This window comes from Vidua chalybeata, chromosome 2 (genome assembly GCF_026979565.1).
Source record: "Vidua chalybeata isolate OUT-0048 chromosome 2, bVidCha1 merged haplotype, whole genome shotgun sequence".
In the NCBI taxonomy this organism is placed as follows: Eukaryota; Metazoa; Chordata; class Aves; order Passeriformes; family Viduidae; genus Vidua; species Vidua chalybeata.
The window spans coordinates 48550592-48622680 of record NC_071531.1 but is presented as its reverse complement, the minus strand read 5'-3'; the positions used below and the strand labels follow the sequence as shown (position 1 = coordinate 48622680).

Below are 72089 nucleotides of genomic sequence, written 5' to 3'. Positions count from 1 at the left end.
GGTCAGAGACTTCTTGCTGCTGAAAAGAAGAGAGCTGAGGAAGAAGCTCAGGCACTATACCCAACATGGTCTACATTGTTTAATTCCTAATTCATTCCCCATCTTTCTTTTGGATTGTTTCAACCAGCCATGTCCAAGACACTCTTCTAGGAGGTTAGTCTTAAGCCAGTTTGAGGTAAGCGTGCTGGTGCCAGCCAAAGTGGTGTGCTTTGTTGAGCAGTTTGTGGTCAACAGGCAAACCAGGTAACCTCAGGGTTTGTGGTAATGAAGAGAGATACCTTTTGATCAGTGACACACTCTCCAAGATGAACTCCTTAAAGGTAAGATTTCAAACACCACAGTTTATTTTCCAAGCTAAAACAACAACAGTAGTCTTTTTTTCAGGTCTTATTGGCAGCAAAAAAGGCTGCTAGAAGTTTCTTTACTAAAAGAGATTTGAATATTCACCTAGAAACCCAGGAAGATAAACATTTTGTCTGGAAAAATAGTTCTCCAGATATTTGGGATGAACCAAACAAATTAATAGATTAAACAGTGCTAAACAGTACGGAAAGGAGGGAAGGAGGAAGAGGAGGAGGGGAAGCAGAGAAGCAGAAACAATGTATGTCTTCTTCCCTGAAGTACACAGCTTCTAGTTTGAGTCCAAGAACTTCAGAGCTCCGGTTACTTGATACTTACTTTTGGTTGTATCTCAGTCACTGTAGAACCATCCAGGTGTCAAGGGCAAGGAAGGCTCTTTAAATATCTCCCAGTTTAGGATGAAGGATTAGGAGGCCTTTTACTGGAGTTGCAGTTACATTATATGTTGGGGAAGATGAAACAGGAAAGCCTTATAAATATGATTCCCTGGCAAAAGATTTTCAAAATATAGAAACTATAAGCAAGATTGAAATGAAAGCAAGCTTTGAGATACCAAGCCTTAGTTACTGAACAACTGGAAAACAATGGCTTGGCTGGCTGAAGGTAATCCCCTTTTGATGAAACAATACCCTCTGCTTGCAGACAGGTCCAAGGGTCAAAGCAGACCCTACTAGCTTGGCAGAAGGGGTCCAAAGAGTAGTTTTTAGGGCTTAAAATGTAACACAGTATGGTAATGTCATGATTCTTATAGGCTGTATGTAAATGCTATTGGATTTGTATCTTGTGCTAGATTGGTTAGTGAAAATTAGAATATTCAGCACAGAAGAAGATTTACGGTATTGTAACGGGAACTTCGCTCCCTTACTCTTACTCTTGCCCTCTCTTTCTCTTGCCTCTATCTCTCTCTTGCTCTTTTGGGCCTGCTCCAAGCTGCAGCTAGCAGCTCTAAGCAGGGCCCCTGCACCCATGCCCCTTGTAATAAACAGCATGTTCCAAGACCTAACTTCAGAGAGCTCTCATCTCCATCTGTCCCGACCGTCCTACCAACCAATGCTCCCACAGAATATTTTTGTGGTTAGTATGAATTTTTTAGATAGATATACAACAAGAAATGAACATAAAACACACCTAAGTATGTCCCTTTGTTCATTCCTCCAGCTTCCCTACTTTCCCCTCTGTGCCAGCAACGAGGCACAACCAAAGAGATCTTCCATGCATGCAGAGCATGATCTTCTTTGCTCAACATCCTGACCAAAACACTTAATATATTAACCCTTAAGCTACATGTATGGGGCTTGCTTCCAAATATTTGCAATGAATCTACTACATAAACTGGTTATCATGTCCTGAAGTATTTTTGACTAGTCTCTGAGATGACAAGTCTCTCCGGAAATATCATAACTGTCGCTAATGGGAAATTGTAAGTTGTTTATTTAGATAGTATTAAGAACCTGGTGTTTAGATGTCTTATCTGCTGAAACTTCTACCTAAGCATGACTAGAAAAGAAAAAAAAAAGCACTGGATGATTCTTACATCCTCTCCTGAAACTGGAGGCAGCGTCTACTGATGTAATTCTCATAAGCATGTGGAACAGCAGTATCGTAGTCCATCTCTGTCTAGCCACAGTGTAAGTGGGAAAAAGTGGGAAATTGGGGAAATTTGGTCAATCATCATATGAATAGAGTGCATATGAATAGAGCATGGCATGAGGCACTTTTCTTGGACTTTGTGCTCCTCCATCTCCTCAGTGTTCTGATCATTAATTTCTACCATGTGCATATAGAGTGCTTTGAGACAGGTGATTGATCATATTGCATATAGCTGTATTTATACTTCTACAAAACTCTGACATCTACTTCTCTCATCAGTAAAAGTGTTAGAATTGTCCCTGTCTACTAAAACAAATACCTACAAGCAACAACCTGTATTTAGTTGTTATATCCTGTAATTTATTTGTTGTAAATTTTTCAAAAGTCACTTGGATTATGACCAAGGGCATACTAGCAGTAACTTGTCTATACCCAAACTTACAAAATACAGCTTCTTAGTAAACTTAGTCCAGAAAAAAAAAAAAAAGTGCATTTATCTTCTTGGCCAATCTAAACAAATCTAAGCCTATGCTGCTCCAAGGGAACAATTTTTCCTGTACCACCAATAGGGGCTCTTTTGCTTGACTTGGCTTATTCTTCTGGCATATACAACACATCTTGAAAGTTTGCTCAATATCTCTGTTCAGCTGAGCCAATATAAAGCATTTCTGGTTTTCTTTGTTTTTTCAGTCCTTAAATGACCTGTATGGTCTTTTATAAAACAGGTGTGCAAAAATGTTCCTTTTTCTGTCCAAAATTCCATCTGAGTCTGAAATTGCCTCTTAGAGTATTGGTGAGACCACCCTCTGCTAATTGCATTTGTTATTTTTTAAAAGCCTCATCCTCAGCTAGTACTCAGCCTTGCTGTATACTCTGCATAGGCAAGTGATGCTTAAAGATCTCTGTAAAGCTGTATAACTTTCCAAACTGAGAAGTATGGACTAGAAATCACTAAGGCTATGTCTAGATGATCAGGCTTAGAAGTGCATTTATGACCGGGGTGATGGAGAGGCACAGCTTTCCTGGCTTACAATGAAAGCTAGGAATGAAAATTGGCAGAAGTTACTCTGCTTAAACAGACCGTCATGTGGACATCTGGGACTACATCACTGATGGTAAATTGGACAGAGCTTAAGTGTTTCCTTTCTTCACCATACAGGTTTTAAAATCTATAAAAGAAGCATCAGACCTGAGCCAGCCAAACAGTAAAGCTGACAGAATCAATGTAGAAACTGTGGAAGCTGAAAGCTGTAATGACTTTAAAAGCTTATTTCTGTTGTCTTAATTCCACATAGCCTGTTGTCTATACAGATCTGCTATTTGCTCTCACAGATTTACTCCTATCTTTTTTTTCCCACCTAATTCCTCTCAGAACTCCATTGAAGAGATTTAAGAACAAATAAAGCAAATAATAGCAATGCTAACAGAGATAATATTTGCTACTACCACATTGTTTGCTGTGCTCATATGTTCATCCTTTCCTCTGCCCTTTGTCTGTCTTGTGTATGCTGTTTCTGAGTTCTGTGGTCCTGATATTTTCTCTGATTGATATTTATACAAGTGTGGTAAATTACATGTGTCTTAGTGGTTCTTAATAGAAGCACAGTATGAGCTTCTATTAGGTCTGCACAGTATATGCATACCAAATTTCAAAATCAATGCATTTCAAAAATCAGACTTTGAGGGAGAAAAAATTATTTAAAGGGACTTGGAGAATACAGAAGAAAAGTTACCTGATTTCAAGAGGTTAACTTCAACATTTAATGAACATTAGTACAGGAAACCTTACAAGAGGTTTCCTTTACAAGAGCCATTAGTAGAGTGAATTTCTGTCAAAATCCAGCATCTAACAACAAAAAGTGTTAACTTATCTGCTTTAACTAACAAATAAATCAACCTACAAAAACATTTTCCAGCTACTGTTTTTGGAATGACTCCCAAATATATCAATGGCATGAGTTCTTTCAACTTGAGTCTTTTGGAAGGGCTCCCAATAAAGTTAATGACACAAAGTTCTTTCAACTAGTGTCTTTTGGAATGTGTCCCCATAATATTATTGTAATTCCCTCAACTCATTCATCTTTGTAACATCATAGTAATTACACATTCATTTTCCTATATATTGAACTAACTACCTTTCTTTGTAATAAAGTAAAATTTTAGGTAATCAAACAGCATTTTGATTTAAACTATATTCAATACTAATATATGCAGTGTTTACAGCCAAACAGAGAACTGAATTAGTAAAACAAAAATTTCATTAAACTGAAAAAAAAATTCAGACACAGTATATGCTTTAATGAGCAACTCTGTTATAGGAATTCAGGTATGCAAAATGTGATGCAAAGGCTTCTTTCATAATTTACCCAGTTAAGTTGTCAAGCTAATTCACATAATAAAAGTCTGGCTTTTTTTTGTGGCTACATGGAAAAAAGTCATAAAAGACAATATATCTTTTAAACCATTTTAAAGTGCCTATCTCTGAAATGCCTAAGTTGTTATGAGGTGAACTTATTCTTTGATGTTGATGAAGCTGAATCTTTTAGACTCATCCAGACTGAGTAAGTGATTTACTGTGGACAATTGTAACTTGCCTCTATACTCCCTGCCTAAATTACACCTACTGAGAGCAGACTGCTTGTCTATCTGGATCAGACTTGGGACTTCAATGAAACACCGCCAACTGACCCAGGCCAGGTTTTTCCTAAACATTTAATTGCTCTAATTGCTCTGCCCTGGTGTAGGGTTCTCCACAGGTCACTGTCATTTGATGGGCATGTCCACCCTGGCACAGGCTTATCCATGGGCTCCAGTCCTCTGGCAAGTAGTGCCTCCTTCAAGTGCATCTCCCCCTATGACCTTCAAAATGTCCCCTTCTCTGTCCCTCTTCCTGTATCTTCATATGTCCTCTCCTGTGTCTCCTCTTGGGTCTCCTCACATGCACTTTGGGTATCTGGCAGCTCCTATCCTTTCCTGAATATGTCAGAGCAGAGGCACTGTGTGTTCCTCTGACCAGCTGAGGTTTTGGCACATCTTGGATTGATTGTTGAGCTGGCTGGAACTGGCTGTGATGATACAGCATAGTTCATGGCCTTCTCCCATTCAAGTCACTCCATAGCCTTCTGCTACCCAGACCTTGCCAGTTATGCCCGCTACACCTCCCCAGAATGGAATTTGGCTTAGTTCTGTTCACACATGCTCGTACATACATAAATATGCACCCACATGTTCTTGGCAAAGCAATTCCTGCTCACGCAAATCTCTGACATATGTAGGCACTGAGGTCACCGAAAATGCATTGCCTTGGTCCTGCTGGCCACTCTGTTTCTGAGACAGGCCAGGATGACATGGACACCATGGGTCTTCTTGGCCTCCTGGGCAAACTGCCAGCTGATGATCAGCTACTGTCAACTGGCATTCCAAGTCCTTTTCTGCCAGACACCTTTCCAGCCACTCTGCCCTGGGCCTGTAGCTCTGCAAGGGATTGCTGTGACCCAAGTGTAAGTCCTGGTACTTGGCCTTTTTGAACCCCATACAACTGGCCTTGGCCCCTCAACCCAGCCTGTTCAGATTCCTCTGCAGAACCTTCCTACTTTCCAGCAGATGAACATTCCCACCCAGCTTGGTGTCATTTGTGAACCTACTGAAAGTGCACTCAATCCCCTCATTCAGATCACCGATAAACATATTAAACAGGCCCCAGAACTGAACCCTGGAGAACACCATTTGTGACTGACTACCAGGTGGATTTAACATCATTCACCACAACCATCTGAGCTCATCCAGCAAGCCAGAATATCCATCCAATAAAGGATGAAGATTCTCCTTTTTTTTTTTTTTTTTGCTTACCTATTTATGGAAACCTTTTTGTCTTTTATGGTAGCAACCATTTTAACTTCTAGTTAGCATAAAAAAAATTTTTTTTTTTTGCCTGCATAACCTCACAGCATCCTTGTCTAGACTTAGTTGTTTTTATAAGCTGTATGTAGTTCAGCTGTATGGACTTCCAAATTAGGTATTTTACGAGTAGGAAGGGTTAGTTTGTTTAGAAACATGGAAAATACATGTAGGGCTTTTAACCTTGAGGTCATTGGTTTGAGCTTGGTCCAGCGTGATAAGAAACCAAAAACATTAATTCTGTATGTTCTCATGCAACTCTTCCAAACAAGTATTTCCTAAAGTATAAAAGGGCAGTCATTGCTGTTGTTTTTCCTTCTTTTTCATGCTTTCCTTTCTGAGTTCAAACTTCAAGACTGCCTGGTAAGATGATCTGCTTTGGCTTTTTGAAGAAATGCAGCAGTGAATATTCTGTAGAAAGCATTTCTCATTCTCACATACATATTGCACATGAATAGTACTTTATGATTACCCAGTTGACTTCACTGGATAAGAGAGATACTTAAGTGGGCTTTCTGCTAGATATTGTTCACTGTGAACACCCTTTTGTCCAGGCCGTATGTTCTGGGTTTATTTCACATAAATTCAGGTATCTAGTCAAATCACATAATTTAAGGGAGGGTTTCTCTAAGCCCTAGCATGTAGAAGAGAGAAAAACACCATTCTGAAGTTTTATATGTACTGCCTTATCTGCAATAGCAACACACTTGTGCAATTTTGTTTAATACATTTTGAGAACTGGTATAGTTTGGGATTATGCTTAGGTGCAGAAAGGCACCACTCAGCATTGGATTAGACTGCACTGAGATTTGAGATGTATTCACCGGGATTCAGGTTGAGTTTTAATGCCAAGATTCAAAAGAAAAATTAAGGATGCAACAGATAGCTGATGGCCCTCGCAAATCTCTAATTCTATTAGACTTGCAGCGCAGGGCTCCCTAAGAACTGAAAACTCAGGATCCCACATAACCTCAAAAGTTTCCCAATCTAGACCTGTGGGAACCTGAACTCCTGGAGGCTGATTTACCATGATCAGTCTGGTTGACACACCTGGGGAGCACTAATTTCACTTGAATACATTCAAAGAAGACAGTGGCACTGAATAAAGACTATTTGAGGCTGAAGATATCTTTGGGATTTGGGTCCTCTGTTACTGGCACTACTTCCAGCTTCTTATGCTTTTGGTAGCTTCCTCTCCCTTCACTGTGCAATCCTGGGTTAAACACCAGTATAGGGATGAACTGCAGCTTTCTTATTAGCTACATGCATACTGTTCAGGCTGTGAGATTTTCCAAGATGACTGTATAGTGAATGGCATCACAGGGCTAACTGTCCGTATCTTTTCTACTATTATTCTGGATCCTTAATTTTTGACACCTACTGCACTATGGATGTTGCTTTTCATTTACAGTGGGCCATATTTTTAAATAGATACTTAAGGGTGTATTTCATGGTTACTGCCACAGTGATTGTTGTATATTATCCTTGCTTCTGAAATAAATACTGTACAGAAGTCCCATTTCAGAAAAACTGTTCTCCCTGCTCCCACCAGTTAGACCAGCTAGGCCTTCTTCCACCAGAACTCACCACTGCTTTGATCAAGGTCTTGCTTAATTTTGAACCCATTTTTCCCAGCTGATACCTGAAATACCAGTACTAGGGGTGACCAGCCACTCAAACTGCTTGTGAGCCCTAATCCAAATAAAATTTGAGGAAGAGGTTGTCAGCAATGTCTAGGTTTTCAGCTCCATTTTTTTCATGGTCAGCAAGCAGCCTAGACACAGTGCTGATATGAGTTGATGTTGATCTCTTCTTAGTCCAACTTGTATCTCCACATTGCTCAGTATCTCTGAAGCAGCTGAGTGTGTCTGCACTACTGTTTTCCTAAGACCGTGTGAAGGCATTAGCTTTATACTCCATAAAAATGCCCACAGTGTTCAGCTGGCCTCCTTTTGTCATTTTAGCAGCTGAGTGGAGGGGAAGCAGAATGATGAAGAGAATACCCCCCTTAGTGTCCGAGCAGTCAAGTGAATGGGGTGTGTGTTACTTGTGACTGCCACCAACAATAGGGTACTGTTGGTGTTACCAGAGTCTGTGATATTTTCAGAGATCTGAAAAAGACATTTTATTTTGGCATAGCAGCAGAAATTTATTCTTTGAATTGCTTGTACTTTCCCACATGACAAATATTGCTGATACAAAGAGGGAATAATCAGCTTCTTTTGAGATATGCAATCATTAATAGAGAATTCACATAAATTTGTTTGTGAGATTTCCAGCATTGGTGGTGCCCTGTATGCAGCTCTGGGAAAGATGGGATGGGCTTCAACTGGACACAGGAGAATGGCATCAAAAGCCCTGTCTGTGCAGCAGCCTTTGGTTATTTTATAACCCAGTTAAAGTATTGCTTTAGATGATTGTAATACGTGTCTGTAGCTGTCATGGCTTGATTACAGACAGTGAAAATTTTGAGCTGTATTTTCACCCTGATCACAGTACTGAGCAGTTTCTGCATTCTATAGCATTACTTCTATTTGCATAAGCATTCGACTTTACATCTGTATAGGTGTACAGGTATAGCAAGTTGTTTACCCCAATTGCTGATTATACTTGAGATGATTTTGCATGTTTAGTGCTTCAAATGCCTTTTCGTAAGTGAGCCTTCTTCCCCTCCATCCCCACATGGAAGTATGATGTTGAGTATACAACAGGTAAACCATTGCCAAATTGCATTTTTCAGCTGGAACTGGCTGCCAACACTCATTTTCAGAACTGTAAGCTGTACCTCTCAGTCACAAAATAATCTTCACATAAGGGCATAGGAATGGTTCAGATAAAGAGTCTGTCTACCCTGCCCTGTCTACCCCTGTCTGGACATGAAAGGATGGAAAACTTGGGCAAAATTTTTCAGTTCCTAATATCCCTTCTACGATGAAGGCATCAAAGCTGTGCACAATATTTATTTAAAGTGTGAATGAATGATGGATTTCAATAAAGACATAAATTTTTTCCTGTTATTTTTGGTTATCCTTTCCTAATGTTTTCTAATATTCTACTTGGTTTTTGAACCCTGAGTTGCTGCTTTCACAGTGCTATCTAGCCTAAGCTCTTCTTTTCTGCAGAATCTTTCTGCAGAATACATCAGCTCATGTGATACATCTTTTTACATGTGATACCAGATATTTTTTTACAAATGGTTTTCCTCATGACTTCACATTTATCTGCATAGAATTCCTACTGCCATTTTTACTGCTCAGTCACTCAGGATGCTTCTCTTTGCTTACACTACCTTGAATGACTCAACATCATCCACAGGCTCCACCAGGGCTCTGTTGGTCTCTTTGCCAGGCTGTTTACAAAATATCTTGCATTGCACACACATGTACCCAAATCTGTGCTGGCTCCTTGAATTGAGGAGATTGCTCAAACCTACCCAAATAGCTGGAAGAACTTTACTTGTAAGGAAAGAGTGTCCTCTAATTACTTGTTCCCTGTGAACTAAACCAGTAGACCTGCACTGCACTGTTCATGATGTAGAAGATTTAGAGGCTCTAAGAAAAAGATAGGTTAGATACTTATTCCTGGATAAACTGCACATAAGCAGCTTGTCTTTAAGCTTCTGCATTCAGATACTCTTAAAATATCTTAGGCTGAGACTTCTCAATTGTCAAGAAGTTTTTTAGTAGAATTTTTAGTATATCAGCATGGTATATGTAGCTTGACAGTTATTGTGAGCTCCCTTTCCATATTTGTGTGTCTTTAGTTTTCATCATCCCTTTATGAAATTCTGAACCAACAGAAATTTTCACAGAAACCTAAATGACTCATTGGGCCACAATGGAAAAATCTACAACTTCCTGCCCTGACCAGCAGTGCTGGAGAGTTGTGTGTGATTCATACTGGACATGGTCCCAAATTCATCAAAAATATTGCTAGAATTCTAAAGTTACAAGTCATTATGGGGGCCTGGACCCTGCCAAAGGCTGAACTTAGGAAGCTGTGGCTCAGCTAGTGTTGAGTCAGCCTGACTTTGCTGTCATCAGTAGAGCATTCCCATTTTACACCATCTGACAGCCCTATCACAGCAATCACCCAAATGTGATGGGATTGGAAGCAATCACCGTAAATTACTGCTTTGTGCAGAACAATCAGGAGGATCAGCAATGGATGTGCATAGGTAGCATGAAAAGAATTAGGCAGCAGGGGAAAAAAAATAAAAACAATGGCAAAATGATGATCATATCAAATTATCAAGATAATATATCTTACTGGAGTTTACTTTCCTTTGTTGAACAGCAGTTTGTTGTACAAAAATGTTGTCTGGCATGCAGGAATATTCACCATCTCGTTAGATGATTTCATTCTTTGCAGGGAGAGATTATTCTGTCTGCCTTGTTTCAATTTATTTACTATTCAGTATGGAAACAGTCTCCCTGGATCTGGGTTAATCCATCTTCTGGTGGACATCATGAAATCTGAATGAACCCAAAAAAGAACAAATTGCAGCGGGCATGTAACAAGCCCCTCTTCTTTCTGTTAAACCTCTGCTAATAATGTGTGAAGGAGTGACAACAAAGAGCTTCTGTCCTCTCTATAAAAGACCCTTAAGGGCAGAGGCAGGCTGTAAGAAACTATTCTTTTGCTAATGATAGCTGAATTACTGAGAATGCTCAGTGTTAAAAACCCACGAAAAGGATCTTGTACATGGAAAGGAAGTATTTCCTTGGATGACTTTCTAATGACTGTCAAACATTTGCAGCCATCACACAAAAGAAAGCATTGTGAAGACAAGGCACAAGCAACCTACTGCTACTGCTGAGGTTACATCTGCCAGTAGCTGTGAGCTGTAAGCTCTCAAGTAGTCCCACAAATTAAAAATTTACTCCTGAATCTCAATTTTCTTTATTTACTTCACTCTTCCTACTTGTTTCTTTCCTTTTTTTTTTTTTTTCCCTCAAGGGTAGCTTGGTTGATAATTATTTATTAGAAAAATCTTAGAGATTTTCAACCACATACTAGTCTTTCTGAGATTTTAAAAATACTTTTTCATATTTGAAATGATCAGGGCTAATGCCTTTATTAATGTTCAGCTCTTTATTAAAAATATCAGCTGGGCAGGGGGCTTGACATGGAGCTCGCACCCACGCCTGTAGCTTTCCCAAGTGGCTGAAAGGATGGAGGTGTGCAGAGTCTGTCACTGAAGTCCAGAGCAGCAGCTGTCCCCTCTTCTTTCCTTGTGGCATACAGGTGGCCAGAGGGTTAGGAGACGTGCAGAGTCTGTTGCTGAAGTCCAGGACAACAGCTGTCCCTGCTTCTTCCCTGGTGGCAGCACCAGGGCTCTTTCTCTGTTTCCCTGATTCTCACAGCCTAACCTAGTCTATTCTTTTTTAGGTGATGGTGATGGGTAAAAGTCAATCAGGGAATGTGTTTCCCTCTTCCTCAGCTAGAGCATTTGTCTAGACCCCTCTACTGTGTTTAGTTTTTGATTTTGGGTGTCTTTATCTTCTAAAAATACTCCCATGATCCTAAGGGTTTTTTTATTTGCATGTTAGTCCCAGAATGGCAGCATGGGGGGGGTGGGAGGCCAGTTATCTCCCGGTAGTTTAGAGAAAACAAACAGAGCAATCAGCTAATTAACATTTCACTATCGGTACTTAGCTAGAGTTAGTAGCTTTTTTGGTGTTGCCATGGGAACTAAGAAGGCCCTGCCTGAATCTCTGGGGAACACCTGGGAACTGTTCATTACAATATTCAGATGTTCACTTGTTCAAGATCCTTACATTTCTGTGTCACCATAACTCTCTCCTCAGCTGAAAACATACCCATATATGTGCTACATATAAAAATTACATGTGACTTGAAAATTACATTCTTGCTCATAGTTATACATCTTTTATATGATTCAAAGGATAACAACTTTTCCTGTGTTTTAACACATATTCCAGTGTCTAGTTTAGTCCTAACCACATATTTTTTTATACTTCCAGAAAATTCAGCAAAAAAAATGACCTCCCTCTATTCAATTTTAACTAGTATTTTGTGGTTTGGTTTTTTCTCTCAAGTATAAGGCAGGAAAAGAACAAAAGAATTCATGGTTTGATAATTTCATTGTGTATAACAAAGGAACCTCATCACAATGTCCACAACTGAACTCTCATGATAGTAAGTTTTTATAGCAGTTATATATTGTCAATAACACAGAGAATTAACAGCTAAAATGTGAGGAGGAAAGATCGTTCCTGCAGCTCATATTGCATGCTAGACTCAAACAGGTGCCACACACTTTTTTGAGCACTGTGATAGCATCAAGGGACAGATTTTGGGGTGGAACTTCTAACTAAACACTTAGAAATGAGGCAATATTTTTATACTGGTGCAAATACTGAAAGCTATGTGTGCATTAAGTTTTCTTTTTGTTTGGTTGCTTTTTTCCCCTTAGTATAATTTCATTAGGAAAGCTCTGTGGGCAAAATTTTAGGTATGGATATGGTCTATGGTGGAAAGTTTTTCTGTCAGTATGATGTCTCAACTGAGCTAGGGGAAAAAAATGCACACCCTAAACTCATTTATCTGTCCACACAATATGCAGCTCGAATCTTGGCTTAGTGAGGATCATTAAAGAAGGTGTGGTAGACACACGGGTGTTGAAATAGCTCTGCTAGCAGAGCAAATTCACAGAGTCTCTTCAGTGGAGAGAAACAAATTTATAGTACAGCTAATTATGAAGCATTCACTGCAGGAAAAGTGAATATAGATCATATTACTATTCAAGGATACAAGTCTTAAAAAGCAACATGCCCAAAAGCACTAAAGAGTTTCAGTGAACAAATTGTCTATGTGCTCCTCACATACTCCTGTGATTAAAAGGGTAAATGCAAGCCTTGCATGTGTGGACACCAAATTATTAGAGAGGATTTGCATCAAATACTAAAGAAACCATGAAGTTCCACCAGAACTAGAATAATATGTTTTGTAGTAACCTAACAAGACATGTGATTATATCTCTGTAGTTCAAAATATGTGTATAAAGCCAGTTGCTTTTCCCTAAAATATGTGTGTTTAAAGAAAAAAATAGTTTTCAAAACCAGAATGTTATGCTCTTGCATCTAGCCTTAGAAATGCAACTGAACATCATCACAGTAGAAGTGGATTACCTAGTTTCCAGGCTCTTACAGTTTTAAACCATCCCCTGTAAGGGGTGAGAGATATCTGCCTTAATTATAGACACCTAAACATGAGATAGTTGAGTTATCCATTTAACCAGTATGATCAATGCCAAGAGCATTCTTCTGATGCCAAGCATCAGAAAAAAGCTGTTCATCTCACCTGAAAACATACATGTAAGACAGATCAGATGAATGGCCCTCTGGAGGTGACTTTTGCGCTGTAAAGGGAACTTGAAGGAGTAGATTCCAATATTTACGCAAGTTCATTAATGCAGATTTATTAATCTCTTCAGAGATGTAGATTTAGTAGAATGAAGGGCTCCAAGATTTTACAACTTAAATATTTTCTTTAACTTTTCTTAAAGTATACAAGATACTCTGCTCTCAACAGGAAAGAAACACAAAGGTATATTTTTCACAGTAAGTTGCACTGACTGCTATCATTCACCTCCCATTGATTGTGGCAATATCTACTCAGGAACACACATTCATAATTTTCTGTCTGTGAATGGCACAAAGGACAGAGACACTGAGGATTAAAGGCTTGATTTAAGTCCCATTAAAATGGGAGAGACTTGCCTTGACTTTAATGAGATTTAGATTGAGTGCAGAGGAGGCTGAATGCTGAACTGCTGTCAGGTTTGACGTACAGGGGGTATTAAAGGGCAAACTAATAATGCTTCTGTTAAATGTTAAGTACCTGTTCTTCAGAAAGACTTGCCAAACTAGTAATTCAGTCTCTTTCAGGATGACTCAAGTGACTCAGTAAGCAATAAACAAAATTATTAATGTAATTGCTACTTGTCTCCATGTCTTCCAATCTTTGTTACATTCCAATAAAGTAAGAGTGTATGTAAGACATGATGTGTTTGCTAGATACTACTTACAATTTATTTTATATGATAGTTTTTGCCATCTGATACATCAAGGAATTGCTGTCTTCTATTGATGCATTACTTGGCCCATTTATAGGCCAATGAGAACATACAGGGCTACATTAAGGCTACCAATTGAGGTACCTGTGATTCCTGTGGACTGTAAGTGCTTCTATATCTGGAAAGTCCTTAGCTACCTGCACAAAATGAAAATAAAGCCCTCTGCAGTTGATAGGTGCCTGTGCTCCACTGCGCACATGGAAATCACTTGCTTGACTGCTGTGTGAACAGAGACAGGCCATGGAACTCATGAAATAGGATATGGGAGCTTTGTTTTCTGAGTCCTTCTTTTTACAAAGAGCTTTGAATCCTTAGTTGCTGTTTTATATAATCACTGCCAAAGTAAAAATGCAGGGATGGTCCTCATTTGCTGTTAAAGCTGAATCTCTGTGCAGGGATGAGGCAATGGGCATAAACTCAAACATCAGGAAACATTACTCTTATTGTGAGGAAGACTGAGCACTGGAGCAGGCTTCCCACAGTGGTTATAGAGTCTCCCTCACTGGAAAAGCTGTTTGGACATGGTCCTGGGCAACCAGCTGTAGGTGGTTCTGCTTGAGCAGGGGTGGTGGAGCAGATGACCTCCAGGGTCCCTTCCAAGCTTAACCGTTCTGTGATTCTGTGATGAATGGCAGTGTCTGTGAGGTAATGGAGGTGTCAACCAGGTCGCTGCTTCTGAATCCTTGGGAGAAGAGAAATTTGGGGAAGAAGGGCATCCTGACTTCAGCTCAGTTCTGCTGGGACTGCTTAACCACTTTTTCTTAATAAAGGGATTACAGCAGAGCTTGATGCATGCACCATAACACAAACTCCTCTGGGGAGCATTTGTATCCCTGATCTAGGGAATGTCCTAGGAATGTGAGTGTTCCTTGTGTGCCCCGAATGGAGAAGGGGTGGAGGGGTGCATCCACAACTTCAAGCAAAATTTTCCAGTGCCTCACCATGCTCAGAGTAAACCCAATATCTAATTTAAATCTACCCTCTTTCAGTTTGAAATGTGAAACTAAACATGAAACATGCTGCAAATGAGTCATGTTCTCAGTGAACCTCCTGTGCAGCTAATCTCTAGTCATGCTGCAAACAAATCCAGTTTATGTAGACAGGAGATCAGGATATTATTCAGGATTTCCACACTGAATCTTAGATGGATATTAAAAATTCTCTTAAATCTACCTAATAGATAGATTTTAATCTTTCTAAATTAACTTTCCAGGCAGAAAATGAAGCTGTGTGAAGCAACATGGCCATTGATAACTATGTGTGTTTTCAGGAGTTCTGAGGAACAGTAAAGATCCTGCACACTTCTCTTGGCTGTCTGGACCAGGCAAAAGCTGTGTGCAATGGATAGCCTGGGAAGTAATGGTCCTCTGTCCTGGAGTAGGAATGTTGCCTGCTTGCCTGTGGTCTGCTCTCTGTGACCTTAGTGAAAGACCAGATGCCAACACAGACAGAGCATTGCTGGGTTTAGAGGTGATAAGAGTGTAGTTTCCCTTGGTTGCTGAGGGTGGATTTTCCCAGATATTTTGTGTGATGTTCTGCAGAAATGTGCACACATATGGATTGACTACATTTAGAATTTGGGACTGAAAACACCCATTATATCATACTCTAAAATTAAGTTAATTAATCTATTTAAAAGAACCCTAACAACCTGTATACCAAGAAGTCATAATGTTTTCCACTGATCTTGTTAAAATTTAAAACGTTAAATAAATTTATTAAAGGAAAAAGAACCCACATATGCAGTTCTTGGTTTGAAATTTTAGACATGTTTTATTGTTTGTTTTGCTTGAGAGATAATATATGGTACTGGAAATGAAACTGAATTAAATTTTTTTACATGCCCCAAATATTACACACACACTCTTCCTCTCAACACATTTTAGAAAATGTTCTAAATGGAGAAGAAAAAAAACCACAAAAATACATTGACAGAAATGCCAGATTTGCAAAGCAATCTTGCATGACATTTAGGTAGATTCTAAATAAGGCTCTGTCTTATTTACAGTTTGTTTTAAGAAAAGTATAAGACTTTTTCCATCAGCAATTTTAGGTTTGTGTGTATCTGTGTCAATGTTAACACTGATGTATTTTTGCTATCTATGCTACCTTAAAAAATCTGAATTTAGAACTAATACCTAGCCTGTCTCATAAGCTGCAGCTTAATGGGTTTCTTCTCTTTTCACATATCACGAGAAATACAAAGAGCAATCCATAATAATTTGATTTCTGAATTAAATACTTCTGGTGACTGACTTGACATGACCTTACTATCCTTGTTCTAAATAGAGACTTGAATAGATCCTATTTAGTCTCAGACAGCAAATCCAGCTTTTTTGTGATGACTTTTGAAATGCATTGATGAGGTACTCTTTCTAGTGAAGAAAGATTTCATTGGGTCTTTTTCTTTCTTCATTCAGAGCTTTGCAAAATTTAGCAAGAAAAGAAAATCATGAATGCACTCAGTGCTCATGCTAGCTCGTAACTGTTTGGTGTCAAATGCAGACATTGGAGTAGGAATGAGAAGCCCATATTTGTGAGTGAGTGTCCTAATTGCTGGAGAAGAGTAATCAGCTTTCTGCTGTTTTCCAGACTAATCAATCTTGGCTGCACTTTTGATTTATGTATAGTAGCACACATGAACATCAGGGACGGATAAGCTTTGCTTTTTGACATAACAGCCTGCAGCCTGATGTTTAGTACATGTTTTGGAGGTGACGAAAGGAAAACTGAGATTTGAGAACACTGTTGTCATCCCCTGCTCTTTAGAAGGTACTTCTAAAGGTCTCTTGAGTTGCTCTATAAAGGGTTGAGAAGAAATAAGACAGTGAATAACTTTTTTTTTTTTGAATAATAAATACAAATTTTTTTGCATAGCAAATACCATAGTTTTGAATTTTAGAAGGAAGGTGGTCATGACTGGTGTATTCTTCATGGAGTTTATTCCTTAGAAGTGTGTTATGTGTGCATAGAGTATACCTGCCAGACTGGGTTTCTTGGAAAACAAGCATAATTTAAAATCCCAATTATGTAAAAACATGAGATATATGCTGAGCTGCTCAGCTGTGCCAAAATAGGAGCAATCTTGTGCTTGCTTAGATGCTGTCACAGGACGTTCACTGGTGTGGATGTGGGACCGTATCCAAAATGTCACTGCCCATGTAGAGTTGTTTTTTGGGTCAATAACTGAGGGGTGGGGGTAGGGTGACTGGGGAGGGGATCTGTGGGAGATGACCCAGAGACCTCAGAGAGGTGTCTCACCATGCATTACACCGAGCACATCAACTATGCCACACAAGAGGACAGTGGAAAGAGAAGGCAGGACATTTCCAGTTAGTCACTAGTGTTTAGGAAACTGAAAACCTCTGCTTGGGCCTTAGCATGGCTGATACCATTCATCTGCTCTTTGGTCCCTGGTTCCTAGCATACCTCAATGTACCAAGTTACGCTATGGTTACAAAACCATGGATCTAACTTTGGCCCTTAGACCTTGGGCTTGCAACATATTTCCACAGCTTCTTAGATCAAATGGGTTAAATCCCTCTGATTTTAATCCAATTATTCCTGTGTCTAAAATGATTTCTGTTTTGAAGGCTTCCTGCAACAATACATAGGCCTAGTCTGACTCGTTCTTCCTCTTTCAATTTTTCTTTTAAGTATCCTAAATGATGGTTGTCCCTAGAACCAGAAATCCAGACACACTGACATCAAAAGCAATTGTAATATGTATGTGGCAACAAGGGTGGGGGGAAGAGTGGAAGGAAGAGGAGCACTTTGAAGATGTCATGATAACTCAGGCATGTTTAGATTCAGTAAGTAGGTGTGCCTTTTTCTGTATCCTGCTCATCTGCAGGGTAGGATGTTTGAAGAGAGGGAAAAATGAAATGTTATTTCCAGTAAAGGGGAGGAGATTTAACAATGGCAAAATCATTATGAAAAAAACAAGTAGTGGAGGGAGCATTAGAATTTTTACCCAGGAAATAACTAGGAAAAAAGGTGTATGTATTTGAAAGAAAGAGGAAAATTGCTGCCTTTTTTGTTTTCCAAAGCACTGACATTTATAATTTATTTGTGACTGATTTTTTATAAAAGCGTTGCAATAAATATAAGGCTGGACCTGAATAATATTTTCTCCTATTAGTTTGGTTATTTGCCAGCAACAGGGCAGTGGCACATTAAAGGCCAGGAGCTGTGATTTTGCACGATGACAATGCCCATGTGTAACTGTAGAGAGTTTCTTCCAGCTCGACTATTCTTCAACCTTTCCAAGCCTGCTGGCAAGCTGACAGCCAGAAATCATCACAATCACTGCTGGAGTGCTTGTGCACTTGGCTCCAGGAGTACAGACAGCTAGTGGGACTGCAAGGAGGGGATACAATTAGTTCAAGAGCAGTTAGTAGCTACAAGAGCAGTTTTTATTTTTCAGATGTTCTCAGGGCTTTATCCATTAAAAAAAAAATTAAAAGTGCTTCTACTTTCCCCCCCCTCACCTTGAAAATTAAGAATTTCTCCCATAATCCACATAACCAAGCTGCAACTTCAACATATTACCGTTTTCTGAGATTATCTTGACTCTTGCTACTCATCTGGCTGAAGCCCCATGTTTGGAAAATTATAAGAAACTTTCATTCTCACATGTGAATAATTGAAGTATTTAAGACAAAATGAAACTGTGTTAGTAAAAGACAAGGAAAGAAAGTATCAAAATATCTCAGGTATCTAGAGGTACATAAGGCATTTAAAATAGCAAAATGAATTTAAAATTATTTGTCCAAAAATTACATATATATATATATATATATATATATATATATGAATATAAAGTTGTGTGCTGGGGGTGGTAGTTCTGCCACCTAACTTGAAAAATATGCACTTTGATTGGTGCCAAATTGATCTTTCCTAATTTTGCTCCAAGTATTACGCATTTGACTGTGCTCTAAGTATTTCCTGGGCTGAAGACATAGATTCACCAAGTTCCAATGGTCTGTTTCCCTCCAGCTGTTTGTTACCACCTCTGTGCTATTTACTGCCCTATATCCAGACCTAAAGCAATTTGTGAATACTTGACTCATTTCAGGAAAAATTGATTGGGTTCATTTCTTTAGTTCAAGCAGTTTACCTGGTTTGCTTTGTCTGAAGTGGATTAGGAAACCCTAACATAAACTGTTCTTCTAGCAGAATTGTAGAAATGCTGAACTCTTTGGCAGCAACTTCCGTAGCAAGACCTCTCTCAAAGGAGCAGAGCAGGGCAGTGATCTCCAGGGACAACTCCTCAAAGCACAGGAGAACCATCCGGAGGTGCAGGAAACAGCAGGTGTGGCAGGCGGCCAACTCGGCTGAACAGGGAACTTGAGCTCCTGGCTGAGCTCAAACACAAAATGGAAATACACAGAAAATAGAAGTGGGGATCAGCAAAGGAGTATGGAAATTAGCATGAGCTTGAAGGGGTGAGGTCATGAAAACCCAGGTTGGACTGGAGTTTAAACTGGTGAGTGATAGGAAAGGCAAAGAGAAGGACTTCTATAAGTACATTGGGAGCAAAAGGAAAACCAACAAAATTACAAATCTGCCACTAAATAGGATGGATGACTTAATGATGAAGGATAAAGACAGATTGACAGAGTGACTTGGTTCTTACTGGCAAGGTCTGTTTTGCAGCTTCCCAAATCTCTGTGGCAGAGTCTGGGGGGAGAGAACTGTTACCTGTAGCAGGGTGGGTAGAAATTAGAGACTGCTTAAGCAAATTGGACATGTGCATTCTGTACATGAGGCTGGACAGAATGACTTGAAGATTGCTGAGGGAGCTGGTTTATGGCATTGGAATACTCTTCAGCATGGTTTTGAAAAGCAGTAGAGAGTGCAGGAGGCTCTTGAAGATGTGAGAAAGACAAATGTCATGTACACCTTCAGAAAGTGCAAGGGAAAGGATCTGGGAGATGACAGGCCAGTCAGTTTCAGTTCAGTCTGTGGAAGTTATAGAGCAAATCCTCCTGGACACCATTTCCAGGCACATGGAAAAAAAGAATGTCATTTACATTTAAATGATTTAGGTAAATCATGCCTAACCGGATCTGATTGCCTTCTATAATAGAATGGTTGGATGTGTCATCAAAGGGAAAGCAGTGGGTGTCCATGAATGCTGAAAAAAGTGGAAGGGATCTCTGAAGGTATTGGCATGTAGACAGCAGACTTATAAAAAGGCAAAAGACAATGTATGACATAACTTTTCTGAAACATTGCTTTTTATTTTTTAAATACATGAAATAATTTAATTGACAGATTTAATCTATGAGAAAGCATGAAGGGTTTTAGTTTGCTAAATTTATTATTTTGTGATGAGTAAATGCTTATATTTCAGTTTTTAAATTTTCTTACCAGCTGATTGCCAAAGCATCACAGTAGACAGTAGCAGTTTTCACTGGAGGTATTCTGTTCTAAGGATCTCAGAGTTTCTATATAGGCACATCGTTTTTTTCCACAATAAAACATTTCAGGTTTAACAAAAGCTGTGGTTTTACATTACAGGAGATTTTTTTCCACTTGGCCTCTGTCACCATGCTGCTCTGCCATTAAGCTGGTGCAGAGAAAGCAAGTTGGCATGGAAGGCTAATGCGAAGAACAGCAGAGCCACACATCAAAAGAACAGCTGGGATTTGTAACTGTTGGATTCATTTTTGCAGAGGTGCTACAGGAAGTGTTCGTGCTGGCAGCCTAGATGTGTGGAGCCAAGAAAAAGAATAGAATGATACTCTGCCCTTTCCTGGGATCAGACAACAGGGTAAGTTGTAGCCTTCGTATTTGTGTTCAAACATGCACACTAAAGCTTCTACTAACCGCAACCAGAAAAAAAAGAAACCCAAATACTGTATGAGGGATTTTTCTTTTTATTTTGTTTTGTCCTCTCATTGCCTCAAAGTAGGAAATAAATATTAAAAAAATAACATATATTTTAAGCATGCACAAATAGCACATATTATTTAAAAGACTACCAAGGACTGCAACTAACTTTTAATATATATATATATATATATATATATATATATATTTTAATATCTGACACTGGTCTTGTGTATGCTGTTACAAAGATGTAGCTGTTGAATGCTACATTAATTCTTCAGTGTCAGCAAAGCTTTCCTATATGTCTTTTTCTGCTGAAATGAGGATGGTACTGCTGTCTGGTGATGGGGAGACTCTTACTGCTTTCTGTACAAAGCAATGGTAACTAGATCCTTTTGAGGCTGTTTTCTCTTTTAAATCTGTGGTGGTCCATTGCCAGATAGCTGAAGTGGCAGGATGCGTGATTTGTCTGGGAGTGGCAGCCTTTGCAATTCAGTCTGCATCTCTTAGTTGTATGCACAGTACTAATCCTTATCACTCAATATGATATACATATCCACTTGGAAGAAAAAATATGAAAAGAAATATGAATAACTAGAACTTGCTTTGAAATATGTTACAAGAGGTTGAAAAAGCTACAGCATCCCAAAGAAAACAGTGCTGTATCTAAGAAAAGGAGCATTTTCAATGGATGAGAAATCAGAGCAGAACAAATAATAAGAAAGAAGACATATTTATGAGTGATGTCAGAGATATATTTATGAGTGGTGTCAGCGAACAGCATAGAAGCCAGCAAATAAAGAAAATTAATGAAAAATATTATGGAATGGAAGAGTAACCATCTGGGTTAAAGAGAAAATATTTTCTGAGTAGATCCAAACAAAACCAATACTAACAATAATAAAGGCAGGATGACCCTAATAGAATTGCAATGACTGACACAGAGAAAGCAGAAGCATTCCATAAGTGCTTCAGTTCTTTATTATGGACTGGGAGAATTTATAAGTTATTAATTTCTCTGGGAGAAAAATTAATTATGTCTTCCTGTTGGATGATGCTGATATTCTCCAGTGGTACTAAGCATAACTAGCAGGTGCAAGACATCACATGATTTTAAGTTAGCATTTCCAATAATCTTGCAACCAAACCCTTGTCAAGATTAATGTTGAGATTAGTGTAAAGAACCTCTGGTTGCTTTTCAAGAAGTCTTGGAATTTCCAGAGGACTGCAGAGAAGATAACACTGTGCCATTATTTTAAAACAGAAAATGGATAAAAGCCCAGACCTGAATAATGCAGGTCTGGCAGTCAGAGCACAGTGTTAGGACAAATAATGGAGCACTATACATACATAGATTAAAACATAAAGATATATTAATATAATTAATTTTAGTCAATAAAATTGAGAGAAATATATCTTGGCAAAGTTACTGAATATTTTGAATGAAGATCCAAATTTGGTTGGAGAACTGAGAAACTTCTGGTAGAGGTTTGATTTGGTACTGTGTGAGATTTTCACTAATACACCACAGAAAAACAGGTCAATGCAGCAGACATTATACTGATGCAAAACTGTTTATCTCCAAACATAATCGTAAATATGAGTGCATTTGTGTCTTGTTTGATTAACTGTGTATTCCAAGAGGTCCCAGGGGGACAATTTTTGCTCTATGTAATTGAGCACTTTTACCAATAACTGGGCAAAAGGACATCACATTTTGTCTGGAAAAATTTGGTGATGACACAGGATAACAGGAGTGAAAAATGAAGAAGACATGGATCAGGAACAAAGAGTATCCAGGGACAACATGTAAGCAAGAATAGGAAAAAAAAGAGACATTTCTGTACAGCCAAATAGAGAGTTTATCATATAGGAATAGAAAAGTAATCCATAAAAACAAGAGAGAGGATTTTCTTGTGAAGTAGAGATTCTGAAGAATACATGTTATTTAGAGTACATGGAAAAATTTAGCTAATACTATCCTTAGGTATATCCACCAGACAGAAGTGGAAGGTTACAGGATTGCCATACTTGGCAGAGAAGCAATTGCTACTGGAATAGAGTGTCCAGTTCTAGTGCTCAGAATTCATGATGGATGTGAATAATTTGGAGAAGGGTCAACAAAAAGCCATGGGAATATTAAGGATCTGGAAAGTCTCCAGCAGTGCAATCTACTCAGCTTATCAAAGTGATGACTTAAGGATAACTGGTCATGGTACACAAAACAGGGCAAATAGCAAAGAGCTGTTCAGTCCAGCAGTCAGAGGTCTGACAAGCTCCTCTGTCAAAAAGGTGAAGTTAAAACTCAAACACAAAATAAGGCACTTTTTTCCTTAGCAATCCATTAAATTAATGGCTATATTCACTCACTGAAGAAGTGTGGTACCACTGGCAGTTTTTAAATCTAGATTGGGTGTGTTTCAAAAGGCAAGTTTACTTATGCTGAAGCAGAAATAACCCTGTGAGACTCTGTGGACTCTGTCATTGATGGGATCAGACTGCCTATTTGAGCCCTGCTGCTCTTTATCTATGGCTGTATGGATATGTGCTCTGAGAGAGCTGGTTATCTGTATGTAATGACATGGGGACGATGCTACCTTAGATCTGATAAGCAGTACAGCAGTGTTATTCCGGTGATGAGCTCTGGCTAATTAGCCGTGTCATGCACAAGGGCCAGTCAATCATCTGTGACAATGTGACTCTGCTGCTTCCCTTTCTGGAGCAGGCTCTACACAGTCCAGGGTTGTGCAGTTGTTTGATGTATGTATAGTTCAATATAGACCCTAAGCAAGTTTGTTTTCTTGTACTAAAGAAAATGGTCACGATAAAGTGCTTCTCTCTTTAATGAAGGTAGAGTCATTACTGTAACTTGTATTGTGGTATTTTAAACTCTTTTATGTATCCAGATATAGCTGAGACATGACAGGGTGTCTAGTTCTCTCTGCATATTAGCCACATTATGACACATTATTCCTGGTTTTCTTTGCTGTTTTTTGACTCTCATGTTCCTACTTGTATCATTTAATGAGAACATTGAACAGAGGATTTATTGTGACATTATTCTTCCTTCAGAAGAGGAAATAGATGATGACGAAATGAATAACTCTTCTATGAAAAAAATGTGAAATGACAAAAATCTAATGGAGACATTTTCACAGTTGTTTGTAACTGTTTATCATATCAGTCAGTAGGTGAGTCATTGCACCAGAACCTATCTTACTCTTTATTTGCTCCAGATAAATATTTGCAACATGTAAGTAATTATTTGTATTACTGGGTCTCATCCCTGGAATTTCCCAGAGATGTTCTCTGATTCCATGATACCTGTGTGGGTTAGGGGTGTACATTATATACTCTGCTTTAACAAGTGTTTCCTACATGTTATAGTCACTTGGAACTTTACAACATCTTTTCTAAAGGGGTTTTCTAGGCAATGTCAATACACAAATATATGATGAAAATTCAAAATTAAAATTATAGCCTTCTCACTAAATGCAAGCACAGAAAAACTTTAATAATTTGAAAAAGAAATAGCAATTACACAAAGAAATAGGTGAGAAGGCTGAGAATGGGTATAAAAGTAGTAAAAACATATGTAGATAAAGTCATGTTAGACTAAGGGAGAAAGCTGTACTTAAATTTTAGATGCCTCCTGAATTTTTCTTCCTAAAGTGAGTGGTTCTGTGCCCTGTCTACAGAAGTTTGTAAATAAGCCCCTAAATGTTCTTCACTTGCTGGGATTTGGTTTGAACCTTAGGGCAATTTCAGTGGTTTCAAAGTAGATTCGTTTTTCAAGAAACAAAATTTATCTCCATTTGAAGTGTCCTCCAGTGTCTGATGGGGATGTTCTTGTGTGAACCTATGGAGACCATGTCATGCTCAATGCATATCTGACAGACAAGTGACAATACAAGGCTGATGGGAAATCCTGTGCCATCCCAGGGTGGGTTTTGTGCTATATTAAGGGTCATGTGCCGTGACTGTGCTTTTAAAAACCTGACCATGAGGTACAGAATATAATCTACAGAACAACAGGCTGCACCAGAAAGTGTTCCCTCTGCCTCTGTCTTTTTTTTTTTTTTTTTGTTCAGGAAGGTATTTCTGTTATAGTTTCACTAACTAAATGAGCTGCCTATGTGGCAGACTTGAATATAGATTTTTAAGTTCCCTTCCCTTCCCTTCCCTTCCCTTCCCTTCCCTTCCCTTCCCTTCCCTTCCCTTCCCTTCCCTTCCCTTCCCTTCCCTTCCCTTCCCTTCCCTTCCCTTCCCTTCCCTTCCCTTCCCTTCCCTTCCCTTCCCTTCCCTTCCCTTCCCTTCCCTTCCCTTCCCTTCCCTTCCCTTCCCTTCCCTTCCCTTCCCTTCCCTTCCCTTCCCTTCCCTTCCCTTCCCTTCCCTTCCCTTCCCTTCCCTTCCCTTCCCACAGCTTCTTTGAACACTGTTCAGTTCAGCACTGAGAATCCTGTCCCCCTGCACACAAACAAGAAGCCATTTCTTCAGGCCCAGAACCTCTGACTGTACTCAAAGCAGTAGCCATGACAGGGACATCAATTCTGCTTGTCTTCTGCTTCAGAAAAATGGATATCTCAGAAAATCGCTCTTTAAAAGAGGTGTCTTGCTGAGATAGTCACGGTGGCCATAGGATTGTTTCCAGTCCTTCCTTATTCTGTCTCACAATCCGTGTTGTCCAAACTCAGAGTGGGAAGGTAGTTTCAGCAGAAGGCACCACAGAATCACTTGGACACAGCATGAACAGGAGCAGAATGAAGGGTCTGCTCAAGAGATCTGTATATTCAATGGTGGTTCAAGCAATGATGTGTTTGATTTACGTGAGACAGAAATAAGGACTAGCTTAGAGGCTGGACTTCAACTTTTCCTTGATCTTGTCTCACGTAATGTCCTCGTGAACACCCCGAACAAGATTTACCTATAAAGTAATCACTCTAAGGTTATTCTGAACTCATAATGTTCTAAAAACATCCTCAAGCAGGTGCTATCTCTGTCAAGCAAGTGGATAATTTCAAGCAAGACTTTGCAAGAATCATTTGTGTGTGTGATTCTGTTCAGCACTTTTGCAGGCTTGTTTATACACAGTGTACACTTAAGAAATTGAGTATGAAATAGACTCTGGAAGCAGTCTGGGAGATGGTACTAGAATTCAAAACTGACTTGATGAATCGGAGACCACTAAGGCAGTCTGCAACTGTCAATGTGAAACTTTGTAAAGGCAAGTAGTATACATTGCTACAAGAAGCAAAGATCAGACCAATGTATTAAGATAATTTAAAGTTTTTTATCATTGTAAAAAAAGAAAAATCTCATTTTGGAGCATGCTGAAAGGAGAATCATATGTATGATGAATATTTTGTGAGATAACTTTGATTTTAATATCTTTTAAATATTGTGCAGTAGTTTGTCAGTGTCTATCATGTGCCTGTTGCAGCAAAATGTCACAGTTTTAAGTACTTACACTGCAGTTGCAGCTGCAAATCTATAATCCTGTCTTACACAGAAGTCTGGTGGATTTTTTTTAATGTGGTGTATATTTTCAGGAGTAATGTAAAAATATATTGATATAAATGAGGTGAAGGAGCTGAAAGCCTTGTCAAGTAGGGAGACTTGAAAAGAAAATTCCAAATTGAAGCGGGCAGTGTGTTTCCTCCTCCTATTTAATTGCTATTAAGGAATGCATCTGCTTCTCTTCATTAACTGTACTTGACATCTGTATATATGTGATGTGTGTTTCACAACTTCCTTCCTGCTTTTCAAGAAGAGCAACAAAATCAAAGGTTTCTGAACAACAGAATTACTACTTCAGCATCACTTGAAATGCATACAATTGTTTATAGAACAAAATGGAGGAGAGTGTATACACTATCACTAGCGTCACCTTACAAATAACATATACCTTTGCTTCTCATCCTCCAAAAGGCAGTAGGTTCATCTTATTTAATCAAGTTATAGGAAAAAAACTATTCAAAAAAAAGAATAGTTGAAAGAGCAGGGCTTTGTATTTCCTATATCATGAAAGAATAATGCAGTGAGAGGCACCATCATAACTTAAGCCCTGTTGAAGGATATAAAAGAGTAGACAAACCCCAGACAGTCCACAGAAAGAAGATGTGCAGACTGAATATTTAAACTAAAAAGTAAACATACTTGCTTAGTATTGTTAGCACTATACCTGATATGCATTTGCTCACACTGAACTAAACTAAACTAAATTAAACTAAACTGAACTAAACTAAACTAAATTAAACTAAAGTAAACTAAACTGAACTGAACTATTACCTAAGAATGTTCAACAGATCTTTGTCTTCCACAGGTCCATTGATTATAGCTGTCCAGCTCTCTCAAAAATGAAGTCAGTTTTGGTATGTTATAAGAGAATCTTTCTAAAATATCCACTGAAGATTGCAGGTATTTATACACATCCGCTATATCCTCCCGAGCCCTCTTTTCTCCAGGGTATGGAGTCCCATTTCTCTCAACCTCTCCTTATCTGTCAAATCCTCCAAAAGTGCATTTAAGTAATTAGATACCTTTAAGCAAATATTGCCAGTTCTTTGTTGATTGCTTCAAACAAATACAATCAAATATACTGGAGAGGCCCCAGAGAGGTACTATTTACAAGGGGACATAGTGATAGAAGCAGGGGGTACAGCTTTAAACTGAAACTACAGGTTTAGACTGGATATTAGGAAGAAATTCCTTTACAGTGAAGGTGGTGAGGTACTGGAACAGTTTGCTGAGAGAAGTTGTGGATGTCCCATCCCTCAAAGAATTCCAGGAGGCCAGGTTGGATCGAGCTTTGAGCAACCAGGTCTAGTAGTTGCTGTTCCTGCTTACTACTGTATCCTTCGAACCCAAACCAGTCTATGAAATTTTTTTTTTTTTTTTTTTAAATACAGGCAATAAATTATGATGAACTCATTATACTTGTACAGTCTAGTGGTTCAAACACTTAGTCTTGCCTACTTAAGTTGTTAACCCTCACTTAGGATCCTCACTTAGGATCCACCTGCATGACAGCAGACTGACACTAGCTCAGTCTATCTAAGATCTGATTTGAATAGAAGTTAGTCTGGTTTGCTCTGGAAGCACTGCAACTGCTTCAAGTCTGAGCTTGGAGAACACTGATCTCTGCAGCTCATGGCTTTCTACACTCAGCCTTGTAGACATCCTTAATGCCTTTTCAAATATTTGAGCACTATTTAACAAATTCCAGATCATAATAAATCTCTCCAAGTATACAAATAAATGACACAAAAAGTTCTAAAAGCCTTTCAAGACATGTTTATAAAACTCAACAAAGTCAGTAAAAAAGGGTTGATTTAGATACACTTAACTTTGAGTCAACATATGCTTAAAGAAACTCTGATTTTACATTTAAATTTCACTTTTCATTCTGAAACACTCCCAAATACTCTACAAATTGTCAACAGATTTGGGAGACTCCCACTCTCTAGCATGGAAATGTGGTCACCTCCAGCACATGACAGAGCAGATGTCTCCATGCAGAGTGTGAAACCAAAGAGTAGGGCAGGATGCTCTGCTAACCCACACTGCAATTGGCAGGAAGTGAGAGGAACAGAGGAAACAGACTGTAATTATTTAATTTGGAATTTGGCCAGGATACCATGGCTGGCATTTCTGCTCTGTTGTAAGAGTGCCATGAAATGCCATTCTACTTCAGGTTTTGCAATTCATTGGGAAGACCGGAGTAAGGATGGTCAAACTTTGAAGAGTTGGAAAATTTGGTTACTTCTAGCTGAAAGCTGTAAGCTCTTCAGTTCAGGCAAAAGCACAGTAGAAGTCTCAGCAAATCACACATGCTATGTATTTCTGGTATTTTTACCCCCAGCTATACCTTCTCTAGTTATTTCAGCGTCTTTTGTATTGTGACCATTATCTTGACTTATGTAATTTATGTATATTTACATAGGTATTTACACACACACAGAAGTAAAAATGCATATATGCATGGTTATGTTAATAAAGTAATTTAAAGGCATTTGACTTGCACATTATTACAATATCAATTTATTCTTTTTCAGTCAACTAAAAATAATTTGTTGAATTCTTGCATAAACTGAGTGCAAATGTAAACAAATATTAAATGGCCTTACCTATGTGTGACATATTGTTCTTCCTCTGAAGATATTTGTAAGTGATGTATCTCAACTTCAGTATGAAGACTGTTATAAAGATCAAACACTTTCAAGATTCTAAATGAGTTGCAAATATCAAGAAGCTTGCACTATTCCTTGTCTATTTGTTCTTTAACATGAAATTTGGGTAAACAAACTTAACGAGAATTTTAGTAGTTAGTCTGATAGGAAGTATCTTTATAAGCTATGTGGAGGTGCTCAATGAAGAGCATTAATGTCATGGGTCATTTCACAATCTGTTTCCATCTCCTATAAGAAGATAAAATTCTGAATTTTTTGGAAAAGTATATTTTCTGTTGTCATTCAATGGCTGAAAAAGTGACAGAAGTTGATGCTATTAATTATTTAAATTATAAATTATTAAAAAGACAAAATTATAAAAATATTCCTAACCAATTCTCTTTGGAATTTATGAATACCACTTAGTAAATGTTTATACATATTTTCACTACATTTCATAGTTTAGCCATTCAGTGTGAGTAGTGCACGATTTGTCAGCATTTCAAACTTTTATTAATATAAACTGATATCCACATCAGAAAACAATAAAAATATTTGCAGCAGTGCTCAGCAGTCTTTATTATTCATGCTAATGAACACAAAGTTTAAAAATGCAATAGACAAGTCCAGCGCTTAGGCAGATATTCATAGTTTGCATGAGTGACATACATAGCCTACATTACTCATATTATGGCATGAACTAATGTAAAACTGTCTCCAAATATATTAAAAACCCTTTAAAATTCAAAATATGAGATTAAAGTGATAAAATACATTTAAAGTGGTGTCTTTGTGGTTTTTTTTTAAAGACGGTTGGCCATATTTTGTTCAGTGATATGGTTTTTTAAAAATTCTTTATTTCATTGAAAACTTTTTCAGATAAAACTAATGAAAAGTATTCTGTATACCACCCAATTTATATTAAATAATATAAAATATATTTGATTTAGATATGTATAGGTATAAATATATAAATACATATGTATTCTTATCGATGTACTCTTATCTATGTACAAAAGTGTATGCACCTGGTTACTACATGTGTTGAGTATTTGACTACAGCAGATATGCACCTTTCATGCTCTATGCTAGTTCCCCGAGACCAGTGGGGCCAAATTTGTAGGATGTGCTACCTGCTATAGGTGCTTTCCAGGAAGAAGCTTCCTGTATCTTTGGCAAAATCCACTTGTCCTGTGAACACCTGTTAGCAATTATGATGCTTGTTACAGTTTAGTTAAGAAAAAAAATTCCAGTTTGCTTGAATTGCTTTGCCATTTCACTTGCAGCTCCAACTAATACTTATCAAATCCATCAGTTTTGGTTTTGTTAACTTGGCATATTTCTCTCCTGCTCCTGCAAAAGCTGCATGTGTTGGACCCATTTATCTGGGGAAGATGTGAATTTTCTGGGGATTTGTCATTATTCTTTTCCCTGATAGCTTCAAATGAGAGCCATTGTCTGACTCCCTTGGTTTCACCATCGATCTGTTTCTTCAGGGTAATCTGGTGTATGAGTTACTCACACAAATTTTGGGAAATGAAGATCATGAAAAGGTAAAAGGGCAACAAATGCTTCCCCTCATACTGCTCACCCAAGAGCAAAAAAAGTAGAAGTAACTTCTGGAGGACATAATTTCTACGGAAGGTCTGGTTACCCTAATTCCTCACCAGTGTGTCTTTTCAGGTTTTACTGGGTTTCAGGATTTGACTCCCACTTTTTTCCAAAGTGCTCCTCTAGGGTGGCTACGCAAGATGCAAAGTTTTATAGCAACACTGAAGTTGAAGATATCTACTGATGGGTATCATATAGATATTGATGTGTCTGCCTACTTGCCACATTGTACCTTAAAATTCCTTCCATATACTACCTCCCACAATCAGGACATCCTTGGATTGTCACAATGATTTAGGATTTAGGATTGTCACAAAGGTTGAGGATACTGATCACTAAGGTAAAACAGTAATTTCTGAAGGTTTTACTTTTCATTATGGTAGATTTTTCTTACTGATAGTAAGAGAAGGGGAGGGGTGCATGGTACCTTTTCACTGCCTGCATTGCTAAATGACAGTACATAGGAGGACTGACAAGACCAAAGAGATGTCATGGTTTTATTTATTGACAGCACTTTTAAGTCCTTTGGTTTGCCTTGGTCTTCTGAAGTGTTCAGCAACTTGGCTTAGAAACTTGAACCCAAGAGCACATCATGTACATGGAGAATTCTGTTGCCTTCTTGAGCAGAATACAAGAACGTGGTGGTCAGAGCAGCAGGCTACAGGACAGCGCAATAAAATGTGAACCACTCTGTGGACCAGATCCAGCCACAGGTTACCAGCTGGACCATCTTGCTCCACCAACACCAGAGTGCCAAATCTGCCCTTCTCAAGAGTGGTCAGAGTAAGCCAGTATTTGAAGAATGTAAGATACCTGTACATGCACATTGCTGGGAAAGTTCTGGCATGTTTAGAAAACTGACAACAAGCTGCAGTTGTGGTCTACCTGTAGAAGGCTGTAGGATCTTAAAAAAAATGCACAAAAAGTGCTTCCTCATAATGAGCGGCTGATGAAGACCCTGGACCATAGCACAAGGTAAAGGGAAAGGAAGTGAAGAGGCCATGAGAGATACTAAGTAGAACATTTACTTACAAGGGATCTCATCTCCACAGGTGCTTCTGTTCCAGGTACAGGAAACTTGAAACTATGTGCTAAAGGTCCTGGGACCATGAAAAAAGACAAATCTATGTCTAGGCCACCAAATAAACAGAAGGAAAATGAACTATTTGGAACAAAGCAGCAGTAGCATCAAACACATTTTGGGACGTACAGATACCACAAGCAAATAAAGTTATGTATTTGACCAGTTACAGCATATTTAGTCTGATACAGTTTCCCACTTCCTCAAGAAAGGGAAATTAAGATACACACAAAATTATACTGTCAGCATGCAAAGGGATGATGGTATTCATGTGGCATATTCCAGCATTGAATGCATAAACTTCTAAATTAACAAACTAAAATCTTCTTGCCTTTTATTTGTGATGTTTCAAACACACGAGAATTTGTGACTATATAAGTGTGTGTAGAGAACAGATTGCGACTGACATTCTGAGCAAAAACAAGCAGAGCAAAGATAGGTATGATTGTTCCAATAAACATCAGACAATTTTGCAATGCATATGCAAGTCTGAACCCTCTCCAATTTTCAAACAGCTGTATAAAACCATCCCACCCAAAAGCTTTGATATTTAGATTAGGATTGCTTACTTCTTTTACATCACTGTCACTGTTTAACAATTAAATGGGACCCCCTAGGAGAAAAAAAGACGCCTTTTTGTAAAGAATCAAAATTACAAATATTTTATTGGTAATTTAGAATGTTTACACTGTTTGATCTACAGAAGTTGCTATTTTAAGTGATCACAGAAAATGAAATATAGAATTATTTTACACAGCTATACAGAACAATTTTTAAAAATCCTTTAAACATTATTTCAGTACATACAACTTTCTCTTGCTAAGCCAGCTGTGTCTTGATTAAGAGCTGTTTGGGACACTGAAATGTCACAGCTCACAGGAGATGCTCCACAACCATCAACTTTTGCATTTGATTCTCTGAGGTACCAGTGTTTCAGTTCAGTTTAGGCAGAATTCAGAGCAGCTGGGAACTAAAATTTAACAGCTATCTGAAAGCCAAAACACAGAGTTGTGATGTAGCTTCTTACAAGTTGTTTTTTCTACCTTGAGCCATGTGAACTCTTCAGACCACTGGGACAGATGACTCTTACTCTGTGACACTGCTCTGGGCAAGCACATCGAACTCCTATAAAGATGCCTGTGTCTCTGTGCAATTGTCCTGCTACCTGTGACCCCGTCTGAGGATTAGAGAGCATTGGACTGGATGTCTTACCCCACAAGCTGATTTCACCCTCTTTCTTTCACTCCTTTAAAAAGTATTTAGCTTTTTCTCTTTTTTCATTCAAAATGGCAAATGTCAGATAGGTTTTTTAAAGAGCTATGTTGGGCCCTAATTCTGCTCAAACTGAATTGAATGGTTAAATGTTTACTGATTTCAGTGAATGGAGGAACAAACCTGCACTGAGGATTTCAGAAAACACCTGTGTGGAGTATTTTATTATTTAATCTTAGAGCTGTATAAGGACAGAAGTTTTGAAATTTTTTATTACAGGAAATGAAAGCTTCAATAAAAATACTGCTTTGAATAATACTGAAAAAATGGTTAAGAATGTACTATTATTTATATATGAACCCAAAAAGGGTATATATGGTCTTTATTTGCAAAACCTATGTATCTGACTTAGCAGGACTTAACAAACAATCAGTCCAGGAAAAAATGAAAAGTATTTTACACAGTTGCCAATACAACAGCTATATTTTATATAAAAAACCCAAAAATATACATGTACAATATTGTAATGATATAACTTGATGAAAATAACACTGATCAGTATCAAATCTAAGATTTCACTTATTACCCATCCTTAACAGATGAAACGCATTTCACAGAAATAGATGCAGGTAGGGTGACATGAAGTTATATTCATGGCTTACTGTGAGAAAGTTACCATGAAAATTAAGGTAAAAATGTAAAGAAGGAAACCTAAAATAGATTTATATGTATAAAAGTTCAGCATTATAGCATCCGAGTGGATGTGCTGCAGCAAGATGGCAACAGCGACCTTATGGTACACACCACACACGCTTGCATGTACACTCCCACAAACACACAAGTGCCCATGCCCAAATGCATGTGCAGGGATCCTCCTCAGCTTGATTATACAAGCATTCACTTACCAGCTTTTGCTGGGGGCAACACCAGGAATGGGGCTCAGCACCCTGTTTTTAGCTGTCTGCAAGGTAGCTGTAGCTACCTAAAGTCAGAAACCCATCTAAGGTAACATCAGCTGAACATTTTAATGGAAGCTGTTTTCATCCTGAGCACCTTTGAGCCACTTCAGTAAAAAATATGAAGTTAATCAAGACTGGAAAAAATATAAAAATCCTTACATGTGAGATCTGGAAATTTAAAATAAAAAAAAAAAATCCTGAGTTTTGATAAATAATTTTATTATAATAAAATACCAAGCCTATTGAAAACATGTGTTTTATAAAAGCATGTTATATGAATTTTTTTCTTGATAAATTCATGCCTTAGTGCACAAAATATGTTAATAAGTCTTTGGGGACTTCTGTAACAAATTAATAGGAAATGCAAAGTCAAAGAATGACCTGTCATGTACATACAAAACATGCATTGCTCCTGGCAACACACATCATGTTTACTACAGGCACCTTTATCTTTTTCTGTTCTTGCAGGGTCCTGCCCATATCTTAATACTTTACAATTAATTACTTTTCACTACTATTTACAGAAGCAGAAACTAATCACACATCTTATGCCCAAAAATATGGAACTACAGAAGTAGAATATATTTTAAAACAGTATGAAGATAAGCTAATGCTACATAGTATGCTTCTCTATAAGTACAGTGAATTATTTTCTTTATGAAGATTTAAATCTAAATGAAGATAGAAGTCCAAATGATCTCTTTTTACCTTCGTTCCATTTTTTTTCACCCATTATTTCTAAAAAAATTTGCCCCAAGACAGTATTTGAATTGTAAAACAGTTTTAAATTGTCACAAAAGTATCTCCAGTAAAGAACCATCAGGCTCTGGAATGCCCACTTTTTACACAGGATACCATCCATTTGTCTTCAACTAAAAATAGCTGAAATAATAGCCGTTGTCTGTATGTTTCTGCTAGTGGTAATTTTTTGCTTCTGGTGTGTTTTTCTCTCCTTTGCTATCAGTAGACACAAATACTCATACCCAAAGTGCTGGCAAATGCACTAAGACACACAGTGGCTACAGAAAGGAATTTATAGAGCCCTTGGGAGGTTCCTTCTGACAATTATAGGTAAAAAACAATCATCAAAGTAAAATGCACCTTTGGATTTACTGCATCCTTTAATATTTTCAGTGGCTACCTCTATAATATACCTGATAAAAATTCTAATTTTAAATATTTAGACTTCTAGTACAAAGTATTTCATGTTTTATTTAAAAAAACTCACAACAGTGATGGTGGTTAATTTGCTTTATAAAAGACAATACATTGAGCTATATATAATAATGGCTTTGATCCAATTAACTTGATATTATGCTGCTTAATAATTACTGTGACTTCAGTTCCTACAAGTGTTACAGAGAATACAAACTTAATCTACAGGAATTGGGGATCATTTGGAAGTGCTGATTCAGAAGTATTCAAGTGCTAACAATGACTTGTTCTTTCTATGCTTCTCTTCATGTTCCATAAATTATGATTTCATAAATGTCCATGATTTTCAATGTGACAGAGTTTTAAGGCAATTTTTTTAATGTTCTTTCTTTTGTGCAAATACAAAACTAGATTTTTCTGGATGTTGCCACCTTGTTAAAAGTAATTGCCACTTTTACTTAAAAAGACACCAGCATTAATGTAAGAGAATATACCTTTTATGCTTGTTTTATGAAGAGCTGTACTTGTTACTAGAGCGGAAATTATCATATCCGTGATCATTAGCTTTGAACTTTAAACAGGACTGCCTTTCCTCCAGGGACAACAGATCTTTGGATTGGCACCAGCAACACAAGCATGACTGTTAAAATAAAAGAAATAAACATTTTACATCACTCTGTTTTTGCACATGTGGCAAAACGCACTGAAAAACTGCCCTTTCTCAGGGGTAGAGTAGGAAATGGCAAATGTGCAAGCTGCTGCTCTGGGGTTAGAGCATAAAACACAGAAATGGGGTTCAACTCTGAGCTGCTTAAATGGCTTCATCAGCAACCTTACTGCTGGAATACAGGAAGAGTTATACTGAGTAGTTATATACAGTAACAGCCACCACACACATACCCCTTCAAATCTGGTCTGCAATTCTAAATGGATCTGAAAATAAAATTATGACTCCTTGTCCTTTCTCTGATAATCTCTCTTGGTGGGAAAAAAAAAGTATTCTTATCTATGCTTTCTAAGCAAGATGCTGCTATTTAGCTCATTGTTCTGAGGTAGAAAAAAAGAGAAGTCAAAAAAAAAAAAAGAAAAAAAAAAGAAGGGTCAAAACCTACATATAATTCATACATTTACTAGATGTACTGCAGACCTTTTTCTCATGGTCCTGTCTGGCCTTTGGTTGCTGGAAGTGCCTTCCTCACACTTACTTCCATGCTCAGGATGCCAGAGATCTCTTACTTGCTTTCAGCTCCAGTGACTCTTTCATGGAGCCAGCAGCATAGACAGGGAAGACAAGACCAACACTAAAACCTCTGCAACCTGTGCTGTCACAATTATGTGGGAAATACATTAACACTACTAGATGTAGAGCTGACTGGCTACTGACTGAAAGATGTTTCCATCTTGCTAGTACGGAATTTAAACAGCCAGGCTATAACCCTAGCTGTGGCCAGTGGTTAAATGCTTAGGAAGAAAAGAAAAATCTAACAATTTGCCATAGGCAATGCAAGGACTCCAATACAGTGTATAAAGATAGTAAGGGTTCACAAAAAAAGCCCAACTCTTCGTATTTTCCAAGCAGACATGAAAGCTGAAGGACTTATGGGCTGCCAGCCACATGCAATCCAGAGCCCAAAATCCTGTGTGGAGAATTAGTGCCCAGTTCTATTCACTCAGACCAAGCCAGGACTACAAACAGATCTGTCTCATAAAATGTTGGTGCTGCAAAGGGTCAAGTACAGATTTGCACCCTCTGCCTCAGATGACTGATCAAAGTGCTCAGTCAGGATGAGGGAACCCAGGCTCATCCCTATCAGGATGCAGAGGATATGCCTACGTGAATCTCTGCAGCACAGTCTGAGTCTGCTTGGTCAGTGCTCTGGAAGTAGCTGGGTGCCAGCTTCAGTCAGGAAGTGATGTAGCACTGATTAGCATGGTCCCCAGAGGGTTTATTGTACACTCTGCTCTTTTGCTTTCTCTTTTTGCTCCCATCAAACCTTAGTTCCTTCCTACGGAACTTCAGCAGGAGAGGGAGACAACACTTACCATAACCCAATTAAAACTTAAAGTAGAATTTAATGACACTTTGTGCATGTTAAGCAATGAATTTTACTACTAACATCATCTTTTAACCAGAGGAGCAACTCCTAGCAGCAACTTACCTTAAAGCAGTTTTGGAATCTTTTGCTCACCAAATACAGAGCTATTGGATTGATGCAGGAGTTCAGTGAAGCCATGTTAATACCGATATAGTCCATCACAAGAAAAAAGCTGTGTGGAAATTAAAGTGAGACACTTCTCATTTGTGTTGAAAAGGCTTAGTAGAGGTTTACAAGTATGGAAATTGGACTCGGTTTCACTAATCAAGACTAGCTATTAAATGTAATAGTAATGGGGCTTAAATCAACAGGATTAACTTGTGTGGGTAAAAGTTATACTCAACAATAAAGTCTGAATCACAAGACCATTCTCATAAAAATAATTTCAGGAGATCCAACTATCTTAACTTTTGGACGAAGAGGTTCAAAAGGTCATTTTGCACAAATTGAATCCTAGCTGCTCTGTTGAAATGGAAAACAGGGACAGAAATCCCCTTTTTATTCTCATAACACCACATGACAGAAGAACAGTCCCAAAAAGGATCAGGAGGAAGATGGGGAAAAGAAATGGAATTCCTCACAATTTTCTTTCTCTGCTATTGGAGTGAAACCAGAGGGTCTGACATGAAGAAGCAGGGTTCAACTCTGGACATACAGAGTAAGCTAGTTCAATAGGAAATCCAAACATTCTTATGGAGAATGCCCACAATATACAGACATTTTATTTTTGCATTCTCACCTTAGAAGTTCACATCTGTTGGGGTCCTTCTGATCATAAATAGTGAGTTTCAAGATTCTGCTTAAGTGAAGTGGGAGCCAACACAAGGCAAAAACAAGTACCAGACAGAACACAGTTTTGGCCACCTCGCGTCTCTGAGAAAGAAAATTGGACAAAACAGTGTTACAGTTCCTCTCTCTCCCTCTGAATTGTTGTTGTCTTCTAATATTCAAATGTTTAATAAACAAGATTAAAAAGCCTATCACAATAGGAGTTAGGAAAGCATCAAATAGATTATTTTCTTGGAATATGTGCTTCATCTTTTCTATTGTTTTAGATGTACAACAGTCTTGCACTGATTCGATATGTCTCTTATTTCAAGAAGTATGAGTAATAACATGAAAAATCGAGGTCACAAAAACATTAATTTAAGCAATAATTTAAATTAAAATTTAAAACATATTTGTCTCCCAGATCACTTTCAAATACCAGCTTGTTTTCTATTGCATTTCCTTGTACTTTGATCTCACATCTTATTTTAAATGCCCCAAGAGATTCCAATTACAGCTCTAACCAGGTACGAGGAAAGGAGCAGAAATACACATTAGAGAGCAATCATAGTTTCATTCTAGTGATGTCTGATGTTTGTGTCTGGGGCACTAGTGCCTTGGAATGTCTGCTAGAATATGTTCTGCTAACATATACTGTTAACCTCACTGGATTTCAGCAAGAATTTTTTTCAAAATAATTAACAGTTTAATAGCACCACCTTCTAGACTAGTGCATGACTTCAGTTTTCATTACAAAATAGCCAACTCTCATTATAGCAAAGAAATAAAACCTATAAAACCTGAAACATTAAAACCAAACAAGAATGAAACAAATTTTTGATTTTCAGTTAAAATCTTAGGTTCCTGAGGGCTCTGATATATACAAATGTATATGAGTTCAGCAGCACCACTGCTAGGAAAGTTCACTTTGCTTCTAATCCTGAAGTCATACAAGAACAGAATGATATGGCAGGAAAATCAATAAAGTGATTAGTTAGCCTGTCTACAGTTAAAGAGTGGCCAGGGATAAATTTTTACCTGTTTTAAGTGGTCATTTAAAGCAATCTGCATCCCACTTTTCTTTCGTAACATCTCACAAGTCATGAGAGTATAAAAACATGCTGTGATAGCCAGTGGCAAACAGAAGTAAAAGCTGAACAGCCACCAGTCTTTAGCTTGCTTGTAAAACTGTAAAGAAAAAAGCAAAGCAAAAACATGGTTAGGAATTAAATGCTGTGCATTTTGCTAAGTGTGCTGTAACTAATTGGTCAGCCTGTCCTGAAAAGCATTTCTGTAAGGTGTACATTAGAAGTGAGAAAACTGGACAAAACAGCAGTATGTTCAAAGCCCACAAAAAGTCAAAGATTTCTGAATGCTCTTCTTTGAACCAGTATGCTTCAGAAATGTCAGTATTTCATTTGAACATTATATTCACCTACATGTCACATACACCTGTGCACATTACAATCCACACAACACCGTGAACATCCAAGGAACTCGCCTAGAGATTTTATCGATGTTAGTGACTTACCATCATAAAGGATGTTTTCTGTGTGGGGTGAAGCAAGCAGATTCTAAGATACCTTCCTCTGTACTCCATCGTAATCATGTCAAATGCAATAGCTTCTGGAACAGCCAGTATCACTGATATGACCCAGATGAGGACAATTTCCACAGCAGTCCACTTTGGCACTCCAATTCCTTTAATGCGACTCCAAGAAGCGACTGCTCGGTACCTGAAGCAACAGCACACATTTACAAATTCAAAATACAAGAAAACTCACCCAGTTTAACTGGCTATTATTATTAAATCCTATTTGCATTGTATCAGCTGAGTGGAAAGGTGAATTTGAGCCAATGCCCATATAGGAAACAAATTAGCGACTTCAATGAAAAATGGGTCTCACCTGTCTATACTGAGGGCACACAAACTCAGCACTGTGATGCCCACTGAGGCCTTTTGAATGAAGGGCACTAATTTGCACATTTCAACACCAAAGGGCCAGTCCTCTGCAAGTAGCTGTGAAAAGAAAACAACAATTATTTTAAAAAAAGTCCTTCCCAGTGCTGAAACATGGAGTTCTGTCTTGCCTGTTTTCCTTTTCCACCAGGTCTTGTCCTGTGAAGACAGGCTGAATGGGGTTTGTTCAGTCTGGAGAAGAGAATTCGCCAGGGAGGGCTTGTAGCAACTTTTCAGTACCTAAAGGGGGCCTGAAAGAAGGCTGGGGTGGGACTTTTTAGGGGCGTTTAGTCATAGAACAAAGAGGAAATGTCTTTAAACTGAGATATTGTGAATGCCTGACCTCCGGAAGTGTTCAAAGCTGGGTTGGACTGGGCATTGAGCAACCTGGGCCACTGAAAGGCGTCCCTGCCTGTGCCATGCCATGGAGGTAGGAACTAGACAACCTCTAAAGTTCGAGTCAAACCATTTTATGATTCTATTCAAAACTTAGTCAAGAAGAACCTTTTCATGAGGGAGTCCCTGAGGTTTGTGTCCTAAAAACTAGACAGTAGCAGTGTAGTCACACTCTGGTGGGATAAGGGTATCACTTAAGTCTTAGTCCTGCCTCTTAAAGCTCTGCAAACTCCACTCCTTTTGCTTCTAACTTGTTCATGGGAAAAAAATGACAGAGCAGGTGAGCATCCTCCACATCTTTGAATTGTCCTTATTTGCCTTGAGTGTTCACTGCTTTTCTTACACATCTCAAATAACACACCCTTGGTCAGAAATACAGAAAATTTCTTGAGGCTGATAAGAACAGGGACAAAGCCAGCAGGTGCAAATCTGGGGTGGAGTTTATTTGAAGCTTAGTGTCTAGGCTTCATCAGCGGAAAGGTCAGGCAACACTGGCGAGAAATATACACCCCACAGTTTTTAGCTGACCATCTGAGAACAAATGAAAGGGCCCACTGGACATTCCAGGAGCACAGGCAGATAGTTTGATCTAAATGTTTTGCAGCAGGTAAAAACATCAGATGAATCCCTCACTAATGGTCTTCATTGAACAATTCACCGGTATTCTCTATAATAATACCAAAAAGACTATCTGCGCATTCAGCAAATTTTAAGTACTAAGAAATAAAGAAAATAGCACAATGCATTTCAGGATGGCTCACTTGCACTTTGAATCATACACTTTAATGGAAATCTTGTCACATCCCCAGCTGCACATTTTATCTTTTATCTGATTTAGGGGAAAAGATTTACTGGACACAGAAAGCACCTTACTTACAGCTGATTATGTGAACAGACAAACATCTGTAGCCTCAGTTTAGCAATGTTTATCCTTTGAACTCTGACGTGAGCTTCTTTGATGGTCAAATACACCAGAGCAGAGCCAAATCTTCCAGTTTTCATTAAAACAACATTCTCATTCTCCACAACAAGTGTTGTGCCAAGAAATAGACGCAACAGTTATATAGAAGAGTAAACTTCCGGAGTTTCTGTAATTAGTTAGATTATCTAAACCCATCTCTGTTTTTCATACCTTTCTTCAAATGAGGTCTTTGGAATCTGTTGCAAATACAGGGCTACAGAATAGAAAAGGAGAAGGAAGAATGAGGACTAATCAAAAAACACTGGAAAATCTTTCCCTTGGCTTGAGTCTCTTCGAACAACTCATTTAAGAGGGCTGTAAGAACGGAAGAATACCTCATCAGACTCTGTGGATGTTTCTGGGAACCAGAAAGGCTACAAAGTTTCTACGGAGGGTTCTGGACAGGCTGGATTGATGGGCCAAGGCCAAGCTTATGAGGTTCAACAAGACTTGGGTCACAACAGCCCCATGCAGTGCTACAGGCAGGAAGAGTGGTGGGGAAGTGGCTGTAAAGATCTGTGAGAAAAGGACCTGGGAGTGCTAGTAACACCTGGCTGAACATGAGCCATCAGTGTGCCCAGGTAGCCAAGAAGGCCAATGGCATCTTGGCCTGTATGAGAAGGACCAGGGCAGTGACTGTCCCTGTATTTGGCACTGCTGAGGCCACACCTCAAGTGCTGTGTCCAGTTCTGGGCCCCTCACTACAAGAAAGACATTGAGGTTGAGGTGCTGGACTCTGTTCAGAGAAGGGCAACAAAGCTGGTGAAGGGTCTGGATAATAAGTTGCATGAGGAGCAGCTGAGGGAGCTGGGATTATTTAGTCTGGAGAAGAAGAGACCTTGTTCTCTACCGCTGCCTGAAAGGAGGCTGTAATAAAGTGGGGGCTGGTCTCTTCTGCGTGTAAGAAACAACAGGACAAGAGGAAATGGCTTCAAGTTGCCCCAGGGAAGGTTTAGATTGGGTGTTAGAAAAAAATTTCACTGAAAGGCCTGTCAGGCATTGGAACAGGCTGCTCAGGGAAGAGTTCAAAAAAAGATGTACATGTGGCTCTTGGGGACATGGTCTAGGGATGAGCACAGTGGTGGCAAGGTTGATGGCTGGACTTGATCTTAAGAGATCTTTGCCAACCTTAACTATTCCACGATTCTGTAATTGAAGGTAGCCACAGAGTTGCCTGTTCACACTGGTTTGGTTCAGCAAAGTCCTTATGCAAACATACATGTCCATCTAAGGGTAAACACTTACAAGGCCCATGAGAGTTTTTTGAAGAGTCCTGATATAATTTAAATATAATTTTATTTGAACAAAAAGGAAGTTAAGAACATTTCATGACGGTGGGCTTTTGGGAATCTCTATGAAGTGGCCACCAGTATTTTCAGATACCAGAATACCTCCAAATACCTGCTTTAGCTCTGTGTCGTAATGGAATCTTTAAAAGAATAGTAGTAGACAAACTGCAACATGGCTCAGCTTTCTATTTTTCAATGATCTACTTAAGTAAGACAATAAATATAAAGCCTCTGCAGAAATGAAGCAGAGAAATAAATTCTAAGGATTTACGTTTCTCAAGAATTTTATGGAAAGTAATAAAGCAGAGGAAGAAGGGATGAGGTTGTAATAACCATACAGTATCTTTTGCTTATATGATGTAGGAAAATAACACAGTCTGCAATTAAAGTATTTTCAGTAAAGCCTCTCCCTGGAACGACTTCTGAATTTCTGTAAGGGGTTGACAGTAACAATCTACTATTAAAACTGTAATGTGAATAATCAAATGTATTCTAAATTTACACCCTACAGAATTGAATGACACCTGGATTGATTTATATCAATCAGGCAGTGAACCTCCAGCCTTTCACATCTATTTGCCATAGAAATCAAGGACTGGGTAGTAAGTACATTGTATACTTATTTATGGTACCTACTGTACATTGTACATGAGTATATACTAGACTAGGGAGAACTTATTTAAAAAAAAGCACTTTGAAGTAAAATATTCTTTTCTTTGTAACTGAAATGCAGGACTTCGGTCAAATCTCTATTGGTAGGATCTGTTGAAAACTTTTATTTACATCTAGCTGGTATGTAGAGCCTGTCTCTCTCCCCTAAAATCACACCAGTTCAGCCAATTGTTGTAGATTTTGCTGAACTAATACTTATCACTTAGGTGCAGACAGTCACACCTGTGCTCCAAACTGACTGGATTTGAGCCAGCTCCAGTTTGGGATTATAGAGGTGTGGCACATGACTGAATGCAATTTACTGAGAGAAAGGGTGCATTAGCTTTGGTTTATCATAAAATAAAAACATTACTTTAATTCAGCCAGCTTATATCAGGGCAGAATGGACATGCAGCTGTCTGCACTGGATTGCAAAAACATGTGCTTTATGTCTTGCAGCTGATGTATTGTGAAATTTGAGCATTTTAATGCATGAGTCACAAGTTTCTCTATCATGGTTTCTCCACCACTGCAAGTGGTTAATGATACAGGCTTTACACCAAAAGCCTGAAAACATTAAGAAAGTAAAAGGAAAAAACCAAAAGAACGTTTTGATTGCTGAACTATGTTTCCTTGATGTTTCTGTTTGTTCTCTGTATTGCTATCCCCTTCAAATACGGCTTTGAAGTACAGTGAAGATCCAATGTAAAGTATTTGGGAGCATCACCTTCATGGACAATGATAATTCTTAGTGAAATACAGATGTAGCCTATTGAAATTTTGTATGAGTAAAATTATTCTCTTAGGAGTCACAATAGAGTAGCTGTAAAAAGATTATCATTTTACAAATGACTTGGAGCCATGAGAGGAGATGCTGCCAAGTGGCAGCAAAGAGAAAAATAATGTTGTGTTTTCATAAGTAAGATGCCAAGAGCAGTCTACCACTGGCTGTATTCCGAGTGACCTTTCCAATGTTTTACAGTCACTTATTTTACAGAGGCAAAGTTTTAATTGCTGAGCAGCAGAGACGTGTTTAAGATGAAATAGATCAAAAGGAAAGGGAAAACATTGCAATGAATAAAGTGAAAGCATACTTAAGAGAACCAATACATCTGATGCACGCCTAGCCAACACTTTCTCAGACCGGACAGATCTGAGCCTAAACTGATGTACAAGCTGCAGAGCTATGAAAGAAGCCCCAAGAGATGATGTGACTCACAGACACCTGTGAATCACAATTCCTACTCTGCTTTCTCTTAGTTGTGCAAGAACTGAGAGATGTTCTCAATCTGCTGCTGGAATGAGCCAGGCTGTGAGCACGATGTGCTGCTCTAGGGCTCAGCTGCTGTGGTCCCCAGGCAGAAGGCTGATACCTGGCTCCAGCCCACAGCAGCTCACGGGCTGCAGTGGGGCAGGAAGAAGCAGCAAAACGTGTGAATATTGCCACCAGTGTTCCAGTCCCAAGCAGTGAATGCACATGGGAAACGCAGAGCAGGAATTCACGCTTCTGCCAAGGTGTGCGTTCACAGCAAGCCTCATTTGCAGGACACTGGACTTGATTTTCATCATTATAAACAGCAGGCACAAGAGAAAACAGACATGCAGCTCTAGACATAATTCACACACAACAGTTTTTCGATGTATCTCTGAAATGACTGGTAGATTTTCACCTCAGTTTTTTTGGTGGGTTTTTTTTTGTGTGTTTTTGTTGTTTGTTTGTTTGGTTTTGTTGTTTGGTGGGGGTTTTTTTGTGTTTTTTTTTTTTTTTTTTTTTTGTTTTGTTGTTTTTTTTTTTTTTTTTTTTTTTTTGGTTTTTTTGGTTTTTTTTTTTGACACGGGGACATACAGATATTTTACAGGAACAAGAATTTTTCAAAACAGAAAATTTGCCCAGGAAATTAAAATTATGGTCAAGGATAAATCAGACAACATTACAAACTTATTACTATTTAGCAATACTTATGTCAGGTGAGGATCTCCCCTACAGACAAGAAAATGTATTTTCTGCTTTCAAGCATAGCTTGGATTGCTTTACTGATCTATCTAATAAACTGTGTAAAATGTTAATAATGAGCCATGCAATTATTTTATTTCCTTGTATTCTTGTAGGAGCAATTTTCATACTCCTGCTAGAAACTTAGTAAAAAAAATTAAGATAAAGTAATTTTATAGAGTCACCTTGAAAATGACAGAAACCTCGTAATGTGCTGTTGAAGTAAAAAATTTCTGCAATTTCACAACTCCATTGGAAAGACTGCATCAAAAGTAACCACTTAGAAAGCCATGCTGCTGTCAGATTGGGATGCATAAATACAGGGGAGAAGAAGCCAAAACAGGTCAAAACTTGCTTTGAAAGTTGTCACATGTATCTTTTATACATGTGACTGTATATACAATGTATACATATGAAAAAAACTACTTTCAATTTACAAATCTATACTAGCATCATCTAACTTCAGTTTTTAGATCTACCATGGAAACTACGTATGTGTACTTTTATCAGCATTCAGACATTTCCACTACTCCATATACCTGACTTCAGAATGGACTGTTCCCATCTAAATACAGAATAAAGTTACCCCTCCCCGCCACTGCCTGCAGAGTCCAGACAGGTTCCTCCACTGGACAATTCAGATCTTTCTTAAGGGCCTATAACCTGCACTTGTTCACCATAAAAGGTTCTTAAGCAAAACAGACTTCTAGCTTAATACGGTCAGAAATCAATAAACTTCCTGTAAGAAATTCTGAGATGAACTTTGCAAGACCTCAAGTAAGTGGTTCAGATCTTGGAAGAAAGGAAATTATGCATTTCTTCCAATAAAATGGCCACTACCTTTAACATCAGAAGAACCAGCAACCAAGAGTTCTAATATGGAAGAGTGAGAATCCTTTCTAAAGAGAAGCACTTTGATTAGAAAGTTAGAAAAAGGCTGGCTTTATCATAATGCATGCCCTACAGTACTTGTATTACAAGAGTAAGTTCATTACAAATAAATTTCTACAGAAATCTTCAGTGCCTTTTTCAGAGAATACCTGGATTAAAAAAGGAGCCAATTTGTATCTGCATGGTATATAGAGTGCCTAATCTTTCTTGTATTTCCAGTGCTTGATAATGCCATATTATGTTAACCAGAATTTTTATGCAATCCCTAAATAAAGTTAATGAAAATAAATCAGTGCCTACAAAGCTGACTCTGGACCTTGATTAGTGGCTTGGATAAAGACTAGATTTTTTTCCTTCCCTTGAATTTTTTCTCCACTCTTCCATTGTGCTCTGAGAAAAAGGAACCTATGACAATATTGCCAGGTAGATTTTCTTCTTCAGACATTTCTTGGTAGTCAAAGAGTTCAGAACACCCCACAATAATGTGCAGAGCCTCGATTGCTCCTCTTGTTAAAAGTCCACTGGGATATGACAATAAGTTTGATTTCATATACAGGAACAAATATTACAAAATAAGAGAGAGAGATGTTGTTTGTGTATCAGAAGAGAAAGCATGTTAGTATGTGATGTGGTTATGGCTTTTTAAGCCTATGAGAGGCAAAGCTAGTGTAAGTTTAGAATTTCGAGTCCTGATGTTTTGGTGTCTTAGACATGGAACTTAACAACTTTATTTACTTGTGAAAGTCAGCATAATCTGTCTAGAACTGCAGACTTGTATTGTCAGATGCACAAGCTGCCACTGTCTTAGCTTCCAAAGTTTAAGTGCAGAGAAGGACACAAAAAGCTCACCGACCACCTACTCCATCCTGCTCCTTAATTGTTGTTTGCAGCCTCAAATTAACAAGGACTTATTCTGTTCAGTGGAGCAGCATAGCATCACCTGCACATCCAATTAGTAGTGATTTTGCAAAGTTTCTACATTGCCAAAACATTACATACTGCAGAATGACTGTCTCAGACTTTCCTCTGCTTCCCATTCTACAGCTCAAACATCCAGGTAAAGCCAGACCAGGACCCAGAAAGCCAAAAAGGTCTGCCAGGTTCTACATGCTGGAACTGAATGCCATTCAAGCCCTCATTTCATAGCTAGTTTCCTGACTGTGTGACATATTCTGATATTTTCCATTTTCTAGTGAACATATTGCATGATATTCAAATTTAGGAATGTAATGGACTAATTAGCATCTTATGCATTGGATTGCATTTGCCTCCCTATCCAGCTAACACCTTTTTTTCTTTAGATACCCTTGGTTTAGGAGATGTCAATTTTCATTTGTGCACTTTTTCAGCTACTTATGTATTCACTTAAACAGTCTCAGGGGACATATTTTGCAGTTATCCCTTTTAATACCTAATAAAAAGCTTCTTCTAGTGCAGCATTTGAATTGTCTCCTACAGGTCTATCTGGAAATCATTCACAGACACTTTCCCACTTTCTAGGGCAAGTGTTGAAGAAAGAACTGCTGGCATTTTATTAAAATGAGAAATTCTCTCACAGTTTCATGCAGCTGCCTCACTGATGATGTGGCAGCAAATGCTGAATCTGGATCTGTTTAATGCAGTCTTAAATTGTTTCAAACTGCAAGTTACAATGCTAAGTATACTTGATTTACTGAGGGAGCCTTTGCTTCTCGTACTGCTGAGTGATCAAAACCAGTGTTTTTATTGCATTACTGTATGTATTCTCCCTGTTGCTCTGGAATGAAATGGGATGTACAGTTGATAAAAAGTTATCAACTCAGACTTCCCTCAAAATTTGATTAAATAAATATAGCATCTAATAGCTGTTTTTATCTTTTCTTTTTAAACTTGCCTTTATTAAAAAATTCTGTCTTAAAATTGCAAATATTTCACTCATTATTATAAGGGATAATATAAAGTGAGTATGGGTTCTTCAGTAAAATGATTAGCAGTGAGGGACATTTAGCACCTGAGAGCTATTGCATAGCTCCTAGCATTATCAGTAGCACAATAAAAATCCTAGACTCACAGCTGGTGCAATATTTATTGGTTAGTAGTCTGACCCTTTATTCCTCCTGCTCCAACCTGCTCATAATGATACGCCTGGTGACATTCAATCAAGAGTAAGAACTGAGGTATATTACCACATATTAACATTAATTTTGAAATTATCACTGGCATCGCAAAGTCTCATACTGAACAACTGTTATTGATTTAATCTTTTTGATTTTTCTGAGAACAGATGAACAGAATCTTTTTGTTCAATATATTTTTTACAAAACCACATTTTTAAAGCAGTTATTTTGTTTTCTAAATTCCACCTTCATTCAAAAGAGTACACTCCTCTCACAAGAATTAAGAGAGTGTATAGTATAAAAACCACTGAAACTTCAAATCTGAGAACAATCATGTAATCCAAATTAACTGGATCATGAATTTAACACAATGATGACATTCCCTGCTTTGTAATACTTAAATACTTTAAAAGGATAAAGAGAGAAGATTCTCTCATCTCAGCAGCTTCTGGGATAATTATTATGGATTCAAAATCTGTCCCTTCAACATGGCTTTCTAAAAGTACAAGTAACAACCCCTAGTTTACAATCATGTATACAAAGTGAAAAGAAGATGATAGATAAAGACTCTTCTGTTCACTTTATGAAGCTGCTGATGGGTGCTCAGGGATCCAGACTGCAAACTTTCAAAGCAGAAGGAGCTCAATTATTTCCAGTATACCTTCAGAGAGTGCTAGATTACAACTAGAGGCTGGATTCAACTGCCCAGTTAATTCCTTAGGACAAATGGATTGCACAAGCTGGGTAGAGAAGACAGGGGTTGTCTCCCCTCCATGGCAAGTCTTATCAAGTCAAAGCACAGACTACTGAAGGTGTGAGAGGTGCAGGTGTGGCTCATTCCCTTTTATGCTGCCCAAGCTGCAACACTAGCAAAGGGTGAAAGGGTTCACAGCTCAGGAAAGCATCGTGCCTCCCAACCAAGAGATGTATAAAACTGCTTAACTGAACGATCTTGGCTCCTCCTAGAAAAGCCCCCACGCCAAAAGGGACTGTACAGACCCATGTAAAGTATCATGACCAAGCTTGCTGCAGCTGAGCACAAGGGACCAAGTGGTACCCACAGGAGAGGGTCTTCTGTGCCTCACCTCCATTCCTCGACCAGCCCACTGAACATTTATCTATTGCATTAACTTCCTTTATCCCTGCGACAGCACCTGTTTCCAGGTGATTTTCAGAGCTTGGCCACCTCCGTTCTGCCCCATTCCCAGCCTGGAACGCTCAGAGGGATGGGACTGAGGCACAGAGAAGGTGACATCTGCGACCACATCTGACCAGAATACCACCCTCCGGCAGGGTTTTGTTGTGAGGTGAAGTCCACGGGTGTCTCCCAGCCAGGAAGGGACGCGTTTCCCCGCGGCGGGGACGGGCATCTGCGGGGACCGGCAGGGAGCACCGAGGGGTGACCGCCGCACCCCCGCCCCCGCTCCCGAATCCATCCCCGGCCCCTCCTCACCTTGTAGACATTGATGGGGATGTCGATAATGATGTGGAGCAGGTCGCCCAAGGCCAAGCTGGCGATGAGAATGTTGGGGCCGTTCCTCATGCACTTGTTCTTGTAGATGATCCGCAGCAGCGTGGAATTGCCGATGATGCCCAGGACGAAGACCAGGCAGGACACGACCGTATTGATGTACTTGAAAGTCTCCTTGATCTCCGTCTGCCCCGTGCACATTGGGGGAGAGGCGGAGCGCGGCCGCCCTCCGGCCGCCCCCGCGCCCTTGGGCAGCGCGGCCGGGCGGGACGCGTTGTGCTCGGCGCCGCGCAGCGCGGGGGTCGCGGCCGTCGGGGATGCGGCGGCCGCGCTCTGCCTGCCCGGGCCCGGCCGGAGCAAGGAGCCGTCGTCCTCGGCGGCAGCGCGGTAGTTGAGGAGCAGCAGCAGGAGGAGGAGGGCAGGCATGGCTGTGCGGCACGGCAGATTGCCCCCGCCGCCGTCAGCGCCGACCTGCGCGGAGAGAGAGGACAGGGCGTCAGCTGTGGGGACGCTGCGCCCCGCCGCTCGCTGCCCCGGGGCCGGGGCGCTGCTGTCCCCGGGCGGTGCTGGCGCTGCAGGCGGCTCAGCCGGCAGAGCAGCGCCGGGACTAAAAGCTGCGCGGTGGCGGCCGTAGCCAGCAGCCCCTCCGGCCGGACCTGCTCGGCGTCGCCCCGCTCGTCTCCCGCTCACCTCGCCGAGCGGAGCCGAGCCGATCCTCCCCGCCCGCCGGCCAGGCAAGGCAAACGCGCTCCGCTGGCTGTCGCCGGGCTCCGCGCCCCGGCTGCGTGTCCCCGCCCGGGCCCAGCTGCCGCCGCTCGCCAGCGATGGGCGCTCCGCTCGCGTAGAAGGCAGGGACGGGCGCCGGCGGCAGAGCCCGGTGTCCGTCAGCCGCACACCGACCCTGCGGCCAAAGTCGTGCCGGTGGCGCAGGGCCCCCCCTTTTCTAAAACATTCAACCGCATCTGGCCCATCAGTCACAGCCAGACCCCACCCGCGTCCTCCGCCCCCAGCGCAGCCCGGCCCAGCCCTCCGCCCGCCGGCCCCGCGGAGCCTCCCATCACCGCTGTCAGGAGTCCCCCCTGGCCGAAGGGCTCCCAACCTCGGTAACGACCAGGCGGAATGCCCTGCGACCTCTCCCTTGTCTTGTACCAGGCTGATTTGGCAGCCTAAAGAAGCAGACTTTTCGGGCTTTGAAACAATTTTTCATGAGGGCTGTTACAAGAGGTATGGGCATTGCTGGAGGACAGTTGGGAAGAAGAGGGCACCCTCTGTCCTATCCGAGGCTCACTCCCAGTAGCTGGGTACGGGATTCTCCCGCCTAAAGACCCCCCCTTGCACAGCCCGAGGGGCGCACACGCTGAAGAAGCTGCCTGCGTCTACGAGTTCAGTGCCACGTTTTAAAGCGCTTCACAAAACCTTTCTGACATCAGAAATAGTAATTTGACTGCCCTGAAGTTGCAGTTCGGTTATCTGGTTGGTTGCCGCTTTGGGCAGCCTTAGCAAGGCGTCTGATCTCAGTGAACTCGTTCCAGTCGTTGCACCCTTCGGTGAAGCGTAAGGAAAGAAGGAAAGAGATTTGTACAGGATTTTGTGGAGACTAAGAACAGCCTCTGCAGGTTGGACACAATTGCATGTCTAACTTAAGAGAGTTGAATTTAAAACTGATTTTCAGCATCTCTGTGTACATCTCCCTGATGTTCTTTTTTTCTTAAATCATTCTGGATGCTAAATCTAGAATATATACATGCTTAGTTACAGAAGCAACCTGCTCACCTACATTACTGACAAACCCATATGGGAAAACACTGAAAACCACATGCTTTTTTTAAAAAATTGGTGATCTGATTTATCTAATCTTTTCCAGCATCTCCTGCTAACATACCCTTGTGCTACTGGAGCAGACAGCCTTTTCTTGTCCTCATTTAACTTCCTTTTCACATCTTTATCTTTGTTTAAAAGACTTTTCTATTAAACACCTTTCCCATTCAATCATTCTTGATCAATTTCCTCATTTACATCACAGTGATTTTTCTTTCCATTTTAAATTACAGTATTTGTGGAATATAGCCATTAAAGTCCCTTCTAAACTGTACAAGGGTATCTGGAGGCTGATTGCACTCCAGCTGGAAGACTGATCTTTCCAAGTTCATGCTTTTCAAGACTGTGTTGTGCAACATGATTATTTTTTAAACACCATGATTGATTCCTCTCCCAAAGATAAAGGTATGAACATTGAATTCAATATTATATTCTGAGCCCTTGGGATTTAAACAGTCTTTTCAGTTTTCAAGTTTGCATTTCCTTAATTTCCAATTCAGCAATCCATAAGTGAACAATGTTTTGCTAAATGCAATATTGATTTAGAAACTCTTGCCGATTACACAGCATTAACTTTAATCTCAAAATGCTATTTTACTTGCAAGGTTCCAGGTAAGTCTCAAAGGCTTCTGTGCTGATCCAGACAATCAAGAATTATCTTGTCACCACAGTGAGATATATTTGCTATTTGATAACAGTTTTGTTATCACAGCTCCATAAGACATTTGCTACTAGTGGCACTTCCATTGCTGCCAGCTCCAGAAGTTTTAGTAACAGCAATTTAATTTCTGAAATGTTTAATGTTAGTATATACAAACTTAGTATATACAGAGCTTTGGGCAGATGCTGATACCCAAAGCACATTATTCTTTAATGTTGCACAAAATGAGTCCACGCGACAAAGCATCTAAGCTGCTTCTGGCTGCAACTAGCTAAATTTGCCACCCTTTTTTGTTTCTAGTATTTTTTCAGATATTTGAGGAATTAAACCCAGCACATGCTGTGGAATAAATCTGATTTAATTAATGAAAATTAAAGGAAAACACAGTTTTGCATAAATTTATGTGAGGATTAAGATAGTACTGTATTAAATACCAAGACCATATCAGATATCTTGGCAAATTAACTGTAATTTGAATGAAGATCAACTAACAAGGTTAATTTAAACTGCAACAAGAGAAAACATCTGTAAATATAATAAACTTGTGCCCTCTAAGTGGCCTCTGCTAATTAAGCTATGAAAGAAATTCCTTACTAAATTGTATGGAATACATTATATAAGATTATGTAAGCTGTTGCTAATGTGTCTGGCTTTTTTTTTTTTTTTTTTTTTTTTTTTTTTTTTCCAGATAGCAGAAATACTCCTTGTCCTATGGAAAGTTCACTTTTGTATGAAGCAGGAAAAGCTGGATCCTCTAGAATGCCCGTTACTCATTTTATTTTATTCTGCACTTCCACTCCATTTCATCCTACTAGATGTTAACAATTATATGAATTCTCCAGTCACTGTTTTAATTATAAGTCAGATGCAATATTTCCATCAATGACTGATAATGTTCAAGCTTTTTTTTTTCTAATTTGGAATACCATTTACAAAGTAAAAAGACTGGGTAACTTATAATCATCACCAGGATGATTTTTAACAACAGAAAGACTTTAAAGACTGTTATGTTACATGTAATATAAATCATGAGGAGTGGTCACAATTATGGCATCAAAAAGTCCTTCAATTAATTAGCTTATGAGACACACTGCAGGATTGTATGTTTTAATTCATATAATACTTTATTGAATCAATGAGAATTTTGTTATGAGTTTGCAGGTACTTTCGCAAATCCCATTAACTTTTTGTTTTTGCTATATTGTTCAGCAACAAAAGCAGCCTCAGAAGTCTGCCCCATCAGGCCTGCTTTTCTTTTTATTGAATCTGGTGGAAATTTGCCCACTAACTGGGGCAAATCTGGGATGAATAGAAAGAATAGCTGTGTCAGTGTGAGCCACTCATTAGATGCATGAGTTCAATTAAAGTCAGAAAATAGTCCTCTGTGTTACAAAAGTTACTATAGAAACATTACCAATGGCAATTTTGAAAAAATAAAAATTGAGAATTTGAGATATTAAGATACTGCAGTTTTGTAACTGTGTATGTTCATGTAATAGACATTATCTGTCTCATTTTTTTTCTTAGTCTTACACATAAATATGGAGTTCTTTTTAGTATGATGTATAGCTATGCTTTGTCTTTTTCTACAAAACTTAGCAACTTCCATAAATAATAGTGTTGGCTGTCAATTGCAGTGTATTGACATAATACTTAATTCTTGAAATGATGAAACAAAATTTATCATAAAAAGTTACAATAAAACCTTACTACTAGATAGCACCAATGAAACATGAAGTTTGGATGCAGATACCTGTTTTAATGTGGATTAATTGTATATGATTGCAAGATGAAAACAATGAAAGACAATCAAATTTGTACTAAGAAAACATCTGTTTTTTATAGTCTTTTTAATAAGAGTTTGGGGATTTTTTAAATGGAACTAAGTTCAAGCCTTTGAGTCAGACTGGTTGATAACTGAAATTTTTCTTCCCATCTAACTCTAAAATTAAAACCAATATGCCACTTATTGGATTTTTTCCCTTCATTCTTCCTATTCAGCAGCAGCAAAGGAAATCACAAGGTAAATTACATATCTGAAGCGGATATAGCATCATGTAATTAAACTGAGGTATAAAGCACACTGAATCATTGTCTATTAAGGGAAAAGTTACTGAAATGGGTTTGGGGAAGTAGCTGCAGTTTTGAAAGAAGAACATTTCTGAATTTTATGGAAATGATTAAAATCTTTTTTGCATGTTTGTTTGTTTTTTTCCCCAGGATGCTTCAATAGAATAAAGGTGAACAAGTTTACTTTTAAATTCCAGCTGTAATATAAGTTTGGATCAGAATTGCCCAGGAAGCCTAGATAAGATCAGTTGTCAAAAAAAAGTACATGTTTCAGCTGCTGTGTAAGGTATGTATGCATTTATACAAGGGAGGTGATAACTGGCCATACATTGTTTATGTTGTACACAGAGATTACTCCAGGCAAGATTTTAAAGTCTAGATTAAATACATTTCCAGACAAAATGCCTGACTTCAGCAAGAGGTGCTGTTATTCACTCATCCAAGCTTTTCTGCAAGTGTGGCCATGTAGAGATATGTTTAGATGCCATATACCAAAGAGGTAGAAGTACTGTTTATGTGGTTGACTGGAAGCTACTCAAATGCTCAGAGAGCTTGAAAAGTCTTTCTACAATTTACGTCATGACCTTGGGCTCTAAGATTTTCTCTTACAGGACATAAAAAGATCTCACATGTGTAAGTAGGTCCTTAGTGATCAGACTTTTGAAGAAGCTCTTCACTTTTATTTCAAACAAATGTTGGATTGAGAATGAAAATTGTGCTTGGACATTTTCTCAGTTTTGGGTGTTGGCCATGGAAAGATCTTTGTAGCTCATCATCTCTCAATTCAGAGAACCTGTCTTCTGCAGGTCTGCAAAGACTGATGCTGACTATTATTTTTTGGAAATTCCTAACATTGATGGTTCTACTGGAAACCACATTTTTGGCAGGAGGTGTTTGAGAGGCCCAGATTTAATGAATTGAAACCACACTTTCAAATTAATGCAGCTGCTTGATGACATGACTACTTTAATACATATCCCAAAGTGTTGCTGAAGGATTTGTATTCTATGCAGACATTCTCTATTTACTACAGATGCATGTCTTCTCAGGACATTAACAAACACAACCCTTAATATATTGAAAACAGGCATGTATTATTGTTGCATTTTGTGCATTTTGCAACAAAATCTACCTTCTAGCATTTAAAAATGTTGTAATGGAGTAATGTCTTCTCCTTTTATATGGTAAAGGCTCAAATTGTAAATACCCAGTTTTACATAGATCTATACTTAGTGCTAGAAGATTGTATGCTGTCAGCCATGGCAATACGGGAATTCTGTCTCCAGATACTGTTTATTTGTAGAAGGTGGCTTCTGGAATAAGCCTCAACATCTGACTTTATATTGATCATACCAAGATTTTCTGGGTTCAAAAACTTTCCTTCCCTTACAAAAGTATGTCACATTATTTTAACAGACTGAGGAATCTGGGCTGAAAGACCTAAGAGGGTCCTTTTGTTTAGGTGCATGGTCATTATTAAAATAATCCTTTAACATAGCCCCTACAGGTATTGCAACCTCAAAGTCCCCCATAAAAGACAGAACACTCTGTTGCTACATGATGGACTTTTCTCTTAGTTTGCTGTCTTTTTTTTTTCTCACATGTGCTTGTGAGTTGTTTTGCTCTGTTTTTCTGGAATCCATTTTGATTTCTAAATCACTGTGGTTTTGTGTGACATTTTCTCCTGCTGTCTTTGATACTTCAGTTGAGTAGGTTTAGTAGCCACAGACACTACCATCAGAATCACATAAGGATTGAGGTCGGAAAGGACTTGTGAAGGTCATACTTTTTGTGTCTTTTTACTGCTGTCTTTCCAGCTACTCTGTATCTGTTTTGGACTGAGGAGACCAGAACTCTGGTACCCAGCTGGCACAAGTGTGAATTTGGTACAGTCAATCCACTTGCAGCCCTTAACACAGCATTATCTTGCTTATTTCTGAGTTGACAGATCTACAATAACATTTTGTAGATGCTCTGGAAGCCTGGTCATATATTTGCTCTTAGATCAAGCCACCATTCCCTGAGGTGGACTTCTTAGCTCCTAACAGCAATCTATTTTTTATCTCCAGGAAATGGAGTATTCTTGTTTCAAGAGGAACTCTCCAAAGCTACTTCCTGCTCAAAAATACATTTTGATTTCTCCAGGGAAACGTTCTCCCTAACCTGTTTTTAGCTCTCTCCCATCCTTGACCTTTAGGTACCATTTTGTTGCGACCTCCCCTTTATGACCCTTTCTCTGTTTTGCTAGAGAAGTGTACCTGTATCTCTTTGTTTTAAGCTTCCAGGCCAATGAAATCATATTCCACTCTGTCATTCAGAAATTAACTCCTTAAGCTCTTTCCATCACTTTTTTAAGCTGGACACTTCCTACTATGGCAGAATATCAGTGCACACTTCATTTTCCCCTAGTTCTCATGGGGTACAAATGTAGTCTTCAAGGTCCAGCTCTATCTCTGTTCCATTGTTTACTCTTCTCCATTGCTACTTTCTTCACTTTTCCCTGATCTTTTTGTTATTGTTTTTTTGATTACTTTCCTTTTTTCAAATTATTATTATATTTTTATCACTCTGTCATTGAAATCCTGCTGCTGGCATATCTCTTCCTGTTATACCTGATATACTTTCTGAAGCCTTGACCACATCTTTTGAAATCTTTCCATAGAGGAACTTGAACTTTATTGGAGGACACAGCCACAGAATACTATTTCTTCTCAAGGCAATCCTCTGATTTCTTCTCCAAATCTCCCGCTTCAAAGCTTCATGATGACATGAACGTATTATCCTGAGAGACCTTCATATTAAGGCTTCTCAGCCAAACAGCATGACTCAGATATCTGTTTGGACAAAACTGATATTCAAATATTGCTGCCATTATCCTACCTTCCTTCATAGGTGAAATTTGCTGACTTTTTTTTTTAATGTTTCATTTTTTACCTTTGGAAACTTGATCTTGCTCCCTTACTGTTTGCAGAAGCTGATACCTCCTCCCCTTCATAATGTCAGTATTTTCCCACAGATGTATTTATAGTCTTTTTATTGTAACTAAGGTTGTAATTCTGTAGTAGATGGGCAGAATATAATGTGTTTAATTCTGTGTTGAAATTTCAATTTCATGTTTCAGAAAAACTATTCAAACAGGTGAGGAGTTCTTAGAAAGCCTATTCCAAACTGAGCTGTGGTCCACATGAATCTATCTTGCTAAAGGCTCTTTGTAACCTGGGAATAAATTCTCCAGGGTTTTTCACCTGCATAATATTCTTAAAAGAAATAAATATTCGGCTTCTTGAAAATGACAAGTAGATCTGTTTTCCAAAATTCTTCCGCATAATTCTCACAATTCCAGGTCCATAGTGTTCATTTCTCATTCTCCACCATACCAGTCTCCTGGTGACCCAGAAATACTACTCTAGCACACCTTTGTCTTCCTGTGCTCACTTATCTGCACAACAGAGAAAATTAGTTGTGTATTTACTCCTGTGCCCTATGTTCGTCTTTTCTGGTGTGGCTGACATTCATATACAATTGTCTTTTAGAATGGGACCATGTAAAATGTGCCAAGTAACTGAACAGAAATTCACAGTACTGTATTACCTCATGTTAGCTGGCATGTGCTTTCCCTGGGCACTTTTTGGAAACAGTTTTAATCCTCTAGAACTCAGTCTATGTCCATGTCTATTTTTTTGTTTGTTTGTTTCTAGTCAGGAATGAAATTGTGCAAGAGCTATCTTGTACTTGGTTCTTCATAATTTCTTTTTTTGGCCAGCAGTTAAGGAAGAAAATTCAATGACAATGAAGAAAAGCAAGTGCAAATATTGCATCTTCCAAAAGGGTCATTCTAATTTGGGCAAAATGTCAGAGAAGATTTCAATATATCTTAGCCATTTCCCCTATTTCTGTTCATAGTCAGCAGAATGAGCTAGCTTCTATTATGTTAAAAATAAAGTACCACAGTTGTATTTTTAGGTTAAATATAAAAGAATGATAACCCATTAGCCCATGTTCTCATACAGATTCCTTGCCTACCTACTCTAATGACGTGAATGAGCATCATTCCTTTGTTTATATTTAAACAAAGAATGCTCTTCAAACAAGGCACTTTATTTTAGTGTGAATTTCCTGGTTAAATACAAGTTAATCCCTCAGATATGATTCCTGTGCATTTAGATTGATGCAAACCTTCCTTTGAATCACTTGACTGAAACCATTTCTTTCATAGCTGTGTTATGCCAGAAGTGCAGATGCAAAGAGCAAAAAGCCATGAGAATTAGGGCAAAGATAAGATGCCATAACATTTAAGAATGCAACTGTAATTTTCTCTGCTTTTGATAACTTTTGTAGTAGCATCCAGTTTGCCAAAAGTATCTCATTAGTACAAATATAAGAATGTTAAAATTATTTCCTACTAAATTTGAATCCTTTTTATGGACTGATAATGCAGATAGGCAGATTTGCTGCTGCTTATTGATGGCATAAGGCAGTTGGGGTTAGTCAACACTTCAAGCCAATAATGAGCCTGCTAATGTATCTCTGTGCATGCCCTCAATATTAATAAAAGATATGCTCCACTTGCTTTCTCATCATTCTTTTTTCAGCTGCTATTTTAAGCAAACCTTTTGCCCCTTTTAATATTTTAAACCCCAGCAGGCTCAATAGGTGAAAGATGAAAGTGGTATATATATTTCTTGCATCTGGAATAAAAGAACAGCTAGAGAATCAGATTCCTTCCCTAATTTTTCATGTTAGCTGTAAACATGTAATCAGTGGTTCCTACCACATATCAGCAGCTGAGTAATCGCAGAATCACTGAATATGCTGAGCTAGAATTGCAGAGTCATGGAATATGCTGAACGAGGATCATTGAGTCCAGCTCCTGGTCCTGCACAGGACCATTCCCAAGAGTCACAGCAAGTGCCCGAGAGCATTGTCCAAGTGCTTCTTGAACTCAGACAGGTTTGGTGCTGTGACCACTTCCCTGGGAAGCCTGTTCCAGTGCCCAACCACCCTTTGGGTGAAGAATCTTTTTCTAATATCCAACCTAAACCTCCCTTGACACAACTTCAAGCCATTCCCTTGGATCTTGATGAATATGTTCCTAAGAATGTACATCAACCATCATTTCTGAGGGCTTAATGTCCCACTTATTACCACCCTCTTGACAGGTGACTTACTTTGTGAGCATGCCAGCCCATTGAACATCATGAACAGTTATGGACCTAAAGGTTACTGTTCAACAGCAAGTTTTGAGAAACAAGGAAGTGTAACTTCACATATTTCTAATTAGCTAATGGATGGGTGAGTTAAATTCACCACTCTTGAGAGAACCCCCACATAGCAGTGTGGTTGTGACTGGGCCAGCTAGACACCTAGATAATGCCTGGGTGTGTTATGGATGGGATGATGCATAATTCAGACTGTTCCAGTAAAGAATCTGGACACAGCCACTTTTTTTTTTTTTTTTTTTTTTTTTTTTTTTTTTTTTTTTTTGTATATGGGATGGGATGTGTTGTGGAAAAGAGGGTTTAGATGTGTGCAAGTAAGTTGCAGCATGCCTGGGTTTCTGGCTAAGCCTGTTTACAGACATATCCTGCAATTTCCAGGGAAGCCTAGAAGACAGAGTTACAGTGGACCTTGGAGTTGCCGTCTGCCAGCAAGGAATAACATGCAGCTCGTGAGTCACTGCCCCAGTGTAAGCAGACAAAGCTCTCACAGAGTCAGAGCAGGATCCACTTGTAATGCAGATAGCAGAGAAGATAAACAGCTGATGGAAAAGGATCATCTGGCAAAACAATGGAGCATTGCAGTCTGAACTGTAAGGGAATTGTATCTGTGGAACAGGGAAAAAAAAGAACCCTTCCCTTTCTAAAGCTAGGTGGAGACCTAAGTATCCTAATGAGTCTCTGCAGCTTGGCCATAGTATGCCTAAACACCACTGTGTTAATTCTCCAAGAGTAGGAGGCAAATAAAACCTTCATCAGTGACTAGACAATGGCAGATGTTTTCTGGATAAATGGAGCTCTGTTTTTCCTGATCTCCTTGTTTACCTGCAAAAAGTGTGCTGGAGGCTGTACTCTGCATTCATTTCCAAGCTAGGCATCTGCATGATAGATGCTAAACCTGAAGCAGCTTTTATAAGATTTCTTTGCATGAATAAAATCAGTTGTCTCTGAAGGTGATTAATTGCATCTGGACTTATAGGATTGCTCAGAGAATTTGTCTTCTGGGTAATCTATTATTCTCTCTCCTTTGGGTCTGCTGAGAGTATAGTAACTAATTCAGATGAAATTTTCAATCTTTTAACTGTTTAAAACTAAATAAGGTGAAGCTTATATTGTCTGAGTTTTAGCTTGAAGAAGGATAGGATAAATATATTAAAAATAAAAGGTTTTTCCTGTTTATTGAGTTTATTTGGATTCCTTAAATTTGTCTATGGCTTGTCACATAAATTTTAGATACACTCAAGGACAAATGACATCATATTGTCTCTTCTATCATTCATTCCTCATCTTAACATCTGTTTCCTAACCAATTATTTCTGCATATGTAACATTAGTCACCACTTAAGCCACCAGTAAATTTGGATCACTTGTTCTAGACAATGGCTGGGTGCATAATCCATACAGTTTCCATTTCTAAAATCACAATTAGGTTAACATATACTTTGATTCAAGTGGGTTAATATTAATGATCAGGATGAAACATTTCCTTTATCTCTATTTTTGGATTAAAGAATTAGCCATAAGCTCAGACCAAAACAAACTTTTCCTTGGCATTGATTCAGATGTTTTTAACCTAATCCTTCTCTTTAGGAAATCAGTAATAACACTCCCATTGGTCTTCTGAAAGGCAGACGAGGTCATTAATAATAAATATATTTTGTAAATTCAATTATCTTAAAAGTAGTGATACCAAAATAAATAAATTCACATCAGTCGTTTATTTTTCTGGACAAAATCCAGGTGTAATAAATTTGTCATGAGCAAAGGACACAGATACCCTACATTACTGACGAGACTTTCACGTTCTAAATTTTTGGTACTTAAAAATGGAAAACAATGTTTTCTGATAAGTGGAATTTTTTTAATATGAATCATCAAGATGATTACATTTTTTTGAGACTATCTGAAACTCTAAAAACAATTTCTATGCAAAAAATAAGTTGACTGAATTTGATGGCCTAGGTCTTGTTGACTATGCACAAATAGCAATCGAATACAGGTTTTGACCTGAGAGCTTCACATTCTCATACAAGTTGTTTGATAAATGTGTCAAAATTTTAACTGGTTTAGTTCCAACTAATGTATGAACTTAACTGATCCATATTTGTTTGGAGTTTATTTTCCCCTGAACCTATATATTCGATGGGAAATGATCTACATATGCAGACTGTGATTTGGATCTACTGGCAAGTAAGGAAACATATAGCAATAATGCATTTGGTTTAGATGTCTCTTTCATCATATGTTAAAAGAAAATTAAGAAGTATGAAAATGTGAGCTCATGCATTGTTCTGCCTCTGCCAATCTTTTTGTTAGAATAGTCCCTCACCTAATTTAACTAGAAATAATTACATACATAGGTCATACAAGTGAAGTTCAATGGGTAGAATTTGTCTGAGAAAAATAATTTTCCCTTCCCTTCCCTTCCCTTCCCTTCCCTTCCCTTCCCTTCCCTTCCCTTCCCTTCCCTTCCCTTCCCTTCCCTTCCCTTCCCTTCCCTTCCCTTCCCTTCCCTTCCTTCCCTTCCCTTCCCTTCCCTTCCCTTCCCCTTCCCCTTCCCCTTCCCCTTCCCCTTCCCCTTCCCTTCCCCTTCCCCTTCCCCTTCCTCCTTTCCTGTAAATCCTGAGAGAAAATTACCCACTGGCATTTGCTAGAATAGGAAAAAATTTTGCTCAATGTTTTGCTGTGATTAGTTCACTTTAACAGAGTAGTGGGAGAAAAGAGGGAAAGATATCAGGAAGGAAATGATGAACAGGTGTTTTTGCAAAGCTTGACACATCACCACTTCAGATGGACTGAAAATTTAAAAAAACCTGTTGTGATTATAACAGTACATTGTGTTTATTATTTAATTTTAAAAAAAGAGTGGGACATGTTTCACTTTTCCACTGCAATTTTTGCCATCACATAGATTGTTGTTTATCTTGATTTATTACAAGTCTCTCTAACTCTGTGCTTCTCTAAAAAAAAAAAAAATTTTTTTAAACTCTACATCAGTGCTTGTGAATGTCCCCAGATACGATAACCTTAGGCATATGTTGTAGGTTTTCATCTCAAGCAACCGATTCCCAAAGTACAATGACAGGAATTCAAGTTAGTAAGTAACAGGGCCTTTATTTCCCCAGAGATATAAGTGTGGAAGTCAAGGGAAATACAATGACGTTGTTAATGTTTTATTTATAACCGTTGGTAGTCCCACCCTTGGCTACATTGTCTGAGCTGCTCTGTTATTTTCATAAAAAGCGCACAGGCAATTTCTATTTTATACGGATGATTTATTTCTACACATGTGAGGAGGAAAAACTCATTTTTACTGGCTATTTGTGATGTATTAAAAGAATCTTGTCATAGTAATTTATGCCTTAAAACACTGATTAGGTGAGCTAGATGAATTGGATAAATTTGGAAGGTATAAGATTCTGGGTATTCCTTTTCATCTCACAGAAGACTTTAACTATTACTTCTGTGCTGATAAATACTCTAAAGTTGCAAAGGTGTTAGGGACTTCCATAAGCCATCAGAGGATTTTGCTTGCTTTAGCACAATTGATTGCCAATTGTTCAGTATAATTCCTGGTATTTTAGAAAATAACTTTTTTTGTAAAAAAAGAAGTAAGATTATAGGAAGCACAATTAGGCCCACAATTCATAATGCCTTTTCCAAAATCCAACCAATTAAATCTGTTTAACATCGTTTTTGAATGGTTACAGAGCCTCATTTGCTGAAGAATTAGATATGCATGTGTCAGTATATTTTAAGAAATTACAACATTCGTGTATTTTTGGCACTGTTACAGTTAGGAAGTATTTGAGAGAAACTCATGTCATTAACTTTTTAAGTTCAAACAACATTTAAATATTTGGACATCTGTTGGTTTATCCAAGCTTTCCAAATCTTGCCTATGATTTTCTGTATGAAAACACTTCATTAAGTACTTAGCCGGTTACCAAGTCTGAAGTGACCTGACAGAAACATCACAAATCTTTGTAATGTGGTTTTAATGTCCAACTAAAGTAATCTAAACTCAATTAATTGCAAATTGCGTGAATCAGCTGCTAATCAAGTAAACTGTTATTTGGAAAAGTAACAGAACATGGTTTTGCTTTTAAGGTGTTCTGCAGATCAAGCGAGATATTTCACTTACAAGATTGCTTAAAATAAAGGAAGTCTCCAGGTTCCATCTCAAAGGACTCCTGTGAAGTCCGGTGAGATGAACTCATACCAATTTTATGAAATATGGCTGTCTCCTGAACTGATAGAGGAATGAAGGCCTGGAAGACTTCTTCGAATGGTATCAGAGAATGAGTACTTAAAAGACACCTGGGAAGCTGAAAAAAAGTGTCTAAGTTATTTTAGATCATGCAGATAGAGACTTCAGACATCCCTACTGATATCCAGGACTGAATACAGGAAGATCTGTAAAAAGATCTGAAAAGCAGTTGAAGAACAGCCTTAATTAAGGAGCTTCTTGAGAGCTGTGGACCAAAAAGGAACACTATATGCTATAAAGTGAAGAACTATTTGGACTTTTCTTTTCCTCATGAGGCAACAAAGAACCCTGAAGGAAATAGAATTTGGCTTTACCAAAGAATGAAGTTATTGAGGAGAAAAAGGATTCTGAAAGAGTTGCCGCATCTTACAGTAGGTAAATCTCACTGCTACAGAGACCTGATGTGGCCATATTTCAGATATATATGTGGGGATCCACTCTTAGAGGCTTTGGTAAAGTTTCCAGGCTGTTTAATAGGGACCAAATCCCAAAGACAGAAGTGTAATATAAATGTGGCAGGGTATTTCATATTTGATGTAAGTTTTGTTCTGCATTATCATGCAGAAGTCCAAGCAGTGTGTTCTGCTGTATCCTCATGCACTCTCAGCTATCAGAAAAAGCAAATGTACAACTGAATTTTAGCAGACTCATGTAGCAAAATGTATGGTAAATATGCTATATGTATGCTTATATATGCTATGGTAAGCTAATATGTAGCCTTAGATATATTTTCTTACTAAATATTTGAATGTAGGTGAATTTCCTATTCTGTCCCAGCTTTTTTTTTTTTTTTCATTCTTAGCCAGTATCATATCATCCCTCCTTTGAAAGTCTTACTTTCTTTCATTTGAAAGACTTTATTTTTTTTTTTTTTTTTTTTTTGGCATTGAAGATTACACTACCACAGAAAGACAAAAAAGCTGATGTTTGGAATGGGACCTCTGGAGATCACCTGGTCCACTCCCTTGATAAGCAGGATCATGTAGAGCTGGATGTCCAGGACCATGTCCAGGTGACTTAAATATTTCCAGCGTTAGAGATTCCACAATCTCCCTGAGCAACCTGAGTCAGGGCTCAGCCACCCTTACAGTAAAAAAAGTGTGTCCTGATACTCAGATGGAACAGGTAGAGATGCAGGGAATTATCTGGATTGCATGCTTGCAATGTTTGGAGGTAGGTAAGGAGAAGCCTAAGTGACATGATGAAATCTCATTATATATGGTTGTGCAGTTTTCCTGTGTGATGAAGATAAGGCTGAGAATAAGATTTCTACCCTTCATAGAAACTAGAAAACGAAAGGCTTTTTTGGGTGGTTTAGCAGTAGGAAATTACTGTCTGAACTAGAATTAAATTTAGACTCAATTTATGCAGATGTGTCAACAGAGTGGAATAGATGGGAATTATACTGATCCTAATAAAATATATTTATGTTGTAACTGCAGAGATAAGACATTAACAGGTACCTTTTGCCACATGTTGCTGGGCCTGTGCACCAATAACCAATTTGCTGTCAGAGGAAAAGTCATACAATGACAAATGGTATGTATGGAAGACCTGATAGATCTTTTTTAACCCTGTGAGATCACACTGCTTTTTGCCTAACACATTCATGGAAACCTTTTCTTCCTCTACCAATAGTGTCAGTGTTCCCTTACCTTTTTACTGTTAAAATCATGCTAAAATTGAACAACAGCTGTCTAGGGGCCTTGATTATCCACCACATTACTGATGAGCTTTTAAGTGTAACATTTGATTAGTTTGTTATGAATACACTGTGTGTCAGCAGTTTCTTTCTGTTTCCACTTCTGAATTTCTAAATATATTTGATTCAGTTGTGCTTTATTTTTGTAATAAGCCTTTTTTTTTCCCTTGGCTGGGACTAAAATGCAGAAAATAACATAAGAATTATGAGCCCAAAATAATTAGATATAGATAATTTCTGAAGCAAGAAGAGCATGTTAGAATATGTCCTATGTAAAATGCTGGTGATGCCCTGTGCTCCATACTTTACCTTTCAAAAGTGATTTGGGTTCTCTGTGAGACACCCAGGGTCTTTAGACAATTTATCTTTACCCAGGTGTAACCTTGAGAATATTTTCCTGTCTCTCCAATAACAGCAGAGAGAAAGTACTTCCTTTATCTTCCATAACAAATCCTGACTGCTTACTTGTTCCAGAAGTGCAGTGTACATTAAATTCAGAGGTTCCATATAAGTTTTTCTTCCTATCAAAGTATCATTCAGGCAGACTTGATCTGCCAATATGCTGATCACTTTTCCTGACCCAGTAGGATGGTTAAACAAATACTCCAGTGGATTCTGGTCTGAATTTCCCTTGACTAAGGACAGTCCTAGGGCAGGGCTAAGTCCCCACTTTACTGATGAGCCCATATCAAGACATATAAACAAATGGTGCTGTCTTAGCCAAATGAGGCAAGCAAAAGAACAAATGAGCAGCCAATAATCTGATCCAAAATGTCCCTCATCAGTGTGAAATACTGAGTACCCTAATGTTTTTAATGATATATCACTTACTGTTTTGAATAAACAAGACCCAAAAGATTGTGATAATCCAAAACCAGACCACACGAGTGTTTGGAACAATTTTTGTGACAAGCTGTAATTTGTTCCAGGAGAGAAAAAATAATAAATCATTCTTAATTTGTGTTGTTTTGATTTGTCCCTCTTGACATCATTCCTTTTAAGATGCTTGAATATAATCCTTCCTTGTTTTTCTGTCCATACTAGTCTCACTTTCAAGGGACCACTAAGAGATGATGAATCTTCTGTAAGGGACTGATTGTCTGGTGAGTCAAAACCATGTCATGGCTGGAGAGCAAAACAATGATGTTTTTATCTAACTTTCCTTCAAGACTTTAAAGAATTGATAGGAACTTGCCAGGACAATCCTGATGAAAACTGCATGAGGTTTTTGTGCTTTAGCCTGTCATGCACATTGCTTTTGTTATTGCACGGAAGGAGCAGAGTTTACTGGCTACTGACTGCTCATAAACCAGTGCAAAACGGACAAATCTGCGGCTTGGTGAAACTGTCTGCTGTGTTTCTCAAAAAGGTAAAGCCAACTCGTATGTCATAACCTAACTTAAAAAAATCCTCACGTCCGGTTAGTGGGTAAAAGCAGTTAGGCATTTCTCAAGAAAGTGATTTTTATTAGAAAACTGCAGTCAAAATAAAAAAAAAAATCTTTTGAGAAATGTGCTGCATTAAGTCTTTTAAAGAAACCATTTCTCAAGGCAAGACAGAACCATTTTTGGCATGGGTTTTGGCATGCAGCATGAGCTTTTTTTTTTTTGTCCAAGGTATTTAAACAAGGTCAGTTCATCAGCATTTATCTTTCTCCTTTGAAATTACTACTTTAAAAGAACTCCTAACTTTAGGAGGCTGGGTCAGATAGGAGATGTTTTCCTAGGGCTGTGTGACCATTTCTATCCTTATGTTGTTGGTATCTGCCATAAAGAGAAATGAAACAAGGAAAAAGAGGAAACGAGCTGGTGTAGGTACATTGAGAGCTAGATCACAACTCAGGAATTATGTAGGTAATGGAGAGTTTAAGCTGAAATGAAATGCATCCAAATAAAATTACACTCAGGTAGTATAGAACTTGAAACAGTCAAATGCCATTAAAAATTCTCTTTGTGACTTTCATGTTTCCAGCTACACCCAGGTTTGCTCTGATTTGAGCAGAGCTGAGTGTCTGAGCCTGAGTTGCAATCTGGATAGTGAATATAACTCTGCCTGAGTTCCCTGATACGCCCCATACACCTAATGTATTTTAGGCATGTATAACGCACACTGACAGGTTTGGCTGACACTTTTTTTTTAAATGACAGCCCACGGCTTTATAATTATGCTTTTTACGCAACAACTCAATGGGCTTTGGAACGATCTGCCAGGACTTTTGCTGTGTTTAATTTCATATAGTCAGAGTAAACTGGAAACAGGGATGGGAAATTTTACCTCTTTTTCTCACACTGTTTCTGACCATTTAAGTAGACCATCATGCTCATCAGCATGCTTTCATTTCTGGCCTGAATATTTTTCTGCGCAGAGTAGAAGCATTTTTTTATAGATCACCTTTTTTTGTAGGAGTCTAAGTAGCAGATCAAAAAATTTAATCTTGGAAGAGCAGCACTCTGAATGTACACAGGCACAATGACACAGCAGGTACCTCGATTCATTCTCCACTTTGCTCCCTAGCTTAGAGCCCATTTTAATAATGACCAAAACACAAAACTGGCATGGCAATTCCAAAATGTGTTTTTCCTGCCCGAAGCTGGGAAATTTCTGTAAGGAAATTGTAACTCCCTGTCCAAAGCAGAGGGCAACCAGTTGCCAAACTCTAAACTCTTTTAACCAGTGCTTTTCAAAAGCAAAGTCATATTTCTGGTTTAAATAGGTCTTTTACCTTTATTATTATAGTTCAGAAGATTTCAGATTGCTTTAACCTGTCCGCTTAAGATAATTATTCTTTTTAAATGCTAACTGCTGGGATAGCAATTTGAAAACAGTCATGAAAAATAAATGTTTTGTACCTGTCAGAACTGACTGTGATTGTTTTGTTTGTGTATTTTCTTCTGTTTTGTTTTGTATTTTTCATTTCAAATTGTCACACAGTTAGCCAAGTCTTGCTTTAAGATGCACTACACTATTATTATTACTATTATTACTATAATACACTTCTATTACTATTATTAATATTATTATTCCAAACAAGCCTAGACCCATCAGAGGAAACAAAGCTGGACCTAAGTGTCTTTTTCTTTTGTGTGTTTTGTAACTTTACAGCTTTGTGAATCTAAAAGCGCTCTCAACAAAAGTATTAAAAAAGGTTGTTGGAATGTTCTTTTCCATATTGAGGAAGATGTGATGTGTTCAGCAGGAAGGAATGAGAAAGAAAAAAGGGAGATAGGCAGAGAAGGGTGAAAGCCACAAGGGAGTGAAGGAACATAATATGGAGTATAGTTTTACATATTATTATAATAGAGACATATTCATTTGTGATGTGAAAGTCTAAAAAGGAACATCTGAAAGCTCTGCAGTGTTTGTGATGCCACGCTTAAGTGAGAACTCTTGTTTATTACAAACAAATACTGAATTAAATAACCTTTATAAGCAATGTTCCCACACAAATTCCCTTCTCAGCTGCATGTACAGAAGAAGTGATTGTTCAGAACTCAAAAATCATCCAGTGGAAGGCCACCAGAATGCTCAGGAGGACAAGCACATTTGCATTTTGGGAAAAGCCTGAGGGACGTGGGCTTGTTCAGCCTGGATAGGGGATAGCTGTGGGGGGATATAACAGGGCACTCATCAGGAGACAGAGAGGTTCTTTAAGGAGATGCATGGCAGGTGAATGAGAAATGACAGCGGTACATTGGAACAGAAGAGCTATAAAGTCATACAATTTAAAAATAAACCAACATCCACATACCTTGAGGACTGTCAAGAAGTGTAGCAGGTTGCCTAGAGAGGCTGTGCTGTCTCTGTCAGGTTTTCAAACCCCACAGTACCCAGCCCTGAGCAATCTGATCTGACCTCAGAGCTACCCCTGCACAGGGCAGCATCTTGGACTAGTGACCTGCCAAGGTCCCTTTCCACCTGAATAATACTGTAATCATGTTACACTATGGCTGCTTCCCAAATGGCAATGCCACTGATACAGGTGAAATATGGTTTTGTACATTTAATCAGAAAATTGTCTAAGAGTGTGACTACTGTTAAACTTAATGGAAACTGAGATACTGTGTCATGTATGATTTCTAGGACTTCCTTCCTCCTTTTCTCAGTAGGTATTTTCTAACTTACAAATAGACACATCCAGTGGCTGGAATCTACACATCACAGATTACAACTTCTCATACAATAAATGCTCAGAAGTGCTTCACAGACAAAGGTAATTGTGCAACTTGACCTGAGCAGCAGTCCCAGCTGTTCTATGATCTAGTATAAATTTAGCCTCTGGGCATCATCATACACTGCATGGCAGCAGGCTCAGGGCAAAGGCATGCATAGGTGGGCTCTTCACCCATGTGTTAGGGATATGAACATGGGATATTCTGAAAGTGAAGCATGTTCCCATGTTGCTTTTAAGATGCTTATTTTAAAGACAACCATTGCACCAAGGGCTGAAATCCTTGACAACCCTTTATTAGCTTTGTAAAAATCGGGAAAAAGTACAGGCTTACGGGGAAAAAGACAACCATATCCTTGTGAAACCAAGCCATTGCATTTTACCAATCTCTAGTTAGTTCTCTCTCTTTTAAACTACTCTGAGAAAGCATATGCTGCTAAGTTAACACTGTGGAATACCTATGCAGTATATTTTTCTGTGGAAGAACAGAATATGCACAAAAGAAATCTGTAATTCTCAACATTTTTTATGAGCAGGGCCCCTTTATGGCCTCATTTGTCTCTATGTAATCTTTGATTGCCTAACTAACTTTAATTGCTGGCTCCATTTGAAGTCCTGCTGGACTGGAGGGTTAAGGAACAAATGTAGTAGCTGTCTCCCAGTAAATAATCTCTCTCATACCCTAGGTTACTTGAGTTGCTACTGACTATATGTTGGCATATTTTATTTGATTTCTTGAGAATTTTTTCTTAATCTATGTAGGTAATTTGATCCACTTATTTATTTAAAGCAACTCAAGCTGTTATGCATGATTTGAGAAAAACAGAATCAGGTTCTTGCTCTTTTCCATTGCATTAAGCAAAACAATATAAGTGCCATAGTTTTAATAAGAGTCATATGTTTTTAAGTCATTCCCTGGTAACAGAAGTGCTCATATCACCACAATGTCTCATGAATCATTTGTGTACTCTCAAGGTTTTCTTTGGAATAGAATGGCACACAAATGAAGCAATTTTTATTTTTTTTTTTAATAACGGCAGCATCCTTGTCAAATGTAATGGATGAGCAATTACCATTTCATTTAGTCTGACTATGGAACCAGACATAGTTAGTCAGGAATGCGAGGTTAAAGAGACTTTTATATGTTTCCATGTCTTGCTAAAGAAAGAAAGTCTCTCTAGGTTCATCAGCCACTGTCTTTGGATCTTCTATGTGAATTTTTTGTATCCTGTAATCCTGATTCAGATATGAATTTAACTTTGGGTTAATAGTGCAATTTTATCTTCTTGACTCTTGCTTATATATTTCTGGTTTTCCTCTTAAAAAACAGCAGTAAAATACAGTTGTAGCATTCTTCAAAATAAAAGGAAAGTAAGAAAGCGAAAAAAAACCTATTCCTCCTAGACAATGTTTAAGAAAATTTTTTTCCACTACAATTTCCAAATTCTCTGAAATATATTTATAGAACAAAAACAGAAACAAAACCAAAAACAAAATAAATTGAATTATCAAATCCTTGTGAACTTTTTTTCAGGACCATTATAATTATACATACTACTGTAGTAAACTCCATTTAACCACTCAGTTGAGCCAGGCTTATATTGCTTTGCTCAAACTGTGCCAAGCAGTCCAGAGAACTCCACAGAGAATCAGTAGAATCATTTCCTCTACATGCTAGAAAGTCAGTGAATGTGCTGTAACTCTCTTCCCTGGGTGTCTTGGAATGTTATTACTTGGCACAGCTTAAAAATACCACTCAGAAAAGAAACAAAGAAGTGTGATTTAGGGCCAGATTCACTGACACATTCCAGTTGCTTTGTGCTTGTCTGGTGATAGAAAACAGCAGTAAACTAACAAGCTAAAGTGGATTTATGATTGCTTTGCATATCTGACATGGCATGGGGCTATTACAGCATACCAGAGGGAGTGCTCTCTTCCTTAGTGATGGGCTGGAGATAAAGGGAAAGGGTGTTTGTTCTTGCTTATAACAGAATTCCTGGTGGTATGAAATAAAAATCATAAATCCAGTCATATATTCATGGTGTTTTAGTATTGATTAAATGGTCTTCGCCTGCTAATTGTGGGCAGATACTAAGACAGCAGAAGTGTCCCTTTAAGACTAAAATGGTAATGAACCCACTTATACAAGAAATATTTGAAAGCTTTTTTAAGCAAAGATTGTGTGTGCATCACATAGTAAACTGCACGTGGTATGGGCTTCATATCCTTCCTGTTCACATAACTCTAGCTGATCCAGCCTAAATGAGAAAGTCCATTGCTATCAAGAAGGAATGTCACCAATGTCATGCAGAGCAAATACATTTGAGTATGTCTGTCTGACATGTGACATAAAAGGTTTCACTAAGCCCCAGCAGTGTGAATTACGCAGTGGAGGGCCTTTGTCATCTCAGTTGAGGAATGCCTTAGACGTTCAATTTGCCTTGGCATCTCTGACACAGTGATAAGTGTGTGCAAATATTTCACCAAGCACCAATTATTTAGAAAATGAAGTACTCACATGTTTTGCCAGGCAATGACTTTGGTGTGCATGCTCTAACAAATGCTGTTGGAATTCCCTCATTAAGGTTTTTCTCCCCTGCATTTGGAATGTTTTCCTTGAGACAGTGTCAGTACTAATTGA

General features: G+C 38.5%; 1 protein-coding gene and 1 long non-coding RNA gene across 2 annotated transcripts; one reads left to right on the top strand and one right to left on the bottom strand.

Moving 5' to 3' along the window:
- Positions 1-32291: 32291 nt before the first annotated feature.
- Positions 32292-50463, bottom strand: EDNRB (endothelin receptor type B). The gene is made up of 8 exons (XM_053935964.1): positions 50234-50463; positions 49526-50014; positions 39743-39855; positions 39367-39571; positions 38874-39023; positions 37807-37940; positions 37131-37239; positions 32292-35611 (listed from the first exon to the last, which is right to left on the bottom strand). The coding sequence occupies exons 2-8, from the start codon at positions 49967-49969 to the stop codon at positions 35480-35482; spliced, it is 1287 nt and encodes a 428-aa protein (XP_053791939.1). The 5' UTR covers positions 49970-50014; positions 50234-50463; the 3' UTR covers positions 32292-35479.
- Positions 50464-51692: 1229 nt separating this feature from the next.
- On the top strand, positions 51693-60487 carry LOC128784335 (uncharacterized). Its single transcript, XR_008429437.1, has 3 exons — positions 51693-51766; positions 54243-54378; positions 59690-60487. It is a non-coding gene; the product is annotated as an uncharacterized LOC128784335 (long non-coding RNA).
- The last annotated feature ends 11602 nt before the right edge of the window (positions 60488-72089 follow it).

Excerpts from the sequence above, each read along its gene's own strand:
- EDNRB (XM_053935964.1), bottom strand. The coding sequence starts at position 49,969 with ATGCCTGCCCTCCTCCTCCTGCTGCTGCTCCTCAACTACCGCGCTGCC. Across the intron at positions 39,024-39,366 it reads AGAAAACATCCTTTATGATG|TTTTACAAGCAAGCTAAAGA; the intron begins GTAAGTCACTAA and ends TTTTCTTTACAG. Across the intron at positions 37,941-38,873 it reads TAAATGACCACTTAAAACAG|AGACGCGAGGTGGCCAAAAC; the intron begins GTAAAAATTTAT and ends TTTCTTTCTCAG.